General features: G+C 35.3%; 4 protein-coding genes and 2 non-coding genes across 8 annotated transcripts; 4 read left to right on the forward strand and 2 right to left on the reverse strand.

The window, feature by feature from the left end:
• Positions 1-35769: 35769 nt before the first annotated feature.
• Positions 35770-36900, forward strand: LOC116345260 (YEATS domain-containing protein 4). The gene is made up of 3 exons (XM_031774479.1): positions 35770-35917; positions 35991-36468; positions 36540-36900. Exons 1-3 carry the CDS (start codon positions 35864-35866, stop codon positions 36728-36730), a joined length of 723 nt encoding a protein of 240 aa, XP_031630339.1. The 5' UTR covers positions 35770-35863; the 3' UTR covers positions 36731-36900.
• Positions 36901-37203: 303 nt separating this feature from the next.
• On the reverse strand, positions 37204-38748 carry LOC116345222 (solute carrier family 25 member 35-like). Its single transcript, XM_031774420.1, has 5 exons — positions 38433-38748; positions 38173-38357; positions 37876-38100; positions 37661-37775; positions 37204-37593 (listed from the first exon to the last, which is right to left on the reverse strand). The coding sequence occupies exons 1-5, from the start codon at positions 38626-38628 to the stop codon at positions 37376-37378; spliced, it is 939 nt and encodes a 312-aa protein (XP_031630280.1). The 5' UTR covers positions 38629-38748; the 3' UTR covers positions 37204-37375.
• Positions 38749-40680: 1932 nt separating this feature from the next.
• On the forward strand, positions 40681-57732 carry LOC116345442 (vacuolar protein sorting-associated protein 13D). 3 transcript variants are annotated; one of them, XM_031774820.1, is made up of 17 exons: positions 40681-40745; positions 41797-41887; positions 41984-42372; positions 42498-42688; positions 42771-43379; positions 43568-43885; positions 43955-45888; positions 45979-46115; positions 46385-46522; positions 46592-47294; positions 47383-47568; positions 47682-53583; positions 53650-53828; positions 53908-56186; positions 56485-56701; positions 56779-56926; positions 57010-57732. In XM_031774820.1, the coding sequence occupies exons 3-17, from the start codon at positions 42276-42278 to the stop codon at positions 57079-57081; spliced, it is 13110 nt and encodes a 4369-aa protein (XP_031630680.1). In that variant the 5' UTR covers positions 40681-40745; positions 41797-41887; positions 41984-42275; the 3' UTR covers positions 57082-57732. The 3 variants fall into 3 exon arrangements, with proteins under 3 accessions (XP_031630680.1, XP_031630682.1, XP_031630681.1); XM_031774822.1 differs by having other exon boundaries at positions 46421-46522; XM_031774821.1 differs by lacking the exon at positions 40681-40745 and adding an exon at positions 40955-41095.
• Positions 57733-57963: 231 nt separating this feature from the next.
• LOC116345254 (INO80 complex subunit C) lies at positions 57964-59951 on the reverse strand. The gene is made up of 4 exons (XM_031774474.1): positions 59720-59951; positions 59274-59656; positions 58432-59201; positions 57964-58345 (listed from the first exon to the last, which is right to left on the reverse strand). Exons 3-4 carry the CDS (start codon positions 58574-58576, stop codon positions 58146-58148), a joined length of 345 nt encoding a protein of 114 aa, XP_031630334.1. The 5' UTR covers positions 58577-59201; positions 59274-59656; positions 59720-59951; the 3' UTR covers positions 57964-58145.
• Positions 59952-62801: 2850 nt separating this feature from the next.
• Trnah-gug lies at positions 62802-62873 on the forward strand. Its single transcript has one exon. It is a non-coding gene; the product is annotated as a tRNA-His (tRNA).
• A 634-nt stretch (positions 62874-63507) lies between these two features.
• Positions 63508-63579, forward strand: Trnah-gug. Its single transcript has one exon. It is a non-coding gene; the product is annotated as a tRNA-His (tRNA).
• Positions 63580-72089: the final 8510 nt, after the last annotated feature.

The following is a 72089-nucleotide window of genomic DNA, read 5'->3' on the forward strand; positions in this document are numbered from 1 at the left end:
ACTCGACCCTGCTCTCTCACAATCATTCTCGCATAGTCACTCTCCATATTCTATTTACCAGTTTAATTCTTGTTCCTTTATTACGCGTTCAAGTTCAATTCCATCGAATGTATTGTTCAAGTACATGCATATCCATGTTTTGTTGAATTGTTTGTCCGTGTTGCACATTGTCGCGTCAATGCATTGTTGTAAACCGTTGCGGTATACATGTATATGTGACTGTCTGTGTGTGCAAGTTCAAGCGCATACACCAACCAGTGTAAATGAGCGCAACCCACGGGCGAATACGCGTAATATAATACATACACACACTCACTCTCTTTGTCGTTCAGTCTATAACGTAGAAATACATGCACATCAAATTATATTTCTACTATAGACAGTGTTTTGCATAGCGAAAGAGCAGCAGCAGCAGCAGCAGCAGTACTAACAGTAGCAGTATTCAGTAGCTGGAAATGAAAGTCGAACATGAAACAAAATAGGGAACCCAGTGACGGTGTTAATAAATAAGTCTTCTATAATCGCTACGTTGTCTAAACAACCAGATCGAATGGCATATACACACTGATGCATGCACATTTTTTTTTTATTTCATCGTCGTCGATGTTGTTGTTGTCGGATTGTGACCGTCAGCATGTTTCTCTTTCTCTCCTTCTTCATTTGATTTTCAATGGCAAATTTGGCTTTGATATGGATCGCATGCGATATTTATTTTGTTGCTTGGTCGATTTTACTATACGAGCAAACAAAACTACTTTGACACATGAACACCCCCTTTCTTTGAATCGTTCTCTATCTGATCATCGGTTGTCATGTATGAATGTCATGGACGCCTTGGGCTCAGGTGGTTTCAATCCTTTGATTATTTTTTTCCTTAATCCTTTCTACAACGGTAATTTCCTATTCGTTTAATTTCTTCAAAAAATCGCATATGTTCTTTCTTATCCGCTTCAAATAAACCAACACCGTATTTAAAGGACTAAATGACTTGAAGGATTTCTCTGTGTGTGTGTGTGACTGGGACGTGCGCGTATAAATAAGTCATGTTTTACATAAATTAAATTTCCTGAATTTCATCGTTGCAACTTGTCAACTCCATATATGTGTTGTTTACCGGTGCAAGAGATTATGGTCAAAATGACGACGGCCACAACGATGAAGAAAACAACATTACACATTTTATTTTTGTTCCTTCTTTGTTTCATTTAATTTGTTCGTTTTTCCATCAACGCTGGAACCAGTGGGCCTCAGTCAGGTAATTAGCGGTCGGTGAGCTTCCCTATGTTTATTTTGATTGTATTCACCAATTCACGACGCATCGATATATTATTGAATAACTGATTTTATTAAGGTTTCAGCAAGGAATCGCATGAATCTATATTTGTACATTCAGAGACGTTCTTAAAAAAAAAACAGGTCCAAGTGTTTTAAGCGTTGAGTTGCTTTGCAACATTTTGATTTATCATTTAATTTTGTATAAATGTTTTGCAACGGTTTATTGTCTGAAAAAGCGAAGTCGAAATGTTGAACAAAAATGTTCTGTATTTGTTATTTTTTTAATAAAATTGCATCGATGTACATTGTACATATGACTAGTGTCAACCATATGTTATGCTCATTTCAATACAAACGTTCAATTGCATTTGCCAAAGGCAAAAGGCCAAACAAAACAGAATTAAAAAAAAAAGAAATACCCCGACTCTACACAAAAGATTAGACTTCAAACGAAAAATGATGAAAAAGGAGCACAAAACTAGCCTCATTTATTTGAATAAACGAAAATGTCATTGCAACCCCTATCTTTTGTATTATGTTCCTTTTGATAAACACAACGCAACACCAGACAAATTAACACACGCCACTGTAGCTGCTATTGCCGCCGCCGACGACGATAACTTAGAACTTCTCTCAGATAGGTTGATTCGATGAGTGATTTCAAGGCAACTATATGGCTTTTTTATGTATATATTTGTAATGCACATTCTCTTTATTTTTGCTTCTTTTCTGCATCAATATATACATATTTATGTGTGTGTGTGTGCATGCAAACCCCAAATATATACACAAACACATCACATAAGGGCTACGCCACATAAAATATGTTGATACATCGAGTCTCGAACAAATCATTCAATCCTCCGTGCATAATGCATTTTTGAAGGCTGATATATGAACGTAAACTGTTCATATATGATTTCAACTTAAACACTTTCAATAACGAAATACAGTAGAAAAAAACGGCTCTCGTTTTACGTTCAATGCGTTTCAAATCAATTGTGTGCATTTTGGAGGGTGTCGTTGAGAAAATTGCGTAAAAAGTGCCAATCGGACGACGAAAAACAAACGAAAGCCAAAATAAAATCCTTGTATTTCATTTCATTATGTAGGATGACAGAGTATAGTATAAGGAGAGAGCGAAAAATACCAAGTTTTTTTTATGTTTTTGTTGTTGTTGATGGTGATTAATTTATGTTTTGTTTTTTCTTTTCGTATTTTAACTCAGTGGTAAAATTTGCATTTTCGATTGTTTAAATATTCATATTTTGTTAAAGTAGAATTTAAAACTTGTTTTTTTTTTCATTTGCCAATCGCATTGCGCAGTAGTATATGTCCTTGCCCTTGGGAACTCCATCCTTGCCCATTGAGTTTCGAGTTTATATTTGAGAATTACATTGCATTCTTGATGCGTTCGACGACAATGATGACGATAATAATGGGAACATAAATGCAATATATGCCAAACAATTATGAGGCAGTTCCATTGTGCGATGTAGACACACTTGATTCAAATAAATTACAAATAATGCCAATTGTACGAATCGAAATGTGTGCTGCACGGAAAAATGCATTCATTACTTATATACTTCGAAAAAGTTTCCAGCCACTCATGAGAGTGTGAGTTCGAATGAAAATAGACAGAAATGGACGAAGAAAGAGGTAAAATCGTGCCGTTAGAACTGCTATATATAGAGAATTATTATTTTTATGTCTGTGCGCTATGTAAAAAATCTCGTCAAATTTGCACCTATTTGACCGCTTTGTGTGCGGTGGCAACTAGGGGCAGAGTAGTACTAGAATAATCATTTTTGTTTAAAGTAATTCTATGTTGTGAGTAGTAATCGATATTAATCCATAGTAATACACACTTATGTAAATTCTAACAGCAGTGCAATGACGTTTCATGTGTACGTTGTGTATGACATTTGCTAGGCATAAAGCGATCGCCGTATATTTCGGATGAGACATTTTATTGTTCAAAAAATGGAAAATATCGAATATAATAAATATCGAATAGATACGACGATCGCTTTATTCCTAACAAATGTAATACACAACGTACACATGAAACGTCATTGCACTGATGTTAGAATTTACACAAGTGTGTATTACTGCGGATCAATATGAATTACTACTCACAACATAAAATTAATTTAAACAAAAATTATTATTCTAGTACTGCTCTGCCCCTAAGGTGGCAATGTATCTTCTGAAATTTCAATGGAAATAATATATATCAATTTTCAAAATTGCAATACCATATTATTTACTAAATGTCATAACAAATTCAATCATCTTGGTTGCCACACATTGGTTCATCCGAATTCTATTTTATTTATCAATTTTTCTTGGAATGGAATAAGCCGTATTCAAGAGAGGAAACACAGTCGAAGTTGAATTTTATCGTCTGGGATACGGTTGTTCGTGCAGAAAAAAGCGAACAAAGAATAGCAGCAAAAAAAAAGTAAAAGAATATCGTCTGCAGTTTTTTTTTTAAATTGAAGCGCAAAGAGAATTAGAAGGGGTTTCATATGCTATTGAATGGCTCGTAAAACAAAACCCATTTTAATGGTGTGGATTTTTCTTTGGGCTTTATGCGCGCTTCAAGCGCAAAATTACAACCAAGGGGCGGCTGATTTTGTTTGCATGGCAATTCGATAAACAATGTGTTTGTGTTGGTTTTATTTTGTTGTTGTTGTTTCATTTCTGCTGCTGTCCGCGTTCACTGTTACTGCATGTTATATGTTTGTGCACGGGCCCGTTGTACTACGAAAACCGTTTTCACGTATGTACAATACTAAAAATTCAAGAGCAACTGCAAGGCTATAACATTGAATTGGATAGTTTTCGTCGTCGTTATCGTCGTTAGACTGGCACACGCATACACATATACAATAGAATGTATTCAAAGCCAATCTCGGCTATATACGTTCGCCATCCATCCGTTCATCTGTGTATATAATTGCATTTCGGTGGTGGCGCAAGACGACAACAACAACACGTGCATCGCCGGTGGATAAACCTTGTACTCGGTGAAGGATAAAATAATTTCCTCCTTATATATAAAAAAACGGAAAAATGCCACATAAAACACAACTGAAACAACTGAAACGAAGCAAAACCAAACCAAGCTCAATACGAATTCGATTGCATTTACGATGAACTTGAATGTATTGAAATTGCGTACGGTTCTTTTTTTCCCTTAAATTCCATTGTTTCAACTGTTATTTTTTCCTCGCCAATATGCTTGCACAAAACTTTGATGCGCTTTAATCGAAACAATTTTGCCAATTAAAATGAGTTAAGAAATTAACGAGACGAAGTTGATAAGTGCCAATCATACTCCAGCTGGATCACATGTTTCATATAAGTTGTTTGGATCAGTATATGTTTAAGAAGCAAAAAAGGCACCACCAAAGGAGAAGAAAGATGTATTAAAGCGGTAAATGATTGTTTTGTGATTTAACGCACTGTGGCAATTCACTTGGGCATTTTTCCTGAAAAATTGCCGTTAAAAATGCGAACGACCCAATCCGATCCATATATGCACGTGAATCCGAACATAAAAATAAAAAATCTTGCCATTTATTTTGACGCCTTTCCACATCGTTATTACGCATTTGGTCGAACATGATTGGAAATTGCCAATAATTGACCTTTACGCTTTTTGCTAATGGGATTAGAAAAAGAGAAATCACATTGCGGTGCGTTGCACGAGAGAGATAAAGCCACAAGAAGAATTGCAGCCAAGTTAGAAGTGAGTAGTGTGTGGTGGGATCATCAATAAATCGAACGGCAAATGCATTATCGCAGACATAAAACTCAACTTTGACGATGAAGAGAGAATTTTTACTTTCGATAGCGTGTAGTGTGGTGTGCTGAAGGGCTGATATATCTGTATACAGACGATTGCTGAACAGATCAGAATAATCTAAGCCTCGTTTAGGTCTTGACGACCCATGATGGTGTGTATTATGTACGAGTGTGAAATGCGACAAGGGAAAAGAAAGGAACGAAATGAAAAAAAAAGAATAACGAACACACGACCGAAGGAACCAACTCACAGAGAGTCAGAGAGCAAGTGATAGAATGTTTTTATTACTTATTCTTTGTGCCAATGTGCTGTCCTTATTTGTTCATTCTGTTTATTTTATTTCTAGTCACTGAACTGATATCATGTTTGACATTGAATTTCTTTATATTCCCATATTGAGAACAATTTCAGCGTGCCCGAACTCGCGCACTACTGATCGCACGCTATGCTCTTTGTGTGTGTCTTAACTATATAGTAGTTTAGTTGTCTGTTTCGAACACTCCATCTCTTTCCCTCCCTCGTTCTCTCACACTAATTCACTCTCTTCGAACTTCTGTTTGAACACAAGCCTTCTCACACTCCTTAAATCGCTATTTTTGTCGTTTCTAGCAGCTATTGTTAAAAAAAATCGAGGTCAACTTTTTGCGTCAATGGTAATCGATCAATGCATGCAACCGATATGATATTGAACGGAACAAAAAAGACACACACACATAGAGAGAGAGAGACACTCAATCTTTCCAAGCATATAGACACACACTTACACAAATAATATCGCATGAATTATTTAAAAAGATGATCCAAAAATTTATTGAAAAAAAAACTGAAATGCATGTCCGAATTTGATTGAGTCTAATTTTGAATGGACAAGGATTTCAAAAGGAGTTTTCATTGGAGAACGTAGAAAAATGCGGCGCTCAATGTCCGCTTGAGTCGATTATGCTCTTATTTTCCTTTTTTTTGGGCTGTAATTGATGCACGTATTTGCATCAAAAACTCCTTTTTTTGTTGACGAGTGTGTACGTGTCCTTTGATTTCATTGATGTATTAAAGTTTTAATTTTTTTTCTTTTTCGCTTGAAAAAAGTGCACCCAAATAAATTGTGACTTAACGGAACGAATGACCATTGACCAATTATTTTAAATGTCATGACTCATAAATTAAGTGTGTCTTCAATGGACGTTGTCATCGTTGTCGTCTTTGTGCCAATGAATGAAGGTTAATCCATTTCATTTGACATTATTACACAAAGATAGAATGAGCGTAACCATCGTAAATGAGATGAAATTACATTTATGAATCAACAATCCATAAAGGCTCAACGATAATAAAATGAGTAATAATCGAATGAAATCGTCGTCTTCGTGTTCGCCGACGAAGTCTAGAAAGTATTTCAAGAAGGAGAGTGCAAGGAAGGTGATGGGGGACGGAATGGCAAAAAAAAGAGAAACAAATTACAACAAACGAAGCCAATTTATTGGGATTCTTTTGCCTTTTCGATGGAATATATCGTTGACGTTCAACAACATGTCATTCTGTTCAACGACTAATGTGAGAATAGGACTTTGTGCTATGTTTAATTGAATGCATTCAATATTTAGACATTGACATCAAAAATGTCGCAGTCAAAACGTAAACATTTGTGCAAAACGAAGGAAATCCAGATTAAAAAAAATACAACAAAACAGAAACGTTTACGAATTGAATTCAAAGTCAGTGGTTCGATTTAAGTTGTCACACAGAGATACAAAAAAGCGGCTGGCTGCCTTCTCCATTTCTTTATGTATCTTTGAATTCGACAGTCGCGCCAATATTCAGCTTATTCGTTTCATTTAATATTTTATGCACATAGATTTGATACATTTTATTGCTCACCGACCCAAATACAAATGAACGTACATATTGGACGCACGTGTATGTGTATACGACACTCGACACAGACGAAAAAAATAAATACACACGAATTTTATTCAATAAACTTAAAATGCGTTTGATTTCTTGCACTTAAGGCGTGCAACATTCAATTTCGATATTTCATCAGAAATTCGGTGGAAGAAGCTGTATAAAAGAGAGATAGATGGATGGAAAAAGAGAGCAGCAAAGGTGGAAAGCTTCATAAATGGATAAAAGCTTCATATTTCCAAGGGTTAATAAACTCGCAACGAAGCGAGAAAAAGAATATAATAATGTAAGACAAAAGAGCATTTCTTGTGAAGTGTTCTTCTGGCAAACATTTGATGAATTATTTATTTAATTTTCGTTGATTTATTTCAAAAGGATCGCGTTGAAGGTTTTGACTTTTCGGGAGGTTTTTCGACGAACGCACAAACACGCGCTCACCCATTTTACGCTAAAAACAGTATGGACAAGTGAGAGAAAGAGAAAAAAAAACAAATGCGAGCTGGTGAAATAGGATTAAAGAAATGTGTACGTCGAAAATCCGATTTTGACGAGGTAAGAATCCTATAAATAGAAAGTGGTTAGTACCAGAAAAAAATATAATAGTAATAATAATGAGGATTACGCATTCGTCTGGCATGTCGATGAACTGACACTTCGGAATATTCTTCATCCGAAATAAAAACCGTACCGTACACCGTTGAATATTTATTGATAGAAAATTGTGATGCGTGCAATGCACTATGAAATGCAATACGCCAATGAAAATCCCCTTGGTTGAAATGGTCTGGTTTGAAATTGACGCGCGAATAATAATAAAATATAAACCAGGCTCATGCTAATGCTATAAGTTCACGGTTTTGTCGCGTCATTTCGCCTAAATCGTTAGCACATAATTAATGGCATCCCAAATGAATTCCCAGAAAAAAGCTTAATTTCATCAAAACGGAAAAATCGTTAGTTGGAAAATGCACTGTTTGACGAAGACATGGAGTGGTAGTGGCAGTGGATTCGATATGGTCTTACATACTTTTCGTTTTGTCTGTCTTGTCGCTATATAATTATTCTACCTTAGTGGGCTAAGTAACTCCATACACATCTCACCATCTGCATGCAGAGAGCTTATGCACCTGATACGAATGTGAATAAAATTTTATGACATTGAGTGCTTGTTCACTGCGAAAATAATTTGCTTAACAAAGACGCAGTAGATTCAATTCGCTGATCTTTTTTCTCTCTCTTCTCACCACTTACTTGATCGCTTTAAAAAAAAGCAAGAAAGAGACAGTGCTTGTGTGGCAATTGGCAATCACAATCGACTGCATCATCATCATAACATAGTCATTCACATGAAGACTTGCTCGTAAAGATAAGCATGACAAAGCCATTGACACGCACAAATTCAAGCATCGAGACACACTTATTTGCAGCAACCGATTGAATGTAAACGGAGCAAAGAGCTTATAGAAAGAGAGGCCAAAAATATTATTTAGCGAGGCGGCAGGACGACAAAGTGAAAGACGAGCTTAGGCGTCAAATTCGATGAGTGCGTATAAATGAGCGTGTGTATATGTATGCATAAATGCGCTCACGCATTTACACTGTCATCGCTGTAAGTGAAATATCTAAACAAATTTCCACTTGGCCATAAATATAATACATTCTTCTTCTTCTTTTTTTCAAGTTTGGAACATTCAACCATTTTAACTTAAATATCAACATGCTTTGGGGGTTGCGAATTTTGTGATTTTCATAATTTTTAAGAGTGTGTCTAGAGTGCTGGGGAGAGAGAGAGAGAGAGAATGAAGCTTAAAAATGTTGCACAATGTAGATATCGGTAATTGCATATTCGAAATGTGACATACGCGCCATGATATTGAAATGAGTTCGATGGCAATGGCAATGGCAGTGAACGAAAAAAGGTGGATAAATGAAACGAACCGAATTTGGATGTGTAAAGGGTAGTTGATGGTTGTTGTGCGTGTTCTGTGCATGAATTATGCATATCATTTTTTTTGAAATGTGTGAAACGAGACATACAGTGAGAAAAATAGTAAAAAAAGTGTCGCAAATGTAAGTCGACGCAGTCGATGCGTGTATAAGCCACATATAATTTCAAAAAGTTGATATTCTAAGCAGTGTTTCGTTTTTCGTTATTTTCTACGTTTGATTTTATTTTTCTTTTCGTTCCTAATTTCAACATTTTAACAAGAAAAAAGACATAATAATCCGCGGTTCAAATGCCACAATTGTATATGGTTCAATGCTTTTTTTGTACAGTACACAATTTATAAATTGTTGTCTATATGTGTATAATACTTTTTGCAGTAAACTTTCAGTCAGTCGTACGGCTATAAAATGTTAATAAGTTTTATGCATTACGCACCGCCAACAAGAAGCTTTTATCTGTGCCGCGATTGGTCCGTGTTTCATTTTATGATTATTCACATAAATGCTACACGCATATATGCAACTGCGACGGGCTATCGAACCTCAAAACAAACGCTCTTGTGCAATTTGTGTATGTGCTTGTTTGTATGCGTCGCAAATTCCGAGCGTAGCCAGAAAGAGGAACGAGGAACATTGTGTTTGTGTGCAACCCGAAGTTACTACTATATACAACTATATTCTAACGGTGAATGTTATGTATGCTAAAAATGATGGAGCTGACTTGGCGACATAAAAACCAACAACTAAAAACCTTGCAACACTCTCCGTCGTTTTCTTTCTCTCAATCTGGCCAAAGCATTTTCGCTATTGTCTGCCATAGTTTTGCCGGAATGAGCAAGATGGAATGATAGTAAGGAGCGGTGAAGGGAAGTGAACGAGCTCAACAAGGATACAAGTTGAATAATCTCATGCCATGATTATGGCATTTTGGGCCTTTGGCATGCCAGCCATTTCAACTTGATTCGGTATTTATACACTCAGCACGATATACGAATACGTGCACTTACATAGTAAAGCTTTCCTCTTCCACCTCTCTCTTTTTCTCTCCCTCTCTATCTCTCATCTTTTTTTTTCATTTGATTTAACGCTTTGCGCTAGCGGGTGGATGACCGACTGAGAGCAGATGATGTTATTACTATTCGCCTTTGGCGCTATTTAAATTTGTCGATGCGATACATTGTCGGTCTTCTGTCTTTTTATATTTTCTCTCTGTTTTCTATCTCTTTTTTTCGTTTTTGCTAACTTAATCATTCTGCCTTGCATCACATTCATTATAGCTAGCCTGCCAATGTTGTTCGATATTATTATGTTTGTCAATGCCAACGCACATAACCAATGTGCATTATTCCACTGTTTTAAACATGCTGTTTTAAGTTACTGCTGCTGTTTCTAAATATATTGCGTAGAAATTTTCTCGTTTCACTCTCTCAATTATTATTATTTTGTGGCTTCACTCATTTCTCTCTCTATCTCTCTGTGTCTTTTACTCTCACTCTTTCAATCGCTCTCTTTCCAGGTCTATTTTTGTAACTAACTGGAGTAACATAGAATAGCACAATGAAAAATCTTTAGTGTCCCAGTATCAAATTGGAAATGTTCAAGGTGCATCGACTCAATGCACATCATAACATAGATTCTGTGTGCTTAAAAATTAATTCCATTTTCTTGTATTCACTCCAGACGTTCGACGCACTTAACTCATAGCACAATGTACCGATTTTGGATTGGAAGACGCAAGCGGGAGCACATCAAAAAATATTATACATGTTCTATACACTTTATCTATATTAATATGTATACCATCAACTAGCTCTGTGCTGAAAAACAAAAAACAGAAAAATTGGAAACAAGCAAATACCCAAACTAAACGACTGTGTACACATACACACACACATTCACAAAGAATGACACAAACTTACTGTAAGAAAATGGAAATAATAAATGAAAATACATAATGGCATTTGTTTTCCCTTCAGATTTTTTCTTTTCATCGGCTTGTCGTTTATTTGTTGTTGTTGGCGTTTGTTCCCTTCCTGAATCGTTCCCCGTTTCATTTATTCACATCGATCAATGCGAATATTTGAATGCATCTGTATTGGAAAGAATCTATTTTGGACTCAATGCAATGGAGATGGAACTTTGCATTTCGATTTGAAAACAAAAGTTTTTATCGGACTTGATTTTCATATATCAAAGAGAGATAGAGAGAGAGAGAGAGGAAGAGAGCCAATGAATGAATACACAAAACGATGGGCATGAATAAAAGTCAAGCCTATTTTCCTTTTGCTTGACTTGGCCGCTTGTAACAAATTACACGCTTGGACTCAACGAGCATTACGCCGAAAACGATCTTCTTTTCTTCGACTCGAATACGCAAAGTTCAATGCCAATTGAGTTTGAAAGCCAACTACTTTTATATTACAAAATGAAGCGCGAGCGAAAAAAAAGCAGCAAAACAAAATAACGAACAAAAAATTGAATGAAATGGATGACTGCACTTAAGAATATTTCGGTATTATTTGAAGAGAAAATTAGCATTTTTCGCATTTACAAATGCAATCATCGTAAACAGTTTTTGAGTTGTTTACAAATTCGTTGAATATTTTTTTTTTGCTTTGAAATTTACCACTTGATGCGTATTCAATACAGTGCAATTCGATTGCTTCTCTTACAATTTACATTATTTCGCATATTTATTGTGTATTTTGGTTTCATTTCTGCAAAATTTAATTTTTCGATGCTATTTTTCGCGGTGGTTTTTTGGTATTTTTCATCGCACATAACGGTAAATGTTGGTATGAAGCGGCTGTTGATGCTTTTTCACTCAATTTTCGTATGTTTCGGTAAGCTCGTTCCATTTTCTTGTAGATACATTTTTGTTGACTTTTTATTTTATTTAACAGCAAGTTTTAACGTAACGTAATTTAAATTTTGAAATATAATTTTTTGGAATTTTTTGAGGAGAAAATTGAGGAGAATTCTTTCAATTTGCTAGGGTTTTTGGTTCCGAGAGATCTTTTTCCGATTTGCTAGGGTTTTTCGCGGAGAAAATTCTTTCGATTTGCTAGGGATTTTCGCCTCAAAAAGTGACTTCCAAAAAAAAAAAAACGAAAATTTGTCTGATTTGCTAGAGAATTTTTTTGGAAAATCACCCCCCCCTGAAAAATTTTCCTCGCACACTACTGCTAGAGGTAGAGCTAATTGGGGCGTAGGATTTTTGATTCACAAGAATTTGGAATCGTCGATTATCTGCCATAGATTCGTCAATGAAAGATTAATGTGGATTTCGGTCAAAATTTCGGGAGATATTTATAGATTCGTGAGCGTTTATTCACCTTGTGAAGGTGCAGTTTCGGAACGACTAGACGATTTTTACAGTGATCTGAATGATGTAATCTATCGCAGAGGCAGTGAAAAGGTTATTCTTATGGTGACCTGAACGCTAGAGTAGGTCGAAATGATCCAAATTTTGCTAATATTTTGGGAAAGTTTGGTGAAGATTTGCCTGCCAACAATAATGGAAAGAGATTATTGGATTTTTGCCAGAGTTTGGGTTTGATTATTTCCAATACTTTCTTCAAGCATAAGAACATTCATACATATTCGTGGGAAAATCCAGGCCAGAATCAGAAATCTCTTTTGGATTATGTAATTGTTGAGCGTAAGTCGGTCATGAATACGAGAGTTTATCGATGTTTTGGTACACACAGAGAAGTAATACAATGAAAACTAGATGACTTGTCGTATAAAATTTGGAACTAGTTGACATTCCGTATAAAATGGTATTTGTCCATTTAATTTGATACCAAACATCGTTTTTGTGTATTCTCTTTTGTGCGGTTCCTCTTCGTTTATGCTTTAAAGAAGATCCGCATAAAAGAGAATACACAAAAACGATATTTTGTATGAAATTAGATGGAAAAATACAATTTTATACGGAGTGTCAACTAGTTCCGAATTTTATATGACAAACCCTCTAGTTTTCATTGTATAATTTCTTTGTGTGTATGGATTCTGATCACTATTTGGTAGCCGTTAAATTATGTATCGTCAAGAGCCGTATAAATAGTTATCGGAAGCCAACAACAACAACAACAACAATAACAATCATTTATAGACCGATTGTACCTTTCGGTGTGTGGTCTTTTACGAAACGACTAGACTCAAATTTCTCTAACAATTCCTCTCCAAACTTCCCTATCGAGAGCCAGGTCTTGAGTTTCTCTACACCAATCATACCCTCTAACATCCAAATCACATTTAACCGAATCCAAATAACGTCTACGAGGTCTTCCCCTATTTCTCGGTCCATCTGTATCAGCATACAAAACCTTCTTTGGCAAACGAGACTCATTCATACGTTGGACATGACCAAACCATCTCAATCTCGACTTTCTTGCTACATCATCAACCGACTCAACATTCAAATCACCTCGAATTCTTTCATATCTGATACGATTTTCCCATAGATCCCTACGCGATACTCCAGAAATCATTCGCAAAACTTTCATATAAGCCACTTCCAATCTATGGATTAAATTTTGAGAATCGACCCAGCTCTCGCTTCCGTAAAGGATAGATGGTCTCAAGATTGACCGATGAATCATTAATTTCGTCTCCTTACTCAACTCACGCTTATTGAAAACGTGTGATCTAAGTTGCGCTACTACCTTTTTTCCCTTCATTCTACGTAAGCTGCTCCATATATTTCTAGAAAAGCATATACAACGCAATCGTTTTTTATCAAAAATGGCTTTATTGTTTTTCAAAGTATTCGCCATGATGGTCGATACACTTTTGCATACGCTCGAACCACTTGCCGTAGCATTCATGCCACTCCGAAACCGATATCTCCAAAACGTGTGTTTTGAACGCATCAACTGCTTCTCCTGGCGTCGAAAATCGTTGACCACGCAGTTTTTTCTTTACGCTCGGAAACAAAAAGAAATCGTTGGGTGCTAAATCAGGACTGTATGGTGGATGACCCATTAATTCGATCTTTTGAGCAGTCAAATATTCAGTTGTGTGATGAGATGTGTGAGAGCTCGCATTATCATGATGAAGAATTATTCTGCGACGGTGGTTATTTTTTCTTAATTCACCAAACACTTCTGGCAAACAAATGGTGGTGTACCAGTCAGAATTGACTGTTCTATGATCCTCTAGTTGAACTGTTGCCACATGTCCACTAATTGCGAAAAAACAGGCGATCATTTGCTTCGCAACACTTCGAGCGCGAACAACTTTCGTTGGATTATCTTCACTTTGGAAGACCCATACTGTCGACTGCTGTTTAGTTTCGGGCTCATACGCATATATCCACGATTCGTCGCCTGTGACGATGTTATGGACGGAATATGATGCACCGCGGTTATATTTGTTGAGCATTTCTTTGCACCAATTCACACGAGCTAATTTTTGGTCATCGGTCAATTTATGTGGAATCCAACGAGAGCAAATCTTATTTACGGCCAAATGTTCATGCAAAATCGTGTGTATGCTTCTCATACTAATGCTCAAGGATGCCTCAATCTCACGGTATGTGACATGACGATCTTGCTTTATCATGTTTCTGACAGCATCGATAGTTTCTGGAACAACAACCGATTTTGGACGACCTTCACGGAATTCGTCGATGAGCGAATGACGACCACGATTGAATTAAGTAAACCAGTGATATACAGTGGCCTTGCATGGAGCTTCATCGCCAAAGACCAAATTAAGTTGATCAAAACACTGTTGTTGAGATACACCCAATCCAAAGTCGTAGTAAATTATCGCACGAAAATTTTCACGAGTAAAATTCATTTTTTTGTTGAGACGCAATTTAGATGTCACTGTAAACAATACAAATAGCGCGCGTATGACAGAACGTTATGAGATCGTTTATGCTACCAAATGTTAAACTTAACGAATATGACAATGGTTTGTATCGGACAACACTAAATATTGCCAATTCTAGAAATATATGGAGCAGCCCTCGAACGTTGTTCAAACTCTTTATAAAACTCGCCATCTTCAGAGAAGATGCAACCCAAATACTTGAATTTTGACACTTGTTCAAGCATGTTTCCAACCAATTCGCATTGAACAGTTTTTCGGAAGCCATCCAACATTTTACGTGTGAATCGTTTGAAAGATGAGAATGTGGCGCGTGAGAAATTTTTGGATTTGAATGAAAATGTAGTGTCAGATATTGAAACAGAGTGGAGTCTTTTTAAGGCTGGAGGCTGTCAGAGGGTGTTTTGGGTTCGTTAGAGTTAAGAATGACAGAAAGAAGACAGACTGGTGGAATGATGACATCAAGGCCACCGTTAAGGAGAAGATTTGGACAGAATGGGCAGATTAGTGATCGGCAAAAGGAATGTACTCAGTCGTTGGAAAGAATATTTCGATGATTTGCTGAATATTGACAATGGAGCTATTGGACAAAATGGAGATTTGGAAGAAAATATCATCGATGGATTTGAGACAGAGGAGATCAGTATGGGTGAAATTCAAGCAGCTATTTCGAAGTTGAAATGGGACAAAGCAGTAGGCGTGGACGAAGTTCGCAACGAATTCCTTTCGAGTAGTGGAGTAGTTGGAGTTAAATGGTTACATCGTATTTTTAATCTCGTTTGGGGCTCTTCTGTTGTTCCTTTGGACTGGGGCGTTGCAGTAATTTCTCCTCTTCATAAAAAAGGCAGTAATAAAGACTGCAATAATTATCGTGGAATTTCTCTATATAGTATTGTCGGAAAAGTGCACAGTCCAATTTTTGAAAAACGAACCAGAGCTATTGTTGAACAGCTTCTGAATGAAAATCAATCGGGGTTCCGCCCGATGATTTGGTACTTTTCGGTGTTTCTGAACAGGAGCTACAGAATAGTGTCAGAGACTTACAAGCGGCTTGTACAGATTTTGGAATGGCCATTGGCAGCTCAAAAACCCAGGTTATGCATGTGGGCAAAACTCGTAAAACTGTTCAGTGTGAATTGAATGGAAACTTGCTTGAACAAGTATCACAATTGAATCGTTGCGGCGAAACAGTAGCTCTTATTTTTCTCCAAATAATACTGCAACATGAAGTTTTTTTCACACGGTTTATTTGTTGTAATACAACAAATAAACTATTCATAAAAAACTTTATGTTGCAGTATTATTTGGAGAAAAATAAGAGCTACTTTTTCGGTGCAACGATTCAATTCAAGTACTTGAATTGCATCTTCTCTGAAGATGGCAAGTTTGACTTTGTCAAGTTTGAACAACGTAGAATGAAGGGAAAAAAGGTAGTAGCGCAACTTAGATCACACGTTTTCAATAAGCGTGAGTTGAGTAAGGAGACGAAATTAATGATTCATCAGTCAATCTTGAGACCATCTATCCTTTACGGAAGCGAGAGCAGGGTCGATTCTCAAAATTTAATTCATGGATTGGAAGTGGCTTATATGAAAGTTTTGCGAATGATTTCTGGAGTATCGCGCAGAGACCAATGGGAAAATCATATAAAAAATGAGAGAATTCGAGATGGTTTGAATGTTGTGTCGGTGGATGAAGTTGCAAGAATGTCAAGACTGAAATGGTTTGGACATGTCCAACGTATCGGTGAGTTGCGTTTGCCAAAGAAGATTTTGTATGCCGAAGCAGGTGGACCTAGAAACAGAGGAAGACCCCGTAGACGTTATTTGGATTCGGTTAAATGTGATTTGGATGTTAGAGGGTATGATTGGTGTAGAGAAACTCAAGACCTGGCTCTCGATAGGGAAGTGTGGAGAGGAATTGTAAGAGGAGTTTGAGTCTAGTCGTATCGTAAAAGACCACACATCGAAAGGTACAATCGGTCTATAAATGATTTTTGTTGAAATTTACCCAGAATTGCTTGTTTAAAAGAGAAAAAAAATCGTCCGAAATAATGATAACGATGAAAATCTGACCGAAAAATATACTATCGATGAGAAAAAAGACGAAACTTCGAAAATTGATTGAAATTAGAAAAACATATTTACTTGGTACCAAGACAGATAGACAGAGCAGAGAGAAATAGACTGAAAAGGGAATATGAAAATAATAATTAAAGTTTGATTTGTAGCCGAACACATCCATCTTTACTCAGAAAATAGACACAATGTCTGTATAAATATTTACCTGAATAGAGAGTTATTGATACAGAAGATATCGTCTTCATTGATTCACAGACTCTTTCTTAGTCAATGTGTTCTTTGGTAAAATTGGTTCTTCATTTGTAAGCACGGCCAATCGCCGTTCGATTCATGAGTCGCTAATATAATGCTGCGTTTAATAGTTATGCATTTTGTAAATTATGTGTTTCCGTTTGATTGCAAAATAATCGCAAGCGTGCACGCTTCATTGATTGATCGTCAATTTAAAAAAGTGCGACTTCAATATTACAATGCTGTCGTTAACGATGGCACACCAAACGGTATAAACGTATTCTGACTTCAATTGAAAGTGTCAATATCATCTTCAGAAATCTGTCGCCTCATTGACCACAAAAACAACTTTCAATGTTATTATCAATCGCATATACTTTCTCTCTTTCAACGCACATACACACACACAGAGAGAGAGAGAGAGAGAGAGAGAGAGAGAGAGAAGGTAAGTAATATGTTAGTTGTGTGTGAGATGTGCGTTTGTGATTGTTGTATAATCGTCTTAGAAAAGTTGCAGCAAATTATTTTAAGTGCTTCACCAACGAAAACAAAGAAATATGACCGCCAATCAATTTCAAACACACGCCTTGTGGCTTTGAACTTCTTTTCCACAAAGTCTTAGAAGTGAAATTAAATGGGTTTTCCGCTGTGTCTGTCGTCTTGCTGATGGTGTTCAGCCTTCTTCTTTTTTTTCTCACGAAAAGCAATATCTAAGGGACATTCGTGCTTTTAATCGAAAATCAATTATCAATGCCTTCACTTATTTATGTCCCATTAAAGCAAGAAATAATCATTTCGATATGGCGAAGGTATATAAAATGTATATGTGCACCAAATATGTTTAAGAAAAGATAAATAGACATTGAATAAAAGTGAGAAAGACGAAAAATTCGGTGCATGCATTCTTTGATAAGGGAGCATTATCCATCTCTTGATAAAGCCGTTCATTGTGTATGCCAATCCATTTTGGGATGATGGCATTTTTGTTTCGGCAGCCATTTATCCAACATGTTCGTCTTATAACTTCTATAAAAAAAAATTTCACTTCAGCAATTATCAATACGGTAGAAAGTTGTCTATTGTGTGTAACTTTGCATTGTATAGTTGCGTGTGCGTTGCAATATGAAAAACCCATCGTCGGCAGTAGCAGCAGAAGCAGACAAAGCCAAAAAGCCGCTTTCTCATTTGACACACAAGTGGCAACGAAACGCGTGCTACACATTATACACATACATACGCCAAACACCAAATATTTAATCTTCAATGCAACGAACTCCAATGACGAAGAACCACTTCTCATCGTATCATCTTCGGTAAAGGGATTGTATACAATACCGAAAATGACTTTGTACGAATGGTGCTGATTTTGTAATATATTTTCCATGAAGTATGCGCACAGACATTAACAAATGCATGCCGTACATTGTTACACGTGTCTCAAAATGTGAATGACCATCTTCATCTGAAATATACCATAAAAAACTCTCCTCGTATTCAATGCACGCACACACACAATACACAGAGAAAGAAATAAAGAGAGATGGAGAGAGGAAGAGATGCGAGAGAAAGTGGCAATAAAAACCACCACCGAAAAACACAACCAGACTCATTTTTAAAAGCTGAACTACCAAGAAACGGATGCTTCAATAGCAACAACACTTCTGACAGTGGTAATCCAGGGGGAGGGCTATTTCCAGAATTTTCCAAAAATATAAATGCGTAATTTGATCTTTTTTCGGGTAAAAATCATAGCAAATCTACCTGACAATTTTTAATCAAAAAGATTCGAAAGTTTTCACAATTTGTAGTGAGATAATTTCAAATCTGTTCTACAGAGGGGGTAGGTCGGGTTAACCACCCCCTCAGACCCCTGGTCAAAAGCTATGTCAGCAGCACCATTTACAAATGGAAAAGAACATATTCGATGTCAAAACAATAGATCAAAATTAAAAGAAATAATAAATTGAATGAACGAACAATGAATACATTTTCGATAAGTGAACTAAGAGAGAAAAAGGAATTGACAGAGAGAAAGAGAGAGAGAGAGAAATATAATGAACGCAATAGAAAATCTCGATAGCAAAAAAAAAATACAAACAAGCACAACACTTTACTGTTGCCGGTGAATCGATGGACTATTTTTCTGCTGTGTTTTCCATGCAGCTTTGTCTCTGTTTATGTGTCTATGTATATTTTTGTTTGCAATAAACGAGATGCAGAATGATAATGCGCATTATTAAAAACAGAAGCGGCACTCATGCAAAAAATTCCGTACAAAATCAACAATACCCGTTTGAAGCGAAAAAAATCTTATGCGAAAACCATTTTCCCTTCAAATAAATTCGGCGATCAAGAACAAAAAAAGATACACACACACAAGTATCGCATACTCAGAACAAAGAGAGCACAAAAAGGAATGAGAGACGACTATGATGAACAACGAGAGTCAACATGCGATTTTGTTGGTAAAACTTTTCGAGGGGATGTCATACATGAAGATTTTATATAGCAGTCGAGATTTTACCATATCAATTTGTTCATTTTGATCAGTTTGGTTGTACTATATTGAGAATTTTGGCTTAGACAACATTGCTCCATTTTCGTTCAACGCTCTTTTTGGTCCACTGAATTAAAAAAAAGGCAAATGAACCAATAAACGAGAGATAGATAGATGTCAAGCGAATAAATGAACCAAACAAATGACGAGAAAATGCACATTACTTGAGCCCGACCACCGCTCCGCACCGTACCGCATTCGTTTCAAAAATTCTAATTGTCATGTGAGTGAATAGAGATTCGTTTTTTTTTCTTCTCTCACAATTCGTGGGAATCTGGGAATGATAACAACCGAATAAATTAATAAATTTTGGAAACTTCTTAGACAAGCATAGGCAGAAAGAGAAATTGTGAGATAGAGAGAACAAAGTGAATTCTTTGAGCATAAAAGCTTTAAATTGATTTCGGTGGAGGCAAGTGAAAAAAAAAAGCGCTGATGAGTACATTAAAATGACGACAAAAACGACGACAAAAACGACGACAACAAGGATGGTGATGACAAAAGCAAAGTAAAAGAAAAGTCGCGCAAGCGATAGAAAAAAAGCAATGAAAACGAGCAATTGAACACGAAACAAGTCGCTGTCGAACAAGAGAGAATAAGAAGAGGCAAAAATGCAGGGATTCACATAGTGCATGTGAAGTATGTACATAGAATGTATTCTATAAACGATAAGGGTGCAATGCGAAAACAGCATCATGTGCGGTCTTTGCCCGTCTGGATAGATATGAGCTTGTGTATGTACTGTGTGCATGAACGCTCTTTTTCCTTTACATTTTCGTTATTAAGCGAGGTCTTGAATGCGTTTACAAACACATACTAACACAACCAATTCACTGTAATAGCGCGTGTGCCGAGAGTACCAAAGATATCTCTCTCTCTCTCTCTCTTTTTGTATTTCGACGTTTTTTTAGGAAAAAAATACAATTTCTTAGTCATTTTCCGCTTTATGTAGCCATTTTCGTTGGCAACTTAGTGTTTTTCGGTTGTTTGAAGGGTTGGGGGTTTGTTTCTTTTCTTCTTTTCGTTGTTGTTGTCTTCGTCGTCATTTTTATTTATATCAATGTCAAGTATTCATTGTATCCGCTGTACATTGTTTAATCTTTCTTTCGTATTCGCTTGGTTTTATTTCAACAATCATAAAAGGGACAAAATGATGAGAATAAACGAGTAAAAATGGGCTTGTGGCTATTGCCATTGCCGTTAATGCTGTTAATGCCCTTACGCCATCGATTTATTTTGGGCTATGCGCTATGGAACGCATTCAACAATGCTGCCAATATATTAAAATATCCCATTACTGCATATATTGCACATTGAATGTGTCAAATGTGAAAGAAAGAGATGGAGAGAGGATGAAAATAAAGTTAAGGCCAGACCACACTGAGAGCAAACAAAGCGAACTGAGTGACTTTATTTTCGGTCGATATGAGCCCCAAAAATCCAACGCACAATACATCGATGCATATATAGACTATATGAAATTTAATAGATTTTAAAAGTCAACGGAGCTGAGTGTCGACTCAGTTTTCCCTATGCTCAACTGACACACACAACTCGTTTTACGAACAAGTGAAAGTAATTGTATGATCATCTTTCTGTTCGACTCCATTTTCCATATCTTCTCCCATTACAATGAATTACATTATATTTGAGACAGTTTTACATCGATTTCAGAGATGCGGCCGAAACGATTTTAAATCATTACTATATATGCAGTTGGTGTTTTTCACAACTAGAAAATCTATAGTATTGTACATATTCACATATACACAGAGTCCATATCTGATCATTCCGACGGATTTTCCATGCTAAATAGTTGAAACGCTTAAGCGTCTTTGTCAATCAAGTGTTGGGAAAGAAAATGTTCCATTTACTCTACAATCATGATAAGCATCCATGACAAGTCTTCCCATCTGTGACAGCAGTCTCTCTTGAAAAACTTTCTCATTATCAATGCCATTTTCTCTCTGTTCTGTCTCTGACTTGGGCTCTTTTTTTGTACATTTTTTTTTCACTGTAATATGATTTTGAACAATTTCATTTCCATCCTGGAAAGACATGCAAAAAGGGGGAGACTGTGAGACAGAAAAAAGAGCGTGTCGCATCCGAAGGTAAGTGCAATCATCATAATTTTCATTTCTTTTCCCTCTCCTTCACCGTTGTATTCTAAATAGTTGCATCTATGTAGATATTTTTATCTACGGTTGAGATTGAGAGTCTATTCATGCATACCAAATGCCATTGCGTGTATGCGTTTTTTTCCTCTTCTTTTTCGCTCACACAAAACGCAGATATAATTTAAAGGATAAAGAGCAGTGGGAGAGATGCTGATAACATGACAAGTCAAAATGCCATATGCATTTTGCAGTCGCCGCTGCTGCTGCTTTTGCTCGCTCTCTTTCACACACATTTTGCGTTCCTGTTTCAAATTTAGCTTTCCATTTTCATGAGTTATGTTGAAAATTCTTTCGTTTTTTTTCTTCTCCATCTTTCAAAATTTCAAGGGAATAAAGCAGTTGAAATGCGTCCAGGGGTTTGCCTACATGTCTCATTCTTATCTTTGATATATTTTCATTTTCTCACTCCCGTATACTTCTTTTCAGTTCACTTTTCTTTTTTTAATGTATGCTTTGCTTTATAATTCAAAATGAAAACAAAACGCACACACAATGAAACTCAAGCGTAAAAAAGAAATTGAAGTTTTTTGGCAACGGGCATAGAAAAAGGAAAAGAAAAGGTCATGGGTCAAATACCTTTATATGAATGAACTTTTTGAAGGATAATGTTGGTTTTTTTGTTCATCTCTCACTCTCATCACTATGCGTCTCTTTAAGAATTGCACACACAGATTTTTCCTATTTTGATGCTTCTGATGCGACGCAACGCATCGGATGCTAAATATTGCAGAGAATATTGTGCCGATTGGTTCGTTGGCTCTGTGATGGAAAAAGGAAAGACGCCACACTACGGACATTGCCTTTCTGATAAGCACTCAAACAATTTTTTTTAAAAGTAAATAAATGGAAATTCAAATGTCTACTTTTTGCATTTATGTTCACACATTCTCTATATTCTTCACTTTCTACGTCAATCTTTTTCAGTATCTTTACGAAATCATGCGCATCGATATGTGTATTCTTGTATATTCATAAACTGATGAGACTTTTAAATGTCCATAATCACTAAATTATACTAATGTGGTTTATACATTTGAACATTATGAACGTGCTATGTGTTTTTCGGCCCAAGATCCAGTTGCCATTTGGGGCTTGCAAATAATTCGACAATGTTGACGCCACATTATATTATTGAGTTGACAAGTGTACCTTTCGTTCATTTAGACACACACAGTCTCTCACTCTTTTTATTGCATTTATACACATATATATGGGAAAATCTTTCATTTTCATTAATGAGATACACGATTAAAATTGGTTTGTTTTGTAGCTTTTAGGGATTTACGTGCAAGGGATTTTAATTAAACACAATGAATATGTATTGATAGTTTTTTTTCTCTATACATCAGATGCATCATTATCATTATCAACCCCACACTGGTTTTGGATTACACCCCCTCTCTCTTTCTCTCTCTCTCTCTTGCATCCATCAAAGCCAAACAAAACAAAAAAATCATTTGTTGTATTCCATTCTTAAGATCGGCTATCATATCAGAAAAAAGGCAGGCGCCGGTATAAAATTATGATGTGAAGATGTGTTTGGTAGTGAAAACGTTGCATTTGTAAGAACAGAGAGGGTGATATGTTAATACTGATGAGAGGTCAAAGTTCGTATGGGTTTTAATTTCACCTTCAGAGAGGAAAAAAAAATGAACCAAGATGAGAAATGAATTTATTTGCATAAATCTGCACTTCTAAGTAGTGACTTCTTAACTTATTGAATCAAGTCGGTCTTAATCGCTTAAATTGTACTTCAGTTTTCATTTCTCATCTTGGATTTTGTATTCTTCGCTCGGAAAAAGGAATTCATTGTTCGATGTTGAGAAAAAAGCTCGCATACTCAATTGGCGTCTAAAATACCATTGTTGTTTTATTGAATAGGCGCACAACCACAATCTAAATGAGACGCATTTCAATCTTGAAGCCAATTATTTCTTTTTCGGCAGCAATCCATTGGACGTTGTCATTGCTGTAGTTTCAAATAACAACGTACTGATTTAATGAAAATGAAAATAATAGAATCACAGACCGACCGAGGGGTAGAAAAGAATATGCCGTACAATGCTGTTTTGTGTGTTCATTGGAGTATTAATGTGCTCAACCACATCCAAGGAATATTAAAATTAAATTTCTAGAAAAAAAATACAAACACAACTCTCTCTTTCTCTCTTTCTGCATGATAAGCATGGTGGAAAATACATTTGCGATGGATGCAGCTCAAGTGAAATTTGCGCACCATAAATTTCATGGCTATGCGACTGCTAGTTTCAGCTAGAAGTAAGCCCGCATAACATGTAAGCATGAGCAAGAAAGAGAATGGCATTGACCTTCACCGACCTGTTTCGCGTGCCGAGTGATTCGGTCATCAGCCCTTTCGACGCAAACGCACTTCAAAACTCATTCGGCTCGATTCTATTTTACATTCGACATGTTATTCGGAACACATAGCGTAGCTGGATCGTTTAGTTCTGAAAATTAAAATTCAAGCAGTTTCAATACCACACTTAATATGACTACTCTTGACTACGATTTACGCTTTATATTTACGCAACGTAGTTATTTCAAGCACAATAATAATTTGTCGCTGTGAGTGGTTGTACTAAAATAAAACGATGAAATCATGCACTTAATCAAAATTGTACACTTCATACAAAGTAATATTCTGAATTCTGATTCAATTCCAAATAAAACCCACTAACGAGAGCACGCAAAGCTTCACAAAGTCACCCTCACAATAGTAGCATCCCCACTTAGCAACGTCGAAATGTTTACGAAAGGTGGCAGACCATAATTCGTGGAAATCAAATTACCTTTGTTTTATAGTCAACGTTTTTGATAAGACTCGTATGAAAAAAGGATAGATAGACAGTTTTCTAACGAACCAACGAACAATTCAATTTCGTTGTGTACTCTATGCTTTGCGTTTTCAAAGTGTGCGGTAATGTATAAATTGCCCTCTTAATTGTATCGAACGAAATAAATTTTAATTATAATTAATGAGGTGTTCATTTTTGCTATATTTTAGTATATGTACGTTTATTAGCAATTAAATGTTTGTACAACATATTCGATGCTCTTTTCATAGTTTATTGCAGTAAATAATACTGCCGATCTTCAAAATATAAGTCAATACAGAATGAAATCAAAATATAAGCTAATTCCCACTCCGGATAGATTATATGCAGCAAACTTGAAGTGCAAGAATTTTTGATTAGATCGGTTCTAAAAAAATAATTCTTCAAGTCCACGATTAATTTCATTAATTTTTATGTGCATTCACAATGATATTTTGCAATTGTGAAGAAAAAAAATCCACCACGATTCGGCTGAAAATATCCAAATAATGAACTATTGAGGTGATTGTGTGTTTGCTTAATTTGATTTTCGCAGAAAAATGAATGATTGAAACATGCAATGAATTCGAATTTGTGTGCTTTCCGCTACACAAATAATGCCATTTTTATGGATCCATCGACACACAAAAAGAAAATTTATATCAAAATGTGTTCACCGAAAATTCACATAAAATTGGGTGTGCGGTCGTTTGCGGCGCATTGTACTTCAGTATGATTCATGTGTCTGTTTTTGGGAGAAAATGTGTATCACATGCCGGTTTGTGTGCGCGCGCGATGCACACAGGGACATATATACAGATCTACATAAACGTACGCACTCGCACAATGTGTAAAATAGTCGCCACATTTTTGCAATAAAAACTATCGATTATCAAACGAAAATAAATCGTTTCGCTTTTGGGAGAAATAATTGCGCGTAATAAATTTGATTCGGCAATATTTATTCAAGCATGTTAACAACAGATTTTGAAACGATTTCGAATACAGAAGAAGAGACGAAAAAAATAGTGCTTTGCCAAAGATCAACCCCATAATTGTTGACGTAAGCAAGAAATGGTTCTTCTTTAAATATAACTTGCAGTTTTTCGAATGGAACCAAAAAGGATGGAGTGAGTAAAAATGGAGAAAAAATCGCGACAGTTCAATTGCTTTTGTGACTTTTACTCCTGCTGCTGCCTGATGATGCTGCTGCTTCTCAAACAAAAGATCGGAATAAATCACCGACAAAAATTACAGTTTTATTCAACAGAATACAATGCCAATTTCGCATTAAATTAAACGTTTATCATTCGAAATTATTAATAAATTCCAATCGATGGTAGATCAAAAAGCTTGCTGGTTACCCACACTTAGCCCATCGCAAACGGTCCGTCCAGTTAAGTTTATCACATTAAATATTAGAAATTGCAATCATTGAACTGAATCGATTCATCGTGCATATATTTTTGCAATGTGATCGCGCGCGCATTTTCCGTTTCAGTTTGAGCGTTGTAGACATCTCGGTTTTATTCGTCTTTATGTTCGAAAATTGTTGTTATGTGTCTGGAAAACTACCCAAGTGGTTCAAGTAAAAGTGGAAAATCTATATATACCATGAAGTAAACTATAAATAAAGCATGCCCATGAACGGGATTAAGTGAAACAGAGAAAGGGAATGGAAGAAAAAGAAGAAGAAAAAACGTAACAGCATAAGAATGATATTGAAACCCTAAATTATATCTAAGATTGTTTGCCGCATTTTCATTTATTTTCCGTATTTTGTTTACTATTTTCGTAACTCCTTCTGTTTTTTGCTTAATTTATTAAACGAAAAAAAAAACAACGACGACGACCAAAGCTCTATATTCACTTCGCATTTTGGCTTCATTGAATCTTTGAACAAACAAAGGAAAACAATTTTTTTCTGACAGCATAACGATCAAGGGTGTTATTCGAAATTGTTATGAAAACCAACGAACGAAGAAAAATACCATACAGAGAAATTTATTAAAATAGCGACGGCTACGACAACAGCATACAGCCATTGAAAATACAACAAAAAAACATTACCAAAGAGCCAAATACATGTTATTCGGTTCGAGCTAAAAATGTGGGGTAGAAGGTTTGTCTGTTCACTTTCCATAGTACGCGATGGGCTGCGATACGGTGTGTACATTGCATTTTATCGCTGTACAGATAGATAGATAGATAGATAGAACAATGCATAAAGCACATATATACATAAAATACCATTGCAAATAACGATACGGCGAATAAAAAAAAAAAATCATTTTCTCTCTCGATGTTGTGTTCCCGGTTATGTGTCTGCATTTCTGGCAAACGACCACGACGCAAGAACATGGCTCTCACTTCGTTTTCCACATTATATACAAACTATGCAACCAAACCAACACACAAACCATTTATATGCATTACTGTCGGATTTCCCTGAAAATTTTCCGCATAAACGAACTCATATGCACTGTGAGCAATCGCCCATTCACCAGAGACTCGATCATCGGTCTCTTCATTGCTGCGCTCAATTTTTCATTCGGTACTTTCGATATCTCGAACGAGATAACTCCTTAATTATCTCTTAACCCCCTTTAAAAAATCTAACCAAGAAAGAATATTTGTTCGATTTTTTTAGAGTTTTTTGAATGAACATTTACCTCCCTCCATAATCAGTTTATTTCACTAAATACAATCGATTTCCACCGGTACCTCTTTTGCCATTACCCAATTTTGGCGTCAACACCTATGAGACCGACCATTGGTCGGTGATCGATATAATTGTTTGCGAACGTAATGCTCGTTGGCCGACTATGCCATTTGAAATATATATGGGAAACTGTTAAAATATAATACAATTTTTATATCCACTATCCCTATCTCTGAACCTGAAACTCACTCTCGAACACAAAATCGAGCACATAAGCTTTGAAGAGCGCAATGTGCAATGACAACGACAACTGGTACCGCTATTGTATAAAACAATTCGAGACAGACAGAATCGATCGCTTTTAAAAGCGATTGAAACTTTTGCACTCAAATCCAGAATATGTGCAGCAATGCAAACACGTTCATTGCACATCGCATTTTTCAGCAGCGCGACAATTGATCTATATTCCATCTAATGTTTTGGTTATGTGATGTATTTCATTTTCTTCTCTATTCACGATTTCGAATTCCACTTTTGAATAGAGACACAATACTCACACAAATTATCTGACGTTCATGCAAAAGAATACAATACTATTTCATCTTCTTTCTTTTCGTTTTAATAACTTTGCAGACATCAAACTATATTCAGATTCATAAATTGGCAAAAAGAGCGTGAAGAACGAGACAGTGAGATAGCAGCGACAGCCAATGAAGGAAGAAGAAAAAAAGCGAAGTACTCAGGAAATGTGGTGTTTGAAATGGCGGTCTCGCTTAAATCATACATTGCATACAAAAATTTGCAAACGACCAAATTAACAAAAAGCCACTTCAGGCGGAAAGAATGAATGAAAAAAAAAAGAAACAAACTACTAGAGTTCACAGCCATTGAAACAAAGTCTGCGTTCGATGTATTTATATATATTTATATGTGTGTGTGTATGTTGTGCAAAATGTTGCAGTCTATCTGGCAAAAGCGACGGCGGTAGCAGCAGCAGTAGACGGAGGAATGAACGCATTGCCATTTTTTGCTCTGTTCAGTGTTCACTCTCTATGTGGTCAAATGCAGATTGAAATGAAAACCAACACATAAAACTTGTCTGACTGATACACTGCACTACCTATTTATGGAGGAAAAAAGAAAATCTTACATAAGCCATTGCCATAGTAACCAAATATGTATGCATGTACAAAAGTACATATAGATGCAGACGATGCCATCAAAAAACAAGAGAGAACACCACAGCCCAACATATCCCGAACATTATTATTATTATTATTATCGAACTGAAAATCCAGACACAATTTCCCTGAAAATTCCAGACAGTTTTCTAGTACACTATGCTCGTGTACGTAGTAACATTACCTTATTATATGGTAAAAGTGGCAAAATGGATAGACGAAAATGTCAATAAAATATTCGAAACAATGGCTCGAAACACGATGCGAGAGCAGTGAGTTGCATATTTTCAATTGAGAGGGAGTGAAATCACGAATCGTCTGACAATGTCTGTCGAATGTGCATGTGTGTGTTCCTGTTGGTGTAAGTATGACAGGAGTGAAAGGAAATAATTATATTAATAAGGAAGAGTACCAGTCGGGGTGAGAAAAAGTAATCGGGCGACGAATGCACAATTCAACATAATAAGAAGTATTACGTGCACAATTTCAATGGAAAAGCTTTTAATGGATCAACATGAATGTGAATGGTTATACCAATTGATCGAACGATAAACGGTATCCAACCGAACGGAAAATGAAAATCATATCGCATCAAATATTGCCATATAATTTGATTATTGTACTACATGAAATGGTTTGCTTTTTCAATTTTACTGCATTTTCATTGTGGTGGCTTTCCTTTTTTTCGTTTCACGATATCACACGAAAGTTTGATGCAATCGAAACCATTCCATTTGTGACACATTTGATTGTTCGTGTCTCTCTTTGGTCTGTCTTTATCTTTCGTGCATATTCGTCAACAATTTCGTTTTTTTTTTCATTGGATTATTTTTGTTTGCACCGATATCAAGATTTGAAAATATCGTCATCATCATTAATCCTAGTGACATTAAACAAAAATTAAACGCTTTTACGACAATAATGAAATGTCGCTTTGTCGACTCGATGCTGATCCAATTAGAATAAGGGTAGACTCTATGGCCGAATTATTAAATTATTCTATGAACAAAATGTTGAACTAATTCGAAAATGAAACGAGCAACTAACCAATTTCAATTCATTACATATTTCGAATGTATGGCAATCGTGGTATAGCTATATGCATTTCCGCTGTGTCTGTGTATGTATATGAAATGCCGGAAAATAGAGACGAACACAGGAAAAAAAGCGACAGCCAGTGAGTGGTGCACACGATATTTCCTTGATTTAGACACATACAACTATCTATATGCATAGCCTGATCCATAAACGGTGTCGGTAGTGCAAAATTGACAGAAGCCAGACGGGATGAAGTTATGCGAGACAAAAAAAGAGAAACACACCATTCACACACATACACGCCACAGCCATGAACGTACTCACAATCTATGTACTTAGTACTCTCTCTCTCTCACTACACGATTCATTCGGTTTGTTCATATTAACTTATTCACACAGTAAGCAGACAATGTGGAGAACGAGGGAGAAAAATATTCTAAAGTAAATAATGGCGCGCACAACTTTTCACAAAACATCACATTGCAATACACATAATTTTTCCTGTTGCCATCGCGATAGCATAATGCAAACGGTTTTCCTTTCGTCTCAATATTTATATGCATTTATGTGGTGCATTCCATTTGAAGTAAAGTGAACCAACGCCGTCGACGATCAAATATATACATGCACATTCATTGCTCTCCTTTCGTCACTCTTCCTGCACCATCATCGTTCATATACAACCCGTTTGTATTTGCTACTCGTAGATTTCAGGCTTTATGTTGTTGCTGTTTTTTTTTTCTCTGTACATTGTGTTTGGTTGGGTTATGTGTCTGCTTGTCTGGGTTATTACTATTATATGTTCGATCGAATGTGCCGGGAAACATTTTGCAGTTTCATGTTTTCGAGCATAATAATATATTTATGCATCGATCGGAATAAGTGAATGAGACAGAGAGATAGATAGAGTGGTGGAAAAAGAGTTTAAATCAAGAGAGATATTAGCTATCACACAATATGGTCGCATTTCCTGAATTTAATTGACTTCAAAATTGTATTGACAATTTAAATTCAAATGAATCGAACGGACATTCAATGTGGAAAAATAGCATACAAAAGGCCATTCCCTCGAACATTTCAACTTTTATTCGTCATAAACAAATATTTTTGGTTGAATATATATTTTAAAAAAAATTATTGTTTTAACAAATCAGCAAAAATACGAGTATCACAGAAATGAGATGAGTTTTTCATGTAAACTCAATTATCTGTCAATCAAAATATTGAATATGTACCATTTTCGTTTCAATTTTATGTATGTGTTAATCGTAGTCGCCGGAGAAGCGAAAAAAAGGTATCAACCATGCAGCGTTCAAAAGAGCATATCAGACATTCGCACCACATTGTGTGCTATGAATCAATCTATATACAAATTTGTTGGGATTTGCATTTCCATGATACAAACTGCACATATATAGAAATGTGTATAGTATAATTATGTAATTTTCCATATTCTCTTATTGTATCGCAACTGATTTGTCACGTTACAATATTTCTTCCTTCTGTCTACAAAATGTCGTGTACATTATTATATTCTCGGTTTTTTTTCGTCACTTTTCACAAACGGTGTATGTGTGTACACATAGTTTTGCCATTCATTTTATGCAATTTTTTTAAGTGGTTGAAACAAGAGCAATGAGACAAAGACAGAGACAAAGAACCGCTCATAACCACTTGATATGAACCCCATAAGCAAAATTTTTGTGAACGCGCGCGCATTCTTTGTGCATAATTTTTGTTTATTTCTCTTTTGTTTCGTGTTTGAATTTGTTTCTCATATTCCTGTTCCGCAATACATGCAATAGTGTGGAAGGAAAAAGAGAGAACGGACAAAATGAAGCGAAACCCTTTATAAAATCGTTGTAATTCGTTTCGTGCATCGTTGCAATTAAGTCAGGGGTCGAATCATTTGGTGTGTGGCGGTGGAGAAAAGTAAAAGAAAAAAAAAACTGAAATGAATTTACTGTATAGGTGTATACGTATATATAAAGTGGAAATCGCAGACAGTGAACACACAAAAATCAATGCACGACAATGTCAATCGATGAAGATGGCATAAACAACAGCATTACCAATGTAGATGAATTCGTCGGCCGTTTAAAACAAATAAAGCACATTTTTTTTAGTTTGAAAATTGCAGAAAATTGAATGTAGATGTGTTTGTGCTCGCGTGAATGAACTGTTGTGGACATTATGTGAAAAATCAACCGCAATTCTCATATGTATTTTTCTTTAGTATTACTACTGTACAATTTGCTCAGCCATCACTGTCTATTCATTGAGCGTTCACTCAACTCACAAAATGTAATCCAATATGATATGTGTGAAATTTATTGCATTCCCAGTCCAAGCCCATAATCGGTGATGATCATATTACAAAATGAAATCATATTCCAGAGTAATAATTAGTGAACTGAACAATCATTTTTGGGAACGATTTAAATCAAACGACAGCAATACGAAAAAAAAAAATCCTCAAAGGTAATTCTATTAATTAAAGATCCAACGCGTACATATGGTTTTTGGCGAAAAGAAGCAGCAATTCATTTTTATTTTTTATTTTATATGTATATTGTTTCCTTTCAGCACGAATGTATAAATAAATGAAAATACCGTTAAGCGATGCAGAAGGAATTAATGATGGTAATTGCATTAAATCATTTTAATGATTTTTCCTTATATATTTTTTTTGTTAGAATGTATCGTGTGTATGGTGTGTGGATATCCGTATGTGTCAGGATATCACTTGAACAGACGACACTGCATTATATGTGCTAACATTGCACACGGTTGTTTTTCTAGTGAAAACAAGTCAAAGCGGTGCATTTTAACGATATCCAAGAGAGAATGGCAACGAACGACCGAACGACAAAAAAAAAACGGAACGGAACGGTGAAGAGCGGAAAAAGAACCACCGATATGGCAATGTGTAGAGGCGAACATGTGTAGAGAAGAAGGAAAAATGTGTTGTTCATGCTGTGGAATGAGGTCACAGACAACCCCCCCCCTAATGCATATATACATCTATAGAACAGTGTGCATGGCCAATGCACTCCAGTTTATCGACTATACGCGCGTGATGCTTTTCCAACTACAATTTAAACCAACCATCATATAACTCTATTTATACATCAACATATAGCATGCATTACACAGCGACAGCGTACGCTATTTAAAGCACATAATGAATGGCACCACTATATGCAATGTATATATAACATGAGTAACTATAAAAAAACACATTATAACAACAACAAACATACAAATATATGCTATATAGGTACATCGACAAATGCATATAAACATTGTATGTATGCTAGATGGTTTTGTGCGTTCGATGACCTTGTGCCAACATTCACGCATGCGTTTCTTTCCTCTTCCGAACCGTTCACATTTCAATATTCTATGCACATTACACCCTCGACACCCTTATTCATGCATACAATCTTCGACGAAGGCAAAATAACGGCAAATTATAACTACATCAAATGGCAAATATAAAACGATTACAGATCAATATAAAAAGCCATAGACCGAGAATTTTTCATAAAATTTTGACAAGATTTTATACATACACACACACACACATAGAGGGAGAGACGGTGACAGACGTCGATTCTAATCATTTTCCAACATCGATTTCGAACAAATTGAAGCGGAATGGATGTGGCCATGATCTTGAAATGGAATTATAATACAATTTAAATTGATTTGAAGTAATTTGGTTTAATTTTTCTTCGAATTTCATTTAATACGATAAATATCAATTTAAAAGAAGTTTTTTTTAGAATACATAGAATAACGGTAGAACGAAAAATCGGCGAATGACAGTGGAGATGCCTTTTTAAAAAAAGGATTTTTATTATCGTCACACGCACTCATTTTCACTTGTATTACTTTAACTTGTACTATCTTTCCACAGAAATTACTTCGATTTTACATTTTTTTAAACCAAATTTCCGGTTAAATTTGAGATATGTTTAATTCAGTAATGTGCGAAGGGGAGGGGAAGATTACCCCCTGTGACTTCAAAATTCATCCGATTTGCTAGGATTACGAAATTTTTCTCGATTTCCTAGAGTTTTTTGAGGAACATTTTAAAATCATCCCCCCCCCCTGGAAAATTTTGCTTATGTGGATTCATTATTCGTTTGAGGAGAAAATAGTTGGATACAGATGGAATGTACAAATTTAAGCAAAAAAATCCAACAGTTGAAAAATTATAAATCAATAATGATGATATTATTAATAATAAAAAAGGTCATCCAATTCAAATGAAGTCCTGATGTAAATAATCAATCAGACGTTGTTGTTTTCGTTTGATTTCATAATTAATGCTGTGATTTTGGTGTAACATCCAATTGTATCAAGACAAATATCATAGTTTACGTTTGTTTAAAAGATGGATCGTTGCAAGAGTATCCTATACAAATTATATATTTATATCGAAAAATGTGTTTAATTCATTTGATTAATCGAGATGATATTATTATTATGATAATGCTTAATTCATCAAGTGGAGGCAAAGCACCCTGTAAGAAAGTTCATTGATTTAGTTGGGTTTCATCGAGACACAATGTTGTTTGAACCCAAGCGCAAAACCATTATTTTGAATTAGTCAAAGGGTAGATATGCAATTTCAAAGCCCCAATGCATTCCGCTACACAAATCTTCTCACGAATATAATATAATTCGATTTTTATTGTCAAAACATATCTAAAATGTGTCTAAATGACGGCACGGTGCGATTAGTTCGTGTGTGATATACATTTGGAATGATTCATGCGTCTAGCGTACGGTTTTGGGTAAATTTGCCGACCATATGTATTAAAATGTTATCCAAATAGGTTCAGTTCCACAAATTTTCGCATCGCAACAATGATACGAATAAAATCTATCCCAACTGACATTGAATAATGACATTCAATTTGGATCGATGAATGGGAAATGCATAAGCGTTAACAGATGAATGCAAATGATACGTGTGAATAGGTTCCTTGAAATTGTCCAGGCGATTTCATCATTGTCGATTCAAATTAGTTTCATTGTGGATACGATTGGATTCATGAGCAGTTTAGTATTTTATCAGTATCCGATGAGCACGTAATTTTTCGGAATGAAATATTGAAAAAGAGGAATATTTGTACATGCGAGGTGGAAAGTTTACTCTTGAAATCTTATCATTACTGATAAGAGATGAAGTGCATTCAATAATTCAAAAGAAATTAAACAAAGTTACCGATTGAAGACACTTATCAATTATCCACAAACTACAAACAATGAATGATGCCTTTTGGCAACCATTCGTTCATCTCAACTAATGCACATTGAAAGGAACACACGTTTGAATTAAAATTGCTACTTGTATTATGCTCAGTTCCGCGCAATACATTTTAAATGTTCATTTATGCATTTAACATTTGTGTCTCTGTATGTTTGAATGATTAATTTGATGCATCGATTTTACTATGCACAGAAAACAAACTGCTTTTAGAAAACGATAAAAATAAGAAGTATTTAAAAATTGTGTAACCATGTTTCAAAATATAAAACAGAGAGAAATACAAATTTAAAAATTAAAATGATTTTTTTGGCGGAAATTGTCAAAATGTATTGTAGAATGAAATTAATTCTTAAAATTATTGAAGAAATAACGATTCAGATTTTATGTAAAATGTTTGTTTTCAGAAAAAACGTCGGTTCTTGAAATACATTAGGAAGTGACATCTGACGAGTACAAAGTGAACTTTGGCGAATTTTTTTTTTCGAATAAGTTCTTACAAAGCCCCTCAAATGACGAGCTTATTGAAATTCCAACTTTTGGTAATCTTTTTCTGTTGTCCGACACGAAATCTAGAAAACCTTGAAAACAATTATTACCAATTTATTCTTTTTTCGTTTCGTGATTTCAATAAACATATTGCGGGGAAATAATTCACACAAAAAGCAGACTAACACATAATCAAACTGGCTAATGATGTAATGTAAATAGACGTTCCTTCTACATATTTTATTCTCATTTAAGCAACTAAAATTGTTTTCAAATTCAAATAAATAGTTTTTGGACACGTTAAAAAAAAAAAAAAAAGCAAATAACCGTTCACAATGGAGTCAATATTATTTCGTTTCAAATCGTGCATTAATCAATAAAAACATTTTGCTATGATTGCGCCATCTGTCGTAGATGTAATAAAGTATTGATGACACTACTGACATTTCAAGCCGAATATTGTTTATAGATTTGGTTTGAGCGTGACTTTTTGCTTATAATTACAAAATTTATCGAAAAAATCATTGTTTCTATCGTAAATAAATTGAAAATGTCGACAGTTCCGATTGCAGATTTTGGTCCCGATTCGGGCGGTCGTGTTAAAGTAAGTGGATGCAATATTTTTTGTAAAATTGTTTTCATTAAAAACTGTATGTTTTGTGTCGTTCAACACACAGGGTTTAACAATTGTGAAGCCGATTGTTTATGGTAATATGGCCCGGTCGTTTGGTAAAAAACGCGAAGAAGATGGACATACACATCAATGGACAGTGTATTTGAAACCATACAACAACGAGGATATGTCAACTTGGGTGAAAAAAGTCCATTTTAAATTGCACGAAAGTTATGCCAATGCCAATCGAACGCTTACCAAACCACCGTATGAAGTCACCGAAACTGGTTGGGGTGAATTTGAAGTGGTGATCAAATTACATTTCCATGATCCAAATGAACGACCAGTCACACTTTATCACATCCTGAAATTGTTTCAATCGCCAATTGTCGATGGTGAAATTTCCTCACAAGATACTAAAAAAGGGCTCGTCTCCGAATCATACGAAGAAATCGTTTTCCAAGAACCTACACAATATATGCAACAATGTCTTAATAATACTAAAGCAATTTGTAACGGACCATACAATCATGACACAGATTGTAAGTATTTTAATACAAAAATTATATATTTATTTGGTTTTGGTTTTTAAAAAAATCGCATTAATTTTCAGTCGAAGACCTCATTTCACGAACTCTGGAGAATATAATTGATGTAAAGGGAAAAGTAAAACAAGAAATTACCGCATTGAAGGATAAACTAACACTTGCTCGTGAAACAATTGGACGATTCAAGAGTGAATTGGCCAAAGTACAAGGAACACCAAATCCCGTAGGAAACACAACACCACAACCGAATCACTGACCTCATACATTTTTCATCATTCAAATTGTTAATATAAGACACATCCAATTTTCAAATGAAACAAATGTGATTCATTTTTTTTTTTAATTTTCATTCAATTTAGACGTTTCACTCGACTTTGTGAATACTATCAATAATTAAAAATAAAACGTCGTGTTTTTTTGGTGAAAGAATGTGGTATTTCATTTTAGTGTCAGCATACAGAATTTTAGTTTCGGATTTTTGATGTTTCTGGGGAAAATGTTTTTTATTGGATTTTGATAATTTCTTGTTATTTTGCTAATAAGGTGAGTAATTTTTATTTATTTCTTTTTTTTTTGATTTTCTATTAATTCAAAAATATAAAAAAGGATCATGACATTTTTTCAATCTGTCAAATACAGATAAAATAATTGATAAAAAAATGGAAAACCATTGCAGCTTTAGATTTGATTTAATATTTTATTTGAATATAATAGACATAAAAACACAGTGCTGAAAACACCTTATTAAAGTCTAGATAAACCAGACTATATCACAAACGAAATACACAAAAACAACAAACTGGTGCGATTGTACTAATGAAAAACCATTACGCACTAGATAACAACGACAATGAAGAATTGATGAAACTGATAAAGTGCTCAGTTGGTAGAAGGTATGATATTATTCAAAGAAAATATTTGCTTCGTCTGATAGATAAATATCTTTCCATTTTTTGAACATATCCCAAAAAGTAAGATTGAGTATGGTGTGTGGTGCACATCTGCAATAGTTGGCGATGAATCCTTTGTATAGACCTCGAATACCTTCGATTTTGAATGTTTTAACAAAGCAATCGCACACATTTCGATACAATAAGCCTTTGCCATTTTGATCGACTCCTGAAAATTCAATAAAACACAAACTTGTTCAATTACATTTCCGCACAATAAAATCAAAACAACAAACCTTGATTGAAGAGTCTCGTAGCAACTACATCAAACGGAGTCATGCCAATGCTTAAAAAAACGCCACTTATCATACTTGATGCCAACGGGGTTAAGAATGATGATTGTTGAAATGTCTATGAGTGAAATAAAAGTGGAATTTAATTTGGAAAAAAAACATATGTTATCAATTCCAGACTAAAATTTTTGTTTATTTCGATCGACACAGATGCTTACTTCGTATTTCGATAGGAAATCTTTGGACATTGAGAATGTTGTCATTTGTATGGCTGAACCGACCGCAGTTCGTGGTACGATACCCTCAAATCCACGCCAAAGTCCACGTACACCTTGATTTTGAAACGTACTAATAAGTGCATTCATCATCCCCGAATGGCCATGTTGAAAACCGACCACCTGACTGCCAATTCCACTCGATTGAGCTTGTAATTGAGTTTTAACCTTCAAATTGAGATTCTCATTTATTTTCAATTATCTTAAGATGATTTCAAATGAAATAAAAAATCTTTCTACCATATAAAGTGGGCATCCGACTGCCGAACCAGCGACACCACATACACCACCCCAAAATGCACATAATACCGTTGAATGTGACGACGATGGAGTGAAACGGGTCCAATTCAATTGATCAACGGTTTCAAATAAACCGAGACGCGTACTATTCATTACAAATTGAAATGAGAGTGCTGGCACCAACCCTTTACGATAAAATAAAAAAAAAATTCTTAGTCACGTGTTTCATTTGAAAAGAAAAAAAATGTGTAATCACTTACCTTTCTGTAAACCTAATAATCCTTCTGATTTCACAATTGTTTTGATAGCTGACCATTGTGTACCGTACGGTTGTTTCGAATTTTTCACGTGCTTTTGTAATTCACCTTGTAATTGTTGTCTCGTTTTAATTACGTCGAATGGATTACTAAATACACCAGCACATGTAGCAGCAGTTCCGCCAAGTAGAAAATCCATTCTCGTTTATTGATTGAAACACCGTCTATGACAAATAGTCGTCAAAGCCTATATAGATAATTCTATACGATTTATTCAAAATTTAACTCTTTATCGTTCGACTATACTGAAGCCATGTTTTATGATATACATACGATGAATATTCGTCTGTAACAAATAGAAACAATATGTGATAAGATGTAAAAATGTGTTTGCAATTGTTTATCTGTTTTGAATTGAATTTTTTTATTTTTGAAAAACAAAAACAAAAACAAAAGACAAATATGAGATAATTTATATGCAAACATGTTATACTCGGTTTTTGTGTGTCTTTTATGGAAATTGTTTATGACTGACAACATTTTGGCAATGGCTCAAATAATGACATACACAATGAAACGTGTTTCTCTACATTGTAATGTTCGAGTGCAGCAATGTGAAATGAGATATTTTCGGATATGAACGTGTGTGTCCAATTGAAATTCGAATTGATTATGTAAGCTATTTATGTGACGGAGCTGCTAGAGAGCCACCAACAATCCATCACTTATATACAAATCAATCTTGAACTTTGGACCACAAATTCTTTCAAATCATCGACGTCATTGACAAGTTAAAAATATCATTTGAAACATTTTAATGATCTTAAAACAATATCAACAATACACAGGTAAACTACTTTTCAATTTCACACAGTTTTTCCTTTCTCTCCTTTTGACATTTCACAAAAATATCGGTAACTACAGTAAATTCTTATTCGCTACAAAATTTTAACTCTTTCTTAAAAAAGGGGACAACATTGGAAATACTCACCCAAAAAAAGATTATGACTAAGCTGATTAACAAATCAAATGTACATATATCGAAAAATCCAATTCGACAATTTTAATTGATTTCAAGATCACGTGTATGATATTGTACAATCAGTTCTTCAGGTCACTTATTATCAGTGAAGAATGAAATTTAAACATCGATCGTAAATCACTTCTTGTTAATTAAGCGGAACAAAAAATCAATTTGTATCGCACGCACGCACTTGCATGAGATGGAAACATATGGGAATGATCATTTCTAAAGAAACTATCGTTAGGTTTCACAAGCGAATGACACAAATACTGCAATATGAAATGCCGTCTTACAGTTCACATGCAAATCAAATTTGAATCTTTGTTACGCGATAAAGTACCGAGATCACGTTAGAAGTAAAAAAAAAAAATTACCGAAATAATCTGATCGCGCTCCGTTGTTCATCACGCGATCACACATTAACGAAAATTATCTAAATTTTATTCTCAATTTTTTGCATTGAATGGCCAAAAAATATATTTTTACGATAAAATCGTATATAATAAATCGTTTAAAAGACATGATTTGTATCAAAATTATAGGCCTGTGCAGCACTGTAATATTTATAAACACAAAATCATACATTAAAAAGTCATCGATAATAATATCACGTGCGAATCTCCACTAAATTTAATTTGTTATTGTCGCTTATTTTTGTTATTATGTGTGAATGAAAGAAGATTGATGATAAATGAAATGAAAATAAACAGTAAACGAATTTCACCAAGAATCTAATCGAACAGAAATTCACCAAAAAAAAATCGTAAATCAACGAAACCGATGAAATTCTTTGAGAAAATAAGTCAACAGTTCTCTAAATTTGTATTTCAAGTGGTGTTTGTGAGTGTAGCTACATCACATCGTTGTGTTATGTTTTCGTTTTGACGTTTCGTGCTCGTTGCTTGACAGTTTTGGGCAAAACAACAAGCACACACCAACCATGTGTATAACGCGCGCGAACAAACCAAGATACACGTGAGTGAGCATATATATTGGATGGTGCGCATTGCCTTTCTCTTTTCTCCCGTCAATTGGAAGAAGTATTGAGTGAATGACGTATTTCGTTGGAATACACAAAGATCTGCGTTTGTATTTGTGCCACGCGTGTGTATGTATTTGTATGATTACTACTTTGACAATTCGCATATGTGTGGCTCTGGATATTTCGTACTAAAAATCATATTGGCGCTCCACCATTTACCATTTGAGTAACAAAGTTTAGACATATAGATTTGGTCATAGTCAAAAATAGACGGAATAGAAAGACCGAGCGCGAAATGATTCACATTTGGGTACGATATTTAGTTTTTGGCAATAAACAAATGTTCGGCAAAGTAAAATGCCATCAAACATTCGTGCACGGTGTAAGAGTGTGAGAATGTGTTTTTATGTGCATACCTATGTAGCGAAATGATGATAGTTGGATTTTTTTTATTGTGTGTGCAAAACTAAAATAAGTGAATAATAAAATTTCCGAGAGATTCGAACGGGCTCATTCTTATTGTTTTGATGTCGTAATTCAAGTCACGGATATATTTTTTCTCTCAAGAAAACACGGTTTTTTCTATTTGTCTTTATTTCATAAGATGGTCTATGTTTATCATTATTCAAATGACATCGTAATGTGATTGCAAATGCAAAAGTAAATTACAATTCAATAAATTATCACAATTGAGTGTTTATACTTTGATTTTTTTTATGTATTGTAAATTTGTGATTTGTTGACTTTGTACTGAGTGCAAAATGTTTGGTAGTTTCATTTGTAAATGAGAGAGTGTAATTTGTAGTCAATGACGAAAATATTATTCAGGAAACTAGATTACAGAAAATGTTCTTTTTCTTTGAAATATGACCTAACACTTTTGGCTAAGTGAATTTGCGGCTCGTAATTAGGTGCAAAGGTTTTTTTTTTGTTGCTTTAACATTGATTCCATTCTTGTGATATGTGAAAATAACTGTCACACAATGAACGGCGTGAGTGAATCGAAGAGAAAGAGTAAAAATATCGTGATATTAGCATATAAAATTTCTTACTTAAGCAAGCACATTCGATACAATGTGTTTTTCTTGTGCCTTTTGTTATGGTCATTATATGTGATTGAGCGCTGTAGGAAAACTTTGAATATGGGCAAATGACGAGAATTAGTGAGTCTTTGAAACACACGCGTTGGTCAATGGATTTCGATATTCATGATATTATGTGTCGGTGTGTTTGTTTATTTTGATTATTTGTTGCAAATGGCAAAGAGAAAGTCAGTGTGTGTTACACAAGATATGGGCCCGAAAAAGAAGCAAATTGAAATGCAATTGTGACAAAAAAAATTTCTCTCTTTTGATTTTCAGTTCAGTGCAGTTACAATGATAAAGACTGAGTGATGATTCAATGCAGCAGCTATCAACAGTCATATATTACATCGATGATTTTTTACAAACGGTATCTATCGCCTATTTTGTTACTGTATCCAAATCAATATATTGGCCAAATAGAAAGAGACATAACTTAATTTATTTGTGTTTCATATCTAATCAGAATTGCGCATCGAACAAATCATCAGCCGAAAAACGACTCGGAATTTTCCGAGAACTGAATGTGGCATGCCAAACAATGTATTTGCAATGCACACGCTTTGTATCCGATGAAAGACAATTTATACAGTATTTATGTACGACATTTGTGCAACTGAAAACAACAACATTATTCAAAACAATTTAAAAGTCATAAAAATCAATTCTGATAAGAAAAGAAGAAGAAGAAAAAAAAAACAAGATCAACACAAACACTCTAAAAAAAACTAGTTCGGCTCTTAAACGCCAATTAAACAATGTTAAGAGAACTCATTGCCTGGGTATTGAACAATTACTTGGGTAAATATGTGCACAATTTGAATACAGCCCAGTTGTCGGTTGCTTTGTTATCAGGTGAGCGTGCGCCTTCTTTAATTAACTTATTTTCAAACGTATTTTATTCGTTTAATTGGAGAATAACTAGATAACATAAATGTGAAATCAATATTAAATATGAATTTCGTTGAAATTGAATTCAGGTGAGGTTGAATTGGAAAATTTGCCGCTACGTAAAGATGCACTTCGTAATTTGGGCTTGCCATTGCAAGCTCTCAAAGGAACCGTCGGTCGTATTAAATTGCAAATTCCTGTGCGACAATTTCGTACAGCACCGTGGTGCATTATTGTTGAAGATGTATACGTAGTTATTGGACCAATCAATTTAGATGAGGTAAATTAATTGATGCAATCGTTTCAATTGTTCACTACTGTAAAAACAAAACCATTTTCTTTTCCAATTAAATTTTCTGCAGTGGGATACCGATGCTGAGGAACAAGCTGAACTCAACTACAAATTGAGCCGATTGGATAATTTGGAAGCAAAATGGCGTGCACAACGTGAAGCAGCCCTTGAAGGTGGTTATTATGCATCATCGTATTCGGGATGGCTGAGTTACGGCACATCGTTGGCGACAAATATTATTGAAAATTTGGAGCTTAAAATAAAAAATGTCCATATTCGATATGAAGATGCGGCGATAACGGTGCATGATCAACGTTTTGCCTGTGGCATTACAATTGATTCGTTGTCAGCTCGAAGCTGTGATTCAAATTGGATAGCTGGTTTCTCGTCGTCATGGAACCAAACGAGTGCCTCATTTAAATTAGTTGAATTGACATCAATGTCAATCTATTGGCAACCATTGAACAATCAAGAAAGATTTGCCGATTCAACGTTCGAGGAGCTGGTGCAAAACTTTCAACAATGGAAAACCGCCACAAAACACGAGTACATCGTGAGTCCGGTTAGTGCACAAGCACGTTTTAAACGTGATCGCAGCGAAATGCCACTTCGGACACGCAGTCGACCTCGTCTCACATGTGATTTAATTCTAAACGAAGTTCAGCTTACGTTAAGCGATGTAAGTGAACGCCACACGCATAGACACACACACACTTACTTATGACATTGAACACACTAGAAACGACACTTTTATTACTGCAACTAAACTTAGCAATCGATTCATCATTTAAATACAGAAAATGACGCTTTAAATTGAAATTTTATGATTGATTTTTGTTTGTTTTTTTTTTTTTAATTGAATTTCAGTGGCAATACAAACAAATGGTGGAATGTGTTCGGGGGTTAGATGATATATCAAAGTATCGACGATTTCGTTTGTTACGACCGGAGCAAAGTGTTCATGAGGCGCCCAAAGCATGGTGGTTGTATGCAGCTCGATGTAATGGCGTTAAAATCGTTCCGCGTCACTCCATACGCAATATTACCAAAGAAAATCTACGTTACATAGATATTTATACCAAATTAATTATTAATCCAAATGAAACGCTTAGCAATGAACAAAAAGATTTTAAAGATAAAATCGAAAAGGAACGAGACTATTACGAATTGAAATTTTTAAGAGAGGTAAATAGTTTTTGTTTTGTTTTTGAAAAGATTCATTGAGTTTTCTAATGTTTTTTTTTTCTCCATTAGGTGTGTATGAGCCGAATTCCAAACGATGACGTGAATGCTGTGGATACAAATAATCAAGGTCGTGGAATGCTATTGCAATGGTTTCCCCAATGGTGGGGCTGGTACAAGACCCCACAAGCGGATCCACAATCAACTGATGCGTTGGTCATTTCAACAATATCGTCCACCGATGTAATTCAGCCAAAAGATCAAAATCAATTGGAAGATGAAATTTTAAATGCATTATCCAGTGGCACCGTTGATAATTCATTGCTTAAACGAGACACAGTCTTCGGAAAGTTTAATTTCACATTAAAAAAAGGCGTTTTAGATATTTGCAGCAGTCAAAATAACATGGAAAAAATAATGTTACAACTTCAATTCCAAAATTTATTATTGGATGTTGAAACGCGGCCACGATCCGGTTCACATTTTGTTGGACTATCGCTTGGTTCCGTATTGCTAAAGGATTTTATTACGGAAAATTCTGAATTTCCCGATTTGATAAAGCCACAAGTAAAAGAAGATGCGACAACCGTATCGCATAATCGACGTTCGCGTGGTAGTTTCTTGATAGGTGGTTTAAATAGCAGCAACAGTAATAGTAATGCCAGTCTCGCTGGATTGATAAGCGAACCAATATTTCAATTAAATTACGAACGAAAACCGCTGTCGCACAATACCGATTATCGTCTATTAATCAAAACACAATCACTTGATGTCGTTTACAATATCGAGCCCATCAAATGGATCGTTGATTTTGTAATGAAACCGTATCAAATGATAAATACACGTAAAAAAATTGAAGCAATGAAAAACAAAACCAAAGCCGAATTGATCAAAAACTGGGAAAATATTCTTGAAGGTGATGTGACCGAACGTAGAACATGGACACTTGAAATTGATATATCTGCACCGCAAATTATATTTGTTGAAAATTTTGCAATTAAAAATAGTACAGTGATTGTTATCGATTTTGGTCGATTGCAATTGACCAATTTTACGGACACAACAAATTGTTCGATGCTCGGTGGTGTGGCGGCGCAAACGGCAAATAAGAAAGATGATAGCGAAATTGATGCACTGCTTCGTGAACAAAGTGAAGATGAAGATGCGTTCGTAACACCGTGTTCAACACCACCCGGATCGCAAGCAAGCAATGATTCGCCGACATTATGTTCAGCACTTAGTGATGTATTAGACTCAAACAATAGCAATGGTAACGATACGGCAAATGGTAATTTGTACGATTTAGAAGGAAGCACGTTGAACGAACGTTCTTTACATGAAAAACTTTATGATCGATATAAAATGGATTTAACCGATTTACAAGTGCTGGTATGCAAGAGCAATGAACGTTGGCTATTTGCCAGTGCAAAAGGCTCATCAACACTTCATGTTCTCGATCGATTCAGCATTTCATTACAAGTTGAACGTCGTGCCGTACATACAAACGATCCACAATATCCAAATTTAACAATAGCCGGCACATTGCCCAAACTAAATGCACATGTTAATGAACAAAAGATAACAGCAATCACAACAATGCTTAATATTATATCATCGTCAAATATTCAATCACCACATCGAACACCAAATGATAGTATTGAAGATACATTTACGGCTGAAATGATTGCAGAGGAATGTGATAGCGATAATATCGATGGGGAAGCAACGAATCAACGTGGCCCATCGAATAGAACATCAATTGAAAGTGAAAATGAAGCGTCGAAATTGTTTATGCTACAATTTTCAATCGATCAAATGTCATTGGAAGTACAATCAAGGGGTCGATGCATCGCCGAGCTGCAAGTGACTGGAGTTAAGGCGGCATTTAGCAAGCGACCAGAAGATATAAATGTTACATTATCCGTGCACGGGTTGCTTTTGGTCGATGCGATTCAATCATTTGGACCCGATTTTGAGTTACTTATCGCAAGTCATCGTCATGTTGGGTAAGTTATTTCGGTGAAAGGCAGACTAAAGTAATTTTAAGACGAAATGTGGTGAACATTGGAAATTATATTTTTTTTTTTCAATTACAGGATGGACAGCATATCCGGAAGTTTAAAACAGAGTGAACCGTGCTCACCAATTTCACCTGCATCGCCCGATCCAATGATTGATCGTCGGCCACACAGTCCGAATTCAATTTCGCGCGCCATTTCAAATCTGCAACGAAGTAAGACATTCTTCTCTCAAAATCAACGATTTTTTCTTCTTATTTTACTTTTAATTTGTGTCAGCATTCGTTTATTTTCTACACAGATGATTACTTTTTTCACATGAATTTGATTTCGTTTATTTTTTTAATTATATTTTTTCCACCAAATTTACAGTTTAGTTTTATGTTTTTTTATGTTTCTTTTATTTTCATGTTTAAATCTGGCCATTTACCTCTTGATTTTGCATGGCTTTATCAATCCAATAAAAAAAAAATTAAATAAAAAGCTAATTCCGAACACTGGTCTACAACTCATGATGTAGATGCATTGATCACCGTTGAAGTGCTTTTAGTAACACCCGAAGTGTCCGATGGTGAATATTTGCAAATTGCAAATATTCAGTTCAACAATTTGGATATAATTGGTAACTTTCTGCTTAAATTCAATTCCATAAAATGAAATATACGCAAATATGCTTATTTTATTTCAACAGCCAATCAAGAGACGATTGTTGAACTGATGGGTTTTGCGAATCGTGTATTTCCACGTCGTGAATCAAAGGTTCATCATGCCGATGTTGAAGCACATCAATTAAAACGAGAAACTCCAATAACCGTAGAAAGTACACCATCAAACACTGAACCAAAATCCACGTCGGAGAGAGAAATAAATTCGGATGCATCAGCCAATGTAATGACAATGCGCACGGAAATAACATTCGATTTTCATCGATTAAATGTGCTTGTATTACGTGCTGTAATGCGTGATACATATATGGTGGGACGAAAAGTGGGAACATTTACAATGAGTGAAGCGAAAATTCATGCAACATTAGGGAACGATATTCGAGTTGAAGGCTCCTTGGGTGGACTACAAGTGATTGACTTAACTCCCGAAGGAATTTCTCATCAACGTATACTTTCAGTTGGTAAAGATCCATTAACTGAAGCACCTATCCCACCGACAAATCACGATCTATTGAGTTCACTTACACAAGAGGTATACGGAATGTCATCGCATCATACAAAACATGCGTTTACACTGGAAGATCAACAGGCTCTGTCATTTTGTGTAACAAGAAATTTAAGTGCAACGGTTACCATTCGCATTCGAATGGCTTCCGTTTGGTATACACATTGTGCACGTTTTATGCAAGAGCTTAACTGGTGTGCAACCGAATTTAAACATTATTTGAAGTGAGTTTAACCTTTTTTTTAAATTTTATGACGAACACGTTATAATGGACTTTTGTCATCTTCTCTTTTTTTGACAACTGCCTTATAGAAATTTTGCACGATCAATTCGAGATAAAGCAACTGACATGGCACTTGGGTTGGTTCAACCAAATCGTGATATTCCAACAGCCACACCGAAGGCACCAGTTGATATTCATCAAACACCAAAGCACATGCGAAAACAACGAACAATTTCATTTTCAAATTCAGCCGGACCAAAATCGATTGATGTTCGGTAAGAACCAACATACGGTTGATTCAATTTTATAATTAAAAAAAAAATAGTACAGCTCTGGTCAAAATATTATTTTAAAATTCACAATTCTCTTTTATTCTACGCATGTGCAGAATGGATATCGTTCTTGACACACCAGTACTGGTGCTCCCCCGATCAAGTCGCAGTCCCCAAGTATTTGTGGTGCATTTGGGTAAAATTTCGATGACCAATAATCAACCAAGTGACATGGAATTTAATCGAGATACACCACAACGTCACTTATCACGTCGAAAATCAAATGAATGTGATTTAAAAATATTCACCATCGATGAAGAGCTATTAATGGATGCATCAACAACAACTTTGGTCAATAATTACAGTGGCCAAAAGAACGAGTACTTTAGCGAAGAGGACATAAGATGTAAATCGAATGATACAGGCATCGATGATTGCGACGGAGACGATCGACACATTGAAACCTACATTTTGGATATTCGTAACATCAACGCATACTCATTGGACACAAGAAATCGCAAAAGTATTCGTTTATCGGCATTACCACGTGCTGAAGAATTCTATTCATGCCAAGAGGATGCCGTTCCAGTTTTATACGATACAGCGATCCGTGTGAATATAGTCCGTTGCTTGGAAACACCAAGCATTGATTTGCTTGTCGACTCGGTGGATTCAAAGGAACTACTTCAAATCAATGGCAGCGTTATCAAACCATTAAATTTATCATTGTCACGCGTTCAGTACGAACAATTGTTGGAAACAACCGAAAATCTATTTAAAGTTCCAAATGATTTGGCAAGACCGCCAAACGTCGTACCATCAACCATCAAAGAACGTGAAATTGAGCAATCGTCCGATTTTGAGCTATCGAATGAAACGTTCGAAATCGATTCAAAATTCAAACGACGTCTATTCCAACCGGCCGTTGCGTATGAAAAGAAAACAATGATTGAACCAAAAGTTGCATTTGAATTGCCAATTTTTATAATTCAATTGAAAAGTGCATTGAATGATCCATTGATCGATATTGTTTTTCGTGATTTTAATGTAAACTATGAAACAACAAATACGTACGAAACAAATTTACAAGTTTCGCTACGTTCGTTGCTAATGGAAGACTTATTGCAATCACCCGATTCAAAGCATCGTGCAATGTTGGTGTCATCATCACCCGATAATCAACAGCTACGTTCGAATAGTGCATATTCATCCAGATCATGTCCGAATTTAATCGGACCACATTTTCTAGACGATGGACTAACCGGTTCGTTGCCCGAACGTTTGGAAAGCGGCGCTGGTTTCAGTAACTATTTACACCCGAATAATAACACACAACAATCGTTTAATTGGTTTTCTGCATCACAACAACACAAAACCAATTGTCCAGAAACACCACCACCATCGCCACAACGACGCATGCGACAGGATAATCTTGTGTTGTACTCATCATTGATTGTTGATCCAGAATGTCCAAATTTTGCAACGCAATACAATTCAATGCGACAGACCAGTTCAATTGATTTCAATAGTTTGGATTTGATTGTTTCGGTGAAAAGTTGGTTTGCATTTTTAAACTTTTTTGGCGTTTTATCCGATACAACCGATGATGAACATCATTTGGATGCAAAACACGATACGACCATTGAATCAACCACAAATGAAGCGAAAAAAGACAATTCAGATTTAGAGGTATCAGTACGTTCATTGACATTGGTATTTGTTCGGCCCGATTATGAATTGGCCAAAGCAAATGTATCAAATGCTCATTTTTTGGTGACCAAAACGAGTGGTGCGAAAACGGTGAAAGGTCGCTTGGGCAGTGTGTCTTTATTCGATTTAACCGTACATGGAGCATTGTATCGTGAACGTTTTTTGACCAGCGGTAATGAAGCATTGAATTTCACCTATTCAAGAGATGAACCGAAACGTATTGCCGAATCGGCAACATTGAATTCCGAAGCATTGTTGAAAATAAAAATGTCATCAGTACGATATGTGCATACAAAACGTTTTATAGCCGAAATTCAAACGTTTGTCAATGAATTTCAAGGATTACAAGCACCAAATCTGATACGAAAAATTAAATCGTCCGAATCAAGAAGTAATTTACAACAGAAACCAATGCAACTATCGTTGTCCATTAAAGCCGGTTCGCCGATCATTTTATTGCCATTGAGTGCAAAGAGTAACAAAGTGATTGTGGCCGATTTGGGTGAGTTTTCACTAAGAAATAGTTTTCATTTTGCATCGGATACAAGTAATGTGATTAGTGTACGAAAGGATGTAAATGGGCCCGATGAAATTTTGGATGTGATGCTGGTCGATTTGGTCAATACGGATCTATTTGCCGGCGAAAGACATTTGAAAAATGATGATTTTGGACTGAATGAAACATATGGTTTTAATGATACGCTTTGCATGGATATGGGCAGTTATATTGTATGCAAAAATGGTGCTAGTTTATTGAACGATAAGTGCCATTTAAAATTGATTGTCGAACGAAATTTACAGTCGTGGCGCAGTCACAATGTGCCCGATTTTAGTGTTCAAGGAACATTGTCACGTCTCGAAGCTGTATTAAATCTTCAACAATATCAATTGGTACGTGGTTTCTTGCAAAATAATCTCGGCGAACCGTTAGATGATTTGGACGTTGTACAGCCGCAGAACATAACCGACAGTCGTTTTAGTTTGTCAACGGAAAATTTCATGCGAACCGATTTGCATGAATCATCATTATGGACAAGTATGTCGATCACATTGGATTTGCAGGATGTGTCAGTACGTCTGCAAGTGCCAAAATCACGTGGTTTATCAAATTTAATGTATGATCCAGACGAAACCGATGCGCCATTGGCCTGTATTAATTTTATAAAATCATCGCTAAAAATCGATCAATTCAGCGATGGATCACAAGACATCGATTTGGTATCGCAAGAGATTCTCGTCACCGACACACGATTCACACCGGCCAAATATGGTGAATGTTTTGGCGAACAGCCAATCGTAAAGAATGTATTCACAACTGTTCTCCAACCAACGGGCACCAAATCAAATGGCGAAGATTCGGTCCAAGCTGAAGTGCATAGTCGCAAACGACAAGACTATTCTAAATACACAATTTTATTGAATAATATGCGTGTAATGGCCATTTTGGATTGGATGGAATGTGTTCGTGACTTTTTGTCCCAAGATTGTGATGAACATTTGGAAGCATCACAAAATAATGCGTTAAAAGTACAACCAATAAGTTCATCGATGTCGGCCGCAATAGCAGCGTCAACAACAAATATCAATGCCAGTGAGATGGAAGTGATTTTAAATATCACAAATTCGGAATTGGTATTTGTGGAGAAGACCGATCAATGGGATTCAAATGCCGTTATTTTGAAGAGTACAACCGTTTTATCGTATCGACCAATTGAAGTGAACAAAGTCATGTCAATCAATCTTAATCATTTGGAAGTGTTTTCATGCATTTTAGGCTGTGAAGAAGATACAGCACTTTCAATCATCGACCCAATTACCATTAACATGGATGTCAAACAAAATACGCTTGATATTCAACTACAGAAACGGCTATGCATTCGTTTGTCATACAACGATGTAAAAATGTTTATTAAAATGTTTGAATCGCTGCCAAATCAAACGAAAAACGCTCAATCCCGTGACCAAAAGCAAGTGAATGAAGTATTAGTGGCTAAATTATCGGCTCTTGGATTTTCCGTTGATGATTGCATCAAAGCATTAGAATTATGCAATAACATTCTCGACGATTCAGCATTATGGTTAACACAACATGCGGAACCAGTTAAAATGCAATCGATACATATGCAAGAGAGTGCATTGAATATTAAAGCCGTTGTGATTCGGGCGAGTTGTATATCGATTTGTGTGATTGATGATTGTAAAGATGCAGATGTACCATTGTTAGAGGTGTCATTTTCAGAACTGGAAGGACGACAAGAGCTTGGTTCACTTACCGATTATCAAAATATGATAAACAGCAGCAGTTCGGGTGGTAGTAGTCGAGCTGAATCGCTTGTTCCAACAACATCGGGCAGCGGCTACAAAGTCGGATATTTGAAAGGGGTTTTTGCTAGTGATTATTACAATCGTGTGCTAAGCGGATGGGAACCGTTAATTGAATCATGGAAATGTGAATCGAATTGGAGTTGTAGCGTTGGTGCATCATCAATTCAACCGAATCGACTTCATTTACTCATAAACAGTGATGATATACTTAAATTGAACATCACCACAACGATCATTGAACTTTTCAATTTGGTCTATGAAAATTGGATGCAAGATTACTATGGCAGTGGCAGTGCTAGTGGAACAAACGATGGCAGCCCATCAACATCAATGAGTTTGATCAATTATCGACGTCGCAGTCCATTTGTTCCGTTCGCGTTGAAAAATGAAACTGGATTAAATTTACAATTTACAACATTTGTTTCAGCGCCCGGTACAAGTCCATCGAATGAAGGTTCATCAGACGTTGTTAGTCGAAAATTAAATCAACAACAATGGATATCCGTTGAACCTGGTGCTGTTATTCCATTCACTTTTGGTCCAACAAATAAACAACGTCATCATGATTCGCACAAGCTCACACTTCATCAAATTCGTGTGCGAATCGATGGATGGACAGAAGTTGGTCCAGTGTCGATCGATAAAGTTGGCGTTTTCTTCCGTTATTCACGCCATGAAATGGCCGAATTTATATCGCTGCCACGAGCCCGAATTGTATTCTCCGTATCGTTGGAAGGTTCAGCACAAAAACTGGTAACAGTACGTTCGGCATTGCGTGTTATTAATCGATTGGATCGTAATATGCTGATTAAATTGGAACATCTGAAGACAATAAACTATCCCGATGCAATAACAGCCATTTTAAAAGTTGGCGAAACATACAGCGTCCCATTGAGTCATGTAAATGCACACATGTATGTCGTGCCGATTTCAACGCAAAACATTTCAAATACTGCTCAATTATCCATGAACACAACCAATGATACATCATCACGTTCAGATGGTTCAACAAAATACCAAACGCCCGAACGTCAAATTAGCTCGAATGTTGATTTATGGTTGAAAAAATCCGATTCGAATGAATCACGGCTATTTTTCTGTGAACGAAGTATTTATTGGCGTGACATGGATGAAGGTTTAGAAGTTCAACAATGGGTTCGCACATGTAAATCGAGTCGTGATAAACATTTCCGTGTTCTGGTCGCCGTTCAACGTGATGGATATCCAATGAAAGACTCCGGTACAATTCCAGGTCATTCGATTATTTTATTGCCACCACTTCGATTACACAATTTGTTACCGTGCGATCTACTTTTCCGTTTGGCGAACAACACATTGGGACGCATCTCACCATCTGAAACGGCCAACATTTATGAAGTTGATTTGGAAAATCAAATGGAAATCACTATTACATTAGACAGTTATCCAGGCGCTGAGAAAATAATCATTCCAAGCGGACCAATTGGTTCGGCCGATTATCGTATTCGACTCACCGATACCAAAGGTCGCCCATTGATATTACGTGCAAGCATTCAAATGATCAAGGGCTCTGGACTACAAATAACAATTAGTTCACCATATTGGTTGATTAATCGAACCGGATTGCCATTGATATTCCGTCAAGAGGGCGTTTCACAAGAGAGTTCCGGACAATTTGATGAACATGAACAGGCACGACTTGTATCACCGTTAATGTTTTCGTTCACTGATCCAGACGCATCACCGGCGCTAACAGTTCGATTGGGCCGACGATATGGTGCAAATCCACCATGGTGTCAACCATTCAATTTACATAAAGACATTATACATCAACAATTACGATCGGGCATTTCCAATGAGACATTCATCATTGGCACGGAGGTTCGATGCGGACGTGGTCGCTATGCAAAGACCAGAGTTGTAACATTTTCACCACGATTTCAATTGTATAATCGCAGCTCGTATAAATTACAATTTGCACAGAAATGCTTCGCAAATTCATCGGTAAATCAAAAAATAAATCACACACCTTCGCATTTCATTTGGAGTCATCAATTGATTTTATTTCAGATGGATCTATCAGCACCAAATACATTTATCGAAGCAGTACCCGGTTGTCATTTGCCATTCCATTGGCCTCGTTTGGATAAAGAACAAGAGTTATGTGTGCGATTGCCGAATATTGATGGTTGCATGTGGTCTGGAGCGGTTCCAATTCATGAAACACAGAGTCTATATATTAATATCAGGTAAAATTCATTGTTTTTTTTTTTTTGTTTCTCACGAGAAACAACATTTTAATTCATTTTTATCTCTTTCACATTTCAGAAATATGAATGGTGATATGCATTTTCTTCGTTTGGAAATTGTTCTACAGGGTGCAACATATTTTTTGTTATTTGGAGATGCGCAGGCTTTACCACCACCAATACGTCTTGATAACTATTCGAATGTTGCGATCAAATTCTATCAACCAGGTGGGCGCAATCATTGGCGTACAATAATCAGGCCACATTCATCAATGGCATATGCATTAGATGAACCAATGGGTATTCAGTCCCTTGTGATCGAAGCACCAGGCGGCGTTTCACATAATTATTCATTGAACGAATTGGGAACATCATTCAATTTAACCTATGAAAATTATATTTACATTGCATTCAGTGGAACTTTCCGTAGTTCAGACAAAGACTGGTCTGATTATGACATTGAATGTCAAGAATTAGTTCTAACCGTGGTCGATGGTCGTGTCTATCTGGCTAAAAAGCAACAAGGAAATCGATCACAATTATGGCGTATGAATCAAGATCGTCAGCTGGAGCATGAAGGATCTTCACCGCCAATTGAACCTGGAAAAAAGACAAATACCACTCATCGGCTAGTATTAGATTTGGAAAAAGCACCACAACCAAGAAACTATGTGCCACTCGTCGTGCGACCTGTAAATAAACAAAGACGATCAACACAAACATGGAAATTTACGGAAGAAGGGCGTTTAATGTGTGAACATTCAAATATGTGTGTACAAGTGCGTGGTGGCATATTTGGTTTGCGACCCGAAAGTGAGGCGGTGCTCGGAATGATTGTTAGCGATACGCATCTCATTCGAGATGGTCTCGTTCCAATCGAACAATCGATACGACGCGAAAAATTACGTGCTGGTTCTGGATTCTTATCCGTTTCCATTGGAATGGATGGACCGATAAAAAATATTCGCATCAGAGATGTAAAATCAACTGAACCCGTTTCATTGGCACTCGATCCAACGTGGAAACATGTTTCAAATATTTTATCATCAGAGAATCGTATGACACAATCCCATTCGACGGCAACCAATGTCAATACAAACGATTTAGCTGAACTTTATGTAAATGTGAAATTGACAAAAGGCATTGGCATTTCGATTGTATCGAAACAACCGTGCGAAGAATTGGCTTTTGTAACGTTAGAAAATATTCTAACCGAAGCAATTTCAACGCCAAATATTCGATCATTGGATTTCAGTGTGGGCGACATACAAATCGATAATAATCTATTCGAAACACCGTGCCCAGTTATGCTGTTTACAACACGAAATTCAGAAACACAAAATCATCCATTGCCAGCGATGCATTTGAATGTAAAATCATTGCCAAGTCCAAATGCCAATGCCATCATTTTCGAACATTTGACGCTTAGCTTGCGACCGCTTACCATTTATTTGGAAGAACGTTTAATTCTGCGATTGGCAATGTTTTTGGGACTTGGAAAATCACAAAATGACACATTACCCGATGAATCCGATTATGAAGCACATCGTGTTGCCACAAAAATACTAGCGGCAAATGCAAAACGCTACTATTTCGGTGATTTACAAATTGTACCAAGTCAAATACGATTGTCTGTGATTACAGCATCAAAATTGATGCCGCAATTGTTGGAAATTAAGAAAAGTCTCGGATTGACACTGATTAAATTCGAAGATGCTGTAATTGATTTTGAAAAATTCACCGATCGTCATCATTTCGAAACGCTGGAAGTGTATTTGCGTGCCATCAAAGCGCATTATAAACAACAATTGAAATGGCAAGCAGCCTTCATTCTCGGTAGCGTTGATTTCCTTGGTAATCCACTTGGATTTGCCAGCGATCTATCGGAAGGTGTGTCTGGACTGATTTTTGAAGGATCGGTGAAATCATTGGTGAAAAATGTAACACATGGAATATCAAATTCAACGGCCAAATTGACGGAGACCATTTCCGATGGTTTGGGACGTGTTGTACTCGATGAACAAGATACTGAAACACGTCAACGCATTCTTGAAATGCCAAGCGGTTCAAGTTCAACGGGTGACCATTTGGTGGCTGGTTTCAAAGGTCTTAGTTTTGGCTTACTTGGCGGTGTTACAAGCATTGTGAAGCACACATACATTGGTGCACAAAATGATGGTTTTCAAGGATTCATTTCGGGACTGGGCAAAGGTATTGTGGGAACTGTAACAAAACCAGTGATTGGCGTTCTTGATTTAGCGTCCGAAACAGCAAATGCAGTACGTGAAACCAGCAAAAGTTCAAATCGTGCATTACCCGAACGTAAACGATTGTCAAGATGTGTAACAGGAGCACCAGGTAAAAATGTTGTTTCGATAACATTGTTCCATTCAAATTCTAATAAATCGCAGACAATATATTGGGCTGAATATTCATTTGAAATGAAAAGAAATAGCACGCTATTTTTGATAAAATAATAGAAGTGATTGTTATAATTATTGTACCAACGTAAGTGTTTTATAACCAAAACAATCACTTCTATTGTTTTATCAAAAATAGCGTGCTATTTCGTTTCATTTCAAATGAATATTCAGCTCAATATATTGTCTGATAAATCGATATTAATGATAAAATGCATTTGAATTGATATTTCCAGGCGGACTACTACCACCATATTCATCGTTGCAAAGTCGCGGGCAATCGTACCTTTTCTTGATTAATAAACGCAATTTTAACGAACAATTTATGGCCTACGAACCATGTCTCTATGATGGAAGAGATTCCAAATTACGGCTTTTGGTGTCATCCGAAAATATTTGGGTATTTTCGCGCAACGAAGAATCAACAACGGTGATTTTGTCATATCATTTGAGGTACTTCAATAATCAATAACCAACAACTTCCCAACATATATTGAATGAAAAAATAATGCTTTGTTTTATTTTTACAGTGAATTGATGTCTTGCCGTCCAGTCAACAAAAGTCAATCAAAACGTGGTCAACATTACATTGAACTATGCTTGAATTTACAGGATGCCGTAAAACGGCCACTAGTTCGATGTAGCAATGAGGAAATGGCGCAAAGGGCATCACGTCATGTAAATATTTTTGTTTTCTTGAACAGAAGAACTGTTTTTGAAAATGCAACTAATTTTGAAAACCTTTTTCTCGTTCATTTTAGATTAACTACGCGAAGAGTGTTTACGATGAGCGTGAACTCACCTTGAACTATGAAACTGTGATCGATACCTAAATATTTCGAGTGACGGAAGAGAGCTAGACCTCTGGATGATTTAAAAGCTACGAACAATTTTCAATAATACCTACCCTGCCCCGCCCTCAATATTTATAGAAATTTTCTTAACAATGTTAAACCTAACGATTTTTTTAGTATTTTTTATGGATCACACTATATTTGGCTTGTAAACATCCAGAGACTGTATATCAAAGGAATAAATGCGAGGAGAAACGCAAACATTAATATTATGATTTTAGATCTGTGCTCCTCGGTGCTCCTCCTCACATATATTGCTATGAGAAACAGTCTCTGCAAACATTTCCTCTTATTTATTAGAAATTTTACTGAAAAATATATTGCATGTGAAATTGAATGCCGAATTCATCGAGTCTGTCAACTTTAAAATTGGAATTTCTAAGGCAGTCGAGAACAACCAATATATTTATTTAAAAATGCAAAAGAAGCGAACTTGACGTTCGTTCATCGAATATAAAAGACAAACCAAATGACACACAAATGTCACAAAATTAATCTATTTTTGTAAATATAATGCAATGTAAAATGGACAATGCAAATTGAATTTGTGCATTCTGCAATGATTATTGTACAACGGTATAGTTTTCTAAAATATTAATCGATTTTAATAAATTAATTTTTTTAAAATAACAATTTCGATTTATTCAATTTTGAGTTCGATTTTAGTTGCTTTTCGCTTGAACCGTATGATTTTCAGTGATATTTGTTCATTATACCTTATTTGGCATGGCATGGTAAGCTCTTCGCGGGATTCCTAGAGTACTATATGGTATATTCTAGATTGATTAAAATATATCGATGAAGGGAGGTCAAAACAGTGTTCTAAAGACACTCTATGCTAATACTAAAAGTCAATTGTAATTATAAGTTTTCAATTTGAAATATTTATTTGACAGATTCTGTGTTATTTACACCGAATACCAAATTTATTTGATGAAAATTACTTAAAACTATGGTCATACATTTATTGTTGTTTGCCAATATGGCTTCGAGTGCAATTTTATATTATAATATGAAAATCGGCTGTATAAACATAAAAAAAACTATCCAACAATGCTGCTACAACCTCTAAGTGCCAAATAACCGGCCGTAAGATCGCTTGGTAAATTTCTGACGGTAACAAACTCTTCAGAATTGTGAAAATGTAGTTTACTCTGTGAGTCTGTATACGGAGCGATTAAGCCAGAGATGTCAGAATATTTTTTGGCTGGTAAAAATGATGGCGGAGCATTTATTGATGAATCTAATTTCGAATGGATAAAAAAAAATGAAATGTATGTTAGTAAATTGAATTTTATTCGAATTTTTCTGGCAATATTTTCAACTTACATGTAACAGCACTTTCAGGCCATTGCAGTGTTCGTTCGGTGGCTAATATCTGTTTTAGTGATTTCCATGCTCGCTTTTTATTTCCAATGGAATTGTCTTCGAGTGTTGCTTTTTTGAATACTGGAAATGTACTTGGTTCAACCATTTTATTTTATTTTCAATTCCTCAAAGAAAATTTTGGAAAAAGTTTCAATATCGGTAGATTCAGGTTCTGTTTATATTAAAACAAAATTGCTTGTTTGACAGACGAAAATGCCAGCGTACGATGTAGTAGTAGATTAAATAACGTAGTGAATTTGATGGGTTTATTCTGTTAATTGATTGTTTACGCGTTTTCTTTGAAACTGAAAAAGTTATCTGTACATAAGCAAACATTTGCTTTCGCCGTTTTAATTATTCTACATTTAATTGAAGGTAAGAAAGAAGGTACCAAATTATTGATGAAGCCACAAATTGTTTGGATTCAGTGTGGTATTATCGGTTATTATTTCACAGTCTAACAGTAACAAGGTACTGACAAGATGTACTAATGATGGGAAATACAAACAGTACCAATTGTGGTCCTTTGTAAATTTTATCACTAGTTATTACATCCGATGATACGAGATTTTACGGAATTTGCCATTTTGTGTTGAAAATGTTGGCGATTTACTTCAGTTAATTGGATGTAGCTGCTGTATTAAATTGCTGAGGATGTCTTCGATCTGTGCGGCCCTGTAATCTTATTCAATATGTTGAATGTCAATTCCCGTTGTCCCGACAAAAACAAACTGAAATAAAAATTCGATTGGATAAATTTATTTCAAGAGCATTTAAGAGTTATGATAACATCAAAGACAGACATCAAAGCGGCTCCTCCAAAATTGCCAAATTTCTTAAGATGTCAAGCCCATTTGGTTGTTACTGTTCCGAAACTCTTGTTTTCAGACTCTTTTGACATTTTGGCAATGCACGCATGCTTCACGATAAATCGTTCACTTGTTGTATGGCCAATAGATGTTAAATCGCTTGCAAAATGAATCCTTCTTCAAAATATTGATTGGCATATTCTAATGAGAATTTTTTTCAGAATCTGTTGAAATAAAATTCAAAATGACATTGAGTTATTGAGTGCACTTTGTCATATGAAATGGACGGTGTCAATGAAAGATGTTGTTCGGTTTTAAGATTTTCCTTCAATATTCTCGATGATATTTTCTTTCAGGTCACATTGAATTTGTGGAATCTGTTTTTGAAAATCGATGATAAATAAAGTAAATGACTTAATCTCGGATGATATTAAACCTACATTTATCATTCAGAGGCTTCATGTCTTCTTCACGATTGCCGAACAATTTTTCATAAAGACGTTTTTTTACGTTTTCCCTTGTGTCACCGGAACTTGTTGATTTTTGCAGTAAACATTACAATTAATCATGTGAATTCTTGTTGATCTCTGTGTTTGTCAAATATAAAATGGTGGTGTGATTCAACTAAAGAAGAGAATGCTGACCCATTTTGATCGATAACACGATTCTTTGAAATGCACATAGCACCATTAATATAACAGCTCTGTTTATATTATACTAGCTGCTTTGACACACGAAAATGTCAGCGTACGATGTAGTAGTAGAATAAAAAACGTTGTGAATTTGATGGGTTTTTTTGCGTAGTGAATGACGTAGATTCCTCAAATGCAATTGCATAGAATTTGTTTACGCGTTTTCTTTGAAAGTTGATATGGAACGATGCCGCATTTTTTTTCTTGGTTACTAAAAAAATCCAATTCAATTTCCATTTGATAGACATATTTCTGCAAAGTTTGTGCAATGAAAATAAGAGCACATATAATTCTAAATCGCTTATGTTCATATAATCAAATAGAATGAACTAACTGATTATGATTTGAAATGTTCATTATGCGAATAAAAATGAATTATGAGAAACTATTTATGATAATAGTTTTGCATGAAAACTATCTCTTCGATTCGCATTGTTATAGGAATTTATGCTTTTTTTTATTGTACAAATTTTGTAGCGAAAATACATGAAATGTGTAAATAAAGAAAATAACATAAAAGTGATGCGAACAAATGTTGAAATAAAGATATGATAATCACAATACAAAAGGTCTTGAACTGAGCAAAAGACAGCGAAAGAGATAGAGAATAGAGATGTGACAAAAAAAGTTATTATTTGACTTGCTGATGGGTGCAAATCTTTTCAGAGCAAAAATACGATGTATTCCAATACACATTTGCTTCAAACTAGTAAGTGGTTACGTGATCGCATTGTGTATGTGTGTGTGTGTAAAGTGGTAGCGCGCGACAAGAGGTAACGAAAAAACCCATTATGAGATTTCGGTTTGATTTAACTTTTTCGTGTGACAACACAATGCACTTAATTTGATTAGGTTTTGGTACCGAAACTAGGCAAAAACGGATATATGTATGTTCGATAGCGTGCACAGCAATACAAGTACGAGACGACATACCATGAACACACACACACACACACACACACACAAACATTACGTTAATGTAATAAATTTATTTGCAGCGACAAAGCGTCTGCAACGCACACATTACGAATGAACAGTGTGTCAAGTTTTAGACAAAACTAGCCATGAAGAAAAAAAACATGTGCTTCTCATAACAGAGACGAGATGCGAACAGATTTGAATATTATTGAGCATTTGAACTAAATGCATAAATCGACAAGTGTGTTACCGCAATTTTAGGGACCATTCCAATTCATTAGTGTATTTTGAATGTTCGCGCCCCCAAAAACTAAATCAACACAAATAGTTTTTATATGCCATTCGAATTATGGCAATAAAATATAAACGGCCATAAAATGCATTTAGATGTGGCAGAAAGAAGAAATGTGGCATGAAGTAACCGAATGATACATTGGTTTTGAATTATGAAGTTATACATTAATATTATGAATTGATATGAATATACCAGCAACAAGAAGCACTTAAATTCCGATGAAACTTAAGTAATTGTTGCGCACACACACATAGCGAAAAATGATACGATTGCGAATAATAACAGCAAAAGAAAAGTTTGCATACAAAACACCAATGAACAAATAGTATCACTCGTTATATTATACTTTTCCATTCACAATAATCAGATTCACATTTGAGAATTAATTTCGCAAACGTTCAAGTTTCTAAATGTATAACTCATCTCTCGACATTATTATTTACTTCTGTCGCTTCGCATCATGACAATATAATTCGATTCAATAAACCACTCATCTTCATCACGATTTTCTTGCAATATTTTTTTCATAATTATTGCATCATTATCAAATGCCATTGCCAAACGATGACGAACGATTTTATCTCGATTTAAGATGGGTCCTAATCGTAATTCAATTTACTGCCTAACAAAAGCAATGCGAAAAGTGAACGAACACAAAATCAAACATGTAAATGAATCATGTCAAAGTAGTGCATGTTTTGTTGTGTCGTGCATACACTGTTTTTCGTACAAAATAAGAGATAGAGATAAATAGCCCAAAGGGCGATATCAATGCATTTCCAACGAAATCATCATCATTGAAATAGCACATAGAATGTTGTCGATATGCGAAGGGCACAAAAGTCGATACAAAAGTTAGCCTGATAAGAATGACACACAATGCAAATGAAATAGCGCTCACGTGAAATGAATATTGAATTGAAAATCGGTTCTGGAGTCGTGCATATAAAAATAAAATAAAGAAACAACAACACATCGAATCAAAGTTATACCATTAGGTTAATCTGATTTTATTTCAACGAAAGAATTCAAGTGACATGATTTGAATTTAAATGAATAGCATTCACACTCCACCAATGCAGATCGTCGACAAATTTAACGCATCGCACAAAACGGAAGAAGGCGTACACATGTGTATCCTATTCGGTTGATTCGACAAAACACTCTCTCTCTCTCTCTCTCTCTGCAATTGTTCTCATAATATACACTTGAAAATTGATGTGATTTCAATTGAGCGTCAATGAAAAAGGGATAATATACTTAAATCATTTGAATTTGATTTTCACATGGACACCCAGTTTTTTTTTTACTTTACAAGCTAAGATTGATTGTTCTGTAATTGTAATTCTTAAGATTTGTAATCGATTCATTCATATTCATTTTTCGTTGTATGACAACATGAGCTCACATGCGATGGTGATTTTGACTCAAATTTGAATGGCAAAGTAATTCGCATTCGAAAGTTTTTCGCAACCGGTATTTTTTGCTTAAATTTATATTGAAAGTAGATCATAAATTACCTTTCTCTCCGAGCCATTTACTGACCATGCATAAAACAAACGAAAAACCAATGGTTGAGTTTATAATTGTACATGCAAAATTCATAGGTCTCTGGTAGCCGTGATCGTCTAGTGGTTAGGACCCTACGTTGTGGCCGTAGTAACCGGAGTTCGAATCTTCGTCACGGCAATTCGTTTCCACAAAAATGATAACGAATGAGACCAACACTTTTTTTCTCGAACAATTGAATCGTTGCGGCGAAACAGTAGCTCTTATTCTTCTCCAAATAATACTGCAACATAAAGTTTTTTATGAATAATTTATTTGTTGTATTACAACAAATAAACCGTGTGAAAAAAACTTCATGTTGCAGTATTATTTGGAGAAAAATAAGAGCTACTGTTTCGCCGCAACGATTCAATTGTAATATTTGACTTTGAACTGTAGTCGCCCACAAAATATGCAGAGTATACTCATTTTGGTTGTATTGTTTAAATTGGAATGTAAGTTGCTGTTACGCATTCTTCAATTATTATTTTTTTAAATTTAATTCAGCAAATTTGCTATTAAGCAATTTCCAATATTGCACATTTGTTTCGAATATTGAACACGATTCATAAATTTGAATGAAAATATACGCAAAAAATTGAAATATTGCAATGAACGTGAATCGAAATAGTTTTTTTTTTCTCGGCCAAACAATTTGGAACAAAAATTGAAACGTGCGAGTGAAAGGCACGTTGAAACTATATCAGCATTAGCAATCAGCATCACAGTAAGAGGTGATATCAAATGTGAATGTGAATTACACATGTCTCTCGTAGCCGTGATCGTCTAGTGGTTAGGACCCTACGTTGTGGCCGTAGTAACCGGAGTTCGAATCTTCGTCACGGCAATTCGTTATCACAAAAATGATAACGAATGAGACCAAAACCAAATTTTTTGGTCAAATGTTTTAAAATATGTGACTACATTTTCAAAGCATAAAAATTGGAACATTTTAACTGTGTATCATTTTCCAATTAAATAACGAAATTTCATTGAAATTATTCAAAAAAATAATAATAATAATGAAATGTTGCAACTTTCGTACAGGAGAAAAAAAAACAATCGACCGAAGTAAAAATGTAAAAAAAAAAAAACAATTCAATGTTAAATTCAATGACATTAAAAACATTCGAAGCAAAATTCAATTTTAAATCGATTAAAGTTCCGAAAAATTGCCTATATTTTTCATTTATCATATCGAAGGTCAGCAGAAAAAGGTTTAATTTTGCCAAAATAGCAAATATTACATGTGCCGCATTCGCTTGACTACAGTTGAACGCACGGAAAAATAAAGTAAACGTGTAGAAATCATAATATCAAACACATCATCATACTTTCAACGCATGCCTGACACGTTTTACGCAACGGCTCAATGATCAAAAGTTGTGTGTATTAAACAAGCACTTTTTTTTTCATCGTCTTTCTTTTTGCAAATACAATTTTGGGTTTGGATTGAGCATATAAAATATCAAAAATTAAGCAAAAATCGATTATTGTTTTTGCTTCTGTAAATGGCTCAAAGTCCCATTTCCAGTAAAGAAAAAAAAACATTGAACTTTGACAACAACATTTACACTTCGAAAACAAATTTACATATTTTTACATTTGAATATGGAAAAAATGTGCCAAAATGCAATTATTTGAAAAAAGTTGTTCCGCCAGCAAATGAATTGAATATGAAAAATAATCCACTCGAATGGATCGGAAATGAAAAACACAGAAAAAAGCATCATATTTGAATAGATCGTTTGTACTTGGTTCGCTTAAAAAAATAGAAGAAAAAAATGAAATGAAACCATCTCGGATCATCGTCGGTTGTTCAAATGCTTGAACGTCGAAAAATAAATAGAATCCATCGCATGTTAATCGCGTCCAGAAAGACGACAAAAGTAAATAAATGTGATTATTCCAAACGAAATGGGATCTATTAAGTGTGGCAATGAGATAATGATTCGTGTGGTCGCTACTGTTTCACATTGTCACCAAAATGGAAAATATCGAACCTCAGGTCGAAAAATTAAAAAAAATACACACACACACACAAACATTATGTTACAAAATGATTAAATATTAACCTAGATAAATACATATAGTCAACGATGAATGTAATAGAATGGATAGATCCAGGCAAGTGTGATAGATCCAAAAAGGCAAGCTAACGGTGCTTCAGCGCAAACAATGACATCGAAAAGTTAATAATGAATGAAACAAATGACAAGAGAGAGAGAGAGAGAGGAAAGAGAAGCAGTTGACGCACAATAAAAAGGCTAAACACAACAAAAAAAACTGAAGAGACAAAGCGAATGAATGAGGTGGAAAAAAATGAAGAAAATCGCCAAAGAAGAATCATCTTTTCTCAGACCATCTACCAAACATTCTCAATTTCGAAATTCAAATAGACTGTGAAAAGGTGGTACCAAAAAACCAACACACACAATGCACACATTTTTATTTGATTCACGGTTGTTGTTTTTTTTTTTTCAACATTCACGCCGATTAAACATGCATACGACTGCATGAGAGAGTGAAGAAAACGCTATATTTTTCATCGTCATCATTGTTCTGTTTCTGCAACGATGTGTGTTTTTCTTTCTCATCAAAATTGTTGGTTTTTATTTCATTGGTCTGATTCTATGCGCGCACGTTATATAATTTTTTTTTTTCAATTCAAATGGTGACGAGAAAAAAATCATCAAACAAAATAATTTAAAAAAATATAAATATAGAAGAGTATTTATGAAAAATGAGGAACAAACAGAGGAAAGAGTAATAGGAAAATCCAGCAATAACACACATATGTCACATCTCATAATATTCCAAACAGGTACACATGCTGTTTTCAATGATCGAGTCTCTTGTTTCGTTCATACATTACCATTTCCTTTTGCTACTTTATGCAATGCAAATAATTTGATTGTTCCACCATGCGAGTGCCATTTATCTCTCTTTTTTTATATTGTACATTGGATCGGATAGTTTTCTCATAACACAAAGTCGCCACGCGGAAGTAGATGTCACAATGTCAATTTATTTTCGGTTTTTATACCTGAATAGAACTCTGAAAATAGGCTTTTGATAACAAATCGACTCTGAATTTATTCTTATAAAGTGCATATTTTAGCACTTGTAAACAAATGCACGCATTGTGGTCTTTTATCGACACTATTTTTTTTTTAAATTTCAACATTGAGCGTACGCATTTTGTTTTCGTCTATTTTTGTCTCTTCATAAAGCCTTCGCAAATAACTCTGTTTAATTTATCTTTGTCTTTTATTTACTTAAAAACAGAAATCCAGAGTGTGGATTTATAAGCTTTTGTTAAAAGCTATATTTCCAATCATTTGTTTCGTTTCTGTTTTGGATACTGTTTTTTTTTGTTATATATGTTGTAATTCGTACGCACTATTGACGTATTTTACCTATCAATGGCACTGGTCTGCCTCTCAACGATATCACACTCATTCAAATAAATAAAATTCAATGGAAATGTTTCTCAAATGATTTAAATGAAACGGAATTATTATCACAAACAACAAAAACAGTGGAATTTTGATTGCATTCGCAACATTCTGGAAAAAGAAAAATTCATCAGTTTTTATCATTTATGGTTTATTGTTCAAATAAAATATATAACGCATTGAATTGGTTTTCATTCGCTCTCTTCACAGTTTGCATAGTATTCGAATGTTATGAATTTGTGATACATTAACATTATCAGCAAAATATAACAATCAAATTCAATGAATGTTTGAAAGACATGACTTTTTTTCTTGCCCTTTTTGATTAATACCAGTGTTTTTGACAGTACTTGCCAGCGCCAACGGTGGATAATAATTTGGAAGAATGCATTTCCATTTATGTTCAATGCTTTCTCTTTGTCTATTCCTTTTCTTTCCATTTTTTTTTTTGTGTCTTCTATCCTTCCATCTCTGTCAGTGTTTCGTTCATTTTGAGGTTCAGCGATGCGAACATTTTTGCATCAACATAAACAATGTGTTCTCCAGAGAAGAAAAAAGATAGACATTTACAGAAGAGACATTGAGAGATAGATAAGTGTGTGTGTGTGTGTGTGTGTGTGTGAGAGAGAGAGAGTAAATAATTTTGATTTCAGGTATGCATTGTAAATTTGTGTATGTTTGCTTGGCTGTTTATGCCATCAATAATATTTCATAGTCAAAAATGTTGATGAGCCAGTTGTTGGCCCATCAAAATCACGATGTGTACGGTTGTTTTGTTGTTCATTCGGCTTTGGTAGAAAATATTTTCCCGAGACATCGATTGAATTTATATTGAGCTGTAAAACACGGTGCACACGTGACATACAATCAAATGATATGTGTGTGTGCGCGAACGCTTCAGAAGATGAATCAAGACCGAAAAACGGATGTGCAAAGTGGGCAAAAATATCAAACCAAACAAACAACATACACACACATCGAACGATTTCTGTTTCGCAATTCATATTTCATATGTTTACATTTCTCTGGCACATTCAACATTATATTTTTATTGTTTTTTTTTTCTTCTCTTGGTCGCTCTACTGTTATATTCGCTTTCTGTGTGGTGGTGGTGGTTGGGCGGTTATTGTGAATATTTGTCTAGCGCGCGATTCAACACGCGCACGGGTCGAACCAACCACCACACACCGTGGCACGCAAACGATGTTCATGTGAAGCGCACCTTTTTCATCATCTCTTTTTCTCTCTTTTCTCAAAACTGTTTTGTTCGCTTCAATCTCTTGCTGCTATTGTTGCTGTTACTGTCATTTATGATTGTCCAATTTAATTGACGTATAATAATGCACAATTCAAGCGGAAAACAAATTCAAAATAAAAATTAATGGATAAATTAGAGAGATGGCATGTGAAGAATGTGTTACCCTCCTCAAACGCAATACAATTACGAAATGGCAAAACAATGTACACTGACAAATGAATGGCCATGAATTTGATTTGCACAAGACGACTTTATGAAAATGAATTGAGTGTGGAGAGAAGGTGAAGAGAAAAAAAATATTATACGATGTTATGTGTGAGATTGTGTGTCTGCATATTTCAAATGTGTGGTACACCATTCGCACAGTTACGTTATTTTCAATTCAATTTTACCTCCTGTTGTTTTTGCACGAAAAAAACAAATTCTCAAACCATACGCCTCTACATTTTATAACCGAGAAACAAGTTATGATTTGAAATCTATATTTTTTCTTCTTTTTCTCTACAATCAAATTTCACAATTTATATTGAATTACCGTTCGTTTTGTCTTTTGTTTTTATGCTAAAAAAATCTTCATAATCATTTATGTTGCAATTGTCGCCAATTCCATGGAAAAAGTCATTGTATTTGCGTTAAATAAAAGGTGTCATGACAATGCAATTGAAAATAACGGTTGGTGCCAGTCGTGGAAACTGCTTTCAATTAATAAATTTACAGGAGTGTGTTCATTTGAAAAGCGTCGAAAAGAGAGCGCAAATTCAAAAGTATAAGGAGGAAAATATCATGCCAAAGAACTTTAGAATGTCACGTATTGAACAATGACATAATTAACATAATTCAAACGATTCGGTATTTATTGACAAGTGAAACGATCGAATCCCCAGATGTTGAACGTGCGCGCTTTGCCACCACCAATACAACGGTAAAAGTTGACAGTGGCAGTAATACCATCAACAAAGAATGAATGAGAAAAGAGAAAAAAAGAAGTAACATACACACACAAAATTTACAGTACAACAATAACAACAAGCAATAATAATAAGTAAAAAGACATCCAACAAGTCACTGGAAAAGTTGTTTGCTAAGCGTCATTATGCTCATACACCGTTTTTCTGAAATTGTAAACGAACGCCGTTGAAACGAACAACGATGCCAAGCATTGACGATATTCGAAGACCGAGATGTGCTTTACACTCTGGGTTAAAATGGCAACAAAAAAAAGAACAACAACAACATTAGAATAGGATGAGTAAGAGTAAGAAAAGTTAAATTGTTTTTTAATGCCACGTAAAATAAACGCGAAGCGCGATAAATGTAATGGTTTTTCTTGTGCCAAAACTCGAGTTTTTGAAGCACAAATGGGTTTTGTATAATTTTTCATTTTGTGTCGACTATGCGGACTAAGCGAACGACACTCCACATACACATACTCAACCCAACCCAAACCAAGCGCTAAACTCCAATCCAATGGCAAGGAATATATAAAGGAAAAACAGCCCCCATCAATGCAAATAGCATACGGTGGCTGAAAAACTTTCTATTTTTCATGTTGCGATTTCTTGCAGTTTACAAGTTAAAAGTTGGTTTTAGATAAAGGGATTGAAAGAACGAGGGGGGAGCAAGAGAGATAGAGAAAGTATAGAAGAGTAATTTAAAATGCCGTAATATAAAGATGAAACAACAATGACGACGACGACGACGACGATGAAAACGACTAGCATTACATTCAGTTATATGCTTATGGCAAGATTAAGTAAAGAGAAGTGCGTCATTATTTTTTCTTTACTTGTGATTGAGTTTGCACAAAGTTTTTTTTGTCATTGGTTCTGATCTCGAAAATGACATCGAATGAGATTTGAGCACAAAAAGCGAAATTGGAGAAGGAAAAAATGGAAAAAGGAAAAATTATAACGAGAAATGCACTCTCGAACAAGAATATTTGCTCGCAGCTATCGGGCGACGAACGTGACAGAAAACAAGAGAAACTAATAACTGGATCGAAAATAACAACTTTGGCTTCATATGCACACTCACACAACATTTATGTTTTATATAAGCCAAAGCGTTATGTGCTCTCTCGATATCACGACGGAAATGATTGGAGTAAGTATAAAGAGAACAGCAAGCAAAAAAAAAACCTCACATATGAAAAAACTAAAAATTGCAAAATAAAATCATTTTCATCCGAAAAGTTTGTTTGTTTTATTTTTCCATTGCTGTGAATCAGAGGAGTGAGCATTTGCGAATAAGCGATAGCAAGAGAATGAAATGAATGCAGAAGACGAAAAAAGTGAAATGAAACTGAAATGAGCGCGCGTTGGTGGAACGATGTTATAGTAGTCATATATAACAGATGATGCACCAATCGGATTACTTTATGACGCTCGCATGACTCGACTGGAAAAAGCGTTCGATCGGAATGGAGGGATCCACCGTTTTGTGCCAAAGAACGTCACTTGTTCACGAGGCAAAATTGAAAAGAGACAAGGATATAATAACATGAAACATCGAAACGACGATGATACCGTTTGCACCGAAAAACGTCTGCTCTTTTCATTTATTTGTTGTTTTCTCTTTAAAATGGATAAAATCGTCTTTTTTTCTCTTGTATTTGTATGTGGATGGTGAGTATATACTAAACGAAATTAAATTACACCAACTAGCATTTTTCGCTGTGAGATTCGAAATCTTGGGTGCGATTTCCATTTTTCGTTCGATGTCGCTCATTTTCGAACGCCTTTAAAATCAACTTTCGTCGTCATTTTTTCTTATGTGCCTCTTATATCATGCAGCGCATACAAAATGTCTTAAATAAAATTTATATACTTTTCAACTAAAGCCGACTTCATCCTATTGCTTTCTGCTTGCTAACACCATATTGCTCCACGCCATTCGGCATAAAATAATGCATTCTGGCTACGTTGAAACTCAAGTAGAGTGAGACAGAGAAATGAAAACGCAAAAAAAAGTTAAATTATGACAATCTAAGAAATGTTACAACAATTCATGCACAACAGTTCGTACAACATAATAAATGTTTGAACTGAAAACAACGACGCGAAGCTAAATGAAAAAAAAAAAACTCGTAAATATACGAATAAGCAATATCATTCAAATCACTTTGTCTCTCTTACATTTCTACTTCAATTTCAATGTTGCCAAAATTGTCGCTCGTTCGGGTCTTATTTCAAATAGGTCCCTTTTTTTCTTGTTTGTTTCATTCATTTACGGGTTTTTAATTTGGAGCACAAATGCTTTGTTCTTGAGAGAGAAGATAAAAAAAAAAAGAAATGGCGAAAACGCTAACTACTTTTTTCCTTCTGTCCCCTCTCGATAAATGCCAATGATCAAAATCGAAAAGAGAGAAACGACGAGAGAAATGTTTCTAACGCTTCATACTCTTTTATCTGGAATGCTTCATTAACTTAAATCCGAAATTTAGTTAAGTTTGATGAATGGCAAAAGCACAAGCATCAGCGTTTTTGATCAATTCATCAGATTAAGTTAGCATATTGAATGAAAAAGCAGCATCACAGCATCAATATAACCATACATTGAATCCATAAAATGGCTGGTGGTGGCAGCAACGACGATACTATTTGCTGTTGTTGTTGTTGGTGTTGTCGTCGTCGTCGTAGTCGCGCTATACCGAAGCCTGCCAATGCATTCGTAAATCGCAATACATCACAAATAAGAGTCTAATTCAATTTAATGTGAGTTCCATCATTTACCGTTAATCCTACAGTAAAGCGCACAATTCAAACCTCCATTAAGAGTGAATGGTGTCGGTGTGTATGTGTATGTGCACAGTGGAACTATACGAGTATAGAATGAAGCAGCCTGCGGAATGAGTGAATCGAGAATAGCGAATCGACCAATTTATAATGCATAAATAACAACCATGCCATTGCTTTTCGTTAGACGAGGAAAAAATATATAGCTAGAGAGAGAGAGAGAGAGAGAGAGAGAGAGAGAGAGAGAGAGAGAGAGAAAGAGAAAGCGAACTGAGCCAGAAATAGCAAAAGCAAACCCATCACCCGTAACTGATTTTGTTGGAACATTTGGTTGAATGGATGCTGCTGTTCTTCTGAAGCGCTCACATGCCAAAATTAAATGGAACGATACAAAAATCTAGTGGAGAAAAAATATCTATAGATATAAATCGATTTTGATCTGTGAGGATGAGATTGAGAGAGAGAGAGAGAGAGAGAGAGAGAGAATGGCAAGAGAACAAAATTTTAGCTGACATCGGAGCAAAATACACGCTCGATAAAGGCAAATGGCAAAATGTTGCAAACAGCAAGGAACCAACAACAAAAAAATAAGAACAATCATCACCAAAACCAATTGAATAAAAAAGATTTGAGCATCAGCTATCTATCTACCGTACCAAATTCCTTATTCGAGCTTTCAGTAGAAAAAAAAAATCGAACAACAACAATAGAGTCTGAAATTCAGTATGTCGACGAGTGTACGGTTCGAATGGTGATGGGATGAGAAATGCTATGCATTAAATGTTAAAAGCGTTCAACGGCAACGGGCAATGGCCATCCATACAAAGAGCATCTATAAATATACGTACGTGAATGAAAAGCATAATGGCTGACACAATGATATCGAAATAGCAGAATATCGACAAAC

The sequence above is a fragment of the Contarinia nasturtii genome, unplaced genomic scaffold (genome assembly GCF_009176525.2).
Source record: "Contarinia nasturtii isolate CC-2019 unplaced genomic scaffold, AAFC_CNas_1.1 Cnas_scaffold_1240, whole genome shotgun sequence".
Classification (NCBI taxonomy): Eukaryota; Metazoa; Arthropoda; class Insecta; order Diptera; family Cecidomyiidae; genus Contarinia; species Contarinia nasturtii.

What these genes read in the sequence shown, in the direction of transcription:
- LOC116345442 (XM_031774820.1), top strand. Translation starts at nt 42,276, where the DNA reads ATGTTAAGAGAACTCATTGCCTGGGTATTGAACAATTACTTGGGTAAA. An exon ending in GACCAATCAATTTAGATGAG is followed by an intron (nt 42,689 to 42,770) that starts GTAAATTAATTG and finishes AATTTTCTGCAG; the next exon opens with TGGGATACCGATGCTGAGGA. An exon ending in GCAAGTCATCGTCATGTTGG is followed by an intron (nt 45,889 to 45,978) that starts GTAAGTTATTTC and finishes TTTCAATTACAG; the next exon opens with GATGGACAGCATATCCGGAA.
- LOC116345222 (XM_031774420.1), bottom strand. Translation starts at nt 38,628, where the DNA reads ATGGATTTTCTACTTGGCGGAACTGCTGCTACATGTGCTGGTGTATTT. An exon ending in ATTTCCTATCGAAATACGAA is followed by an intron (nt 37,776 to 37,875) that starts GTAAGCATCTGT and finishes TTTCACTCATAG; the next exon opens with ACATTTCAACAATCATCATT. An exon ending in TACGAGACTCTTCAATCAAG is followed by an intron (nt 37,594 to 37,660) that starts GTTTGTTGTTTT and finishes TTGAATTTTCAG; the next exon opens with GAGTCGATCAAAATGGCAAA.
- LOC116345254 (XM_031774474.1), bottom strand. Translation starts at nt 58,576, where the DNA reads ATGGTTGAACCAAGTACATTTCCAGTATTCAAAAAAGCAACACTCGAA. An exon ending in GCCTGAAAGTGCTGTTACAT is followed by an intron (nt 58,346 to 58,431) that starts GTAAGTTGAAAA and finishes ATTCGAAATTAG; the next exon opens with ATTCATCAATAAATGCTCCG.
- LOC116345260 (XM_031774479.1), top strand. Translation starts at nt 35,864, where the DNA reads ATGTCGACAGTTCCGATTGCAGATTTTGGTCCCGATTCGGGCGGTCGT. An exon ending in ATTCGGGCGGTCGTGTTAAA is followed by an intron (nt 35,918 to 35,990) that starts GTAAGTGGATGC and finishes TTCAACACACAG; the next exon opens with GGTTTAACAATTGTGAAGCC. An exon ending in ATACAATCATGACACAGATT is followed by an intron (nt 36,469 to 36,539) that starts GTAAGTATTTTA and finishes ATTAATTTTCAG; the next exon opens with TCGAAGACCTCATTTCACGA.